This window comes from Nothoprocta perdicaria, unplaced genomic scaffold (genome assembly GCF_003342845.1).
Source record: "Nothoprocta perdicaria isolate Ctin4 unplaced genomic scaffold, notPer1 scaffold_283, whole genome shotgun sequence".
NCBI classification, from domain to species: Eukaryota; Metazoa; Chordata; class Aves; order Tinamiformes; family Tinamidae; genus Nothoprocta; species Nothoprocta perdicaria.
Window position 1 is genome coordinate 99,910 of NW_020455514.1, and position 69,353 is coordinate 169,262.

At 43.1% G+C, this 69,353-nt stretch overlaps 6 protein-coding genes and 2 long non-coding RNA genes across 10 annotated transcripts in view; 6 read left to right on the top strand and 2 right to left on the bottom strand.

Annotated features, from left to right (window-relative positions):
- The window catches only part of KRT23 (keratin 23), an 8,898-nt gene extending 5,627 nt beyond the window's left edge, over positions 1-3,271 (top strand). The window contains 5 exon segments of the mRNA XM_026041354.1: positions 863-1,024; positions 1,117-1,242; positions 1,764-1,984; positions 2,469-2,497; positions 3,177-3,271. Coding sequence (XP_025897139.1) covers positions 863-1,024; positions 1,117-1,242; positions 1,764-1,984; positions 2,469-2,497; positions 3,177-3,271 — 633 coding nt within the window.
- A 9,264-nt stretch (positions 3,272-12,535) lies between these two features.
- Positions 12,536-16,670, top strand: KRT20 (keratin 20). Its single transcript, XM_026041355.1, has 8 exons — positions 12,536-12,970; positions 13,837-13,919; positions 14,302-14,458; positions 15,107-15,268; positions 15,352-15,477; positions 15,644-15,864; positions 15,989-16,029; positions 16,573-16,670. The coding sequence occupies exons 1-8, from the start codon at positions 12,536-12,538 to the stop codon at positions 16,668-16,670; spliced, it is 1,323 nt and encodes a 440-aa protein (XP_025897140.1).
- Positions 16,671-18,529: 1,859 nt separating this feature from the next.
- LOC112948985 (keratin, type I cytoskeletal 12-like) lies at positions 18,530-22,173 on the top strand. Of its 2 annotated transcripts, none has more exons than XM_026041350.1 (8): positions 18,530-19,132; positions 19,648-19,730; positions 19,942-20,098; positions 20,498-20,659; positions 20,760-20,885; positions 21,081-21,298; positions 21,590-21,672; positions 22,076-22,173. In XM_026041350.1, the coding sequence occupies exons 1-8, from the start codon at positions 18,530-18,532 to the stop codon at positions 22,171-22,173; spliced, it is 1,530 nt and encodes a 509-aa protein (XP_025897135.1). The 2 variants fall into 2 exon arrangements, with proteins under 2 accessions (XP_025897135.1, XP_025897136.1); XM_026041351.1 differs by having other exon boundaries at positions 21,081-21,292.
- Positions 22,174-25,229: 3,056 nt separating this feature from the next.
- Positions 25,230-30,652, top strand: KRT222 (keratin 222). Of its 2 annotated transcripts, none has more exons than XM_026041356.1 (6): positions 25,230-25,325; positions 26,524-26,652; positions 27,036-27,256; positions 28,249-28,325; positions 28,463-28,568; positions 29,789-30,652. In XM_026041356.1, exons 1-6 carry the CDS (start codon positions 25,230-25,232, stop codon positions 30,000-30,002), a joined length of 843 nt encoding a protein of 280 aa, XP_025897141.1. In that variant the 3' UTR covers positions 30,003-30,652. The 2 variants fall into 2 exon arrangements, with proteins under 2 accessions (XP_025897141.1, XP_025897142.1); XM_026041357.1 differs by lacking the exon at positions 25,230-25,325 and adding an exon at positions 25,458-25,534.
- A 2,017-nt stretch (positions 30,653-32,669) lies between these two features.
- On the top strand, positions 32,670-48,114 carry SMARCE1 (SWI/SNF related, matrix associated, actin dependent regulator of chromatin, subfamily e, member 1). The gene is made up of 11 exons (XM_026041371.1): positions 32,670-32,737; positions 33,503-33,553; positions 34,072-34,115; positions 36,674-36,778; positions 38,951-39,031; positions 40,166-40,297; positions 41,856-42,027; positions 44,168-44,340; positions 44,927-45,028; positions 45,522-45,732; positions 46,531-48,114. The coding sequence occupies exons 2-11, from the start codon at positions 33,547-33,549 to the stop codon at positions 46,740-46,742; spliced, it is 1,239 nt and encodes a 412-aa protein (XP_025897156.1). The 5' UTR covers positions 32,670-32,737; positions 33,503-33,546; the 3' UTR covers positions 46,743-48,114.
- Positions 48,115-51,771: 3,657 nt separating this feature from the next.
- On the bottom strand, positions 51,772-55,021 carry LOC112948983. Its single transcript, XR_003249744.1, has 3 exons — positions 54,945-55,021; positions 53,434-53,590; positions 51,772-51,803 (listed from the first exon to the last, which is right to left on the bottom strand). It is a non-coding gene; the product is annotated as an uncharacterized LOC112948983 (long non-coding RNA).
- A 1,825-nt stretch (positions 55,022-56,846) lies between these two features.
- CCR7 (C-C motif chemokine receptor 7) lies at positions 56,847-65,427 on the top strand. Its single transcript, XM_026041379.1, has 3 exons — positions 56,847-56,877; positions 62,583-62,632; positions 64,334-65,427. The coding sequence occupies exons 1-3, from the start codon at positions 56,868-56,870 to the stop codon at positions 65,396-65,398; spliced, it is 1,125 nt and encodes a 374-aa protein (XP_025897164.1). The 5' UTR covers positions 56,847-56,867; the 3' UTR covers positions 65,399-65,427.
- On the bottom strand, positions 59,511-67,721 carry LOC112949007. The gene is made up of 4 exons (XR_003249745.1): positions 67,634-67,721; positions 66,777-66,860; positions 61,617-61,694; positions 59,511-59,556 (listed from the first exon to the last, which is right to left on the bottom strand). It is a non-coding gene; the product is annotated as an uncharacterized LOC112949007 (long non-coding RNA).
- Between the last annotated feature and the right edge of the window lie 1,632 nt (positions 67,722-69,353).

The window sequence follows — 69,353 nt, forward strand, 5'->3', positions numbered from 1 at the left end:
CCTGACCCAGCGCTGCTTCCAGCTGCAGAACCAAAAATCCCACTTGTGTTTGTGGGTTATTCGAAGGGGGGACTGAAATCCGAGGGTTCTTTGGCTGATGCCATAGCAGGCGAGTGCACAGCTACAAGAAAGCAGCTCTGGGAGGGAGCAGACACATGGGGGTGTCCGGTGGCTCTGCATTTCCGCGCCCGTGATGTCATTACCCTGCCACGATACTGGTGCTCTCCCAAATGGTACCTAGCGCCCAGGATTATGCTGCTCCCAAAGGAATGCTGCCACACCAGCCTGGCTTGTTTTGTAATTATGTTGTTTACACAGTAATTATATGTTTTAATCCAGTTATTCCCTTAACAATTACACAGAACTGACTCTCCTGTAAACTAAGTTATGGTTCCATAAATATTAACAGAGAGGGTAAGAAAGATGAAATTACTGTTAGGCTTACATGAAAGAGACAGGTTCCTAGCAGATAAATAATTATAAAATGTCAGTGCTGCTTCTTTGCATATGTATCTTCCAGAAACTTTGTAACAGAAACTGGAAACATCTTCTCACATTTTTTAATTTCTCTATCATGCTTAGGCCATGGAAACACACACACACACACTCACACACACATATATATATATATGTTGGAGGTTTAACACATATACATAGGTTGCAGGTTTAACTCATGTCACGGTACTACCTATATAGGAAAAAATTCCAAATGATGTTAACTGAATGTGTGTAACAATCATCCTACCACAAAGCAAAAACTGCTCTGTGCATTTTGAGAGGCTGGAAGTGAAGAAGGCAAGACAGGAACGAAGACTGTTCCAGTCTCCTCAGTGACCTTGCTTGTGTCCCCTGTTATGCGCAGGATATGGATGCACATCGCTCATCACGGGACTTCAAAGTCAACGTGAAGGTAAATGCTGCTCCCCCCGAAGATTTAGCCAAGATTCTAGCAGAAATAAGAGAAGATTATGAAGCTATAATTGAGAAGAACCGTAAAAGCCTGGACAACTGGTACAGAGAGCAGGTAACCTCTGTCTTCTTTTCATTCTGAAGATCCCTGCTGCTGCAGGAGACAGAGCAGAAGCAGTGAGCTTTGCCCTTGCTTTTGCCCCATAGAGCACAGCCGTCTCGCTGGCAGCAATTCCTAACCCAGAAGAGCTACAGCGCAGTGAGAACGAGGTCAAGGATCTGACACGCACTCTGCAGTCCCTGGAGATCGAGCTGCAGGCACAGATGAGTAAGGTATCTGCTGCAGACATCTCTGGCTGGTCATGGCTATTCCACACTTTCTCAGAGTTGCCTTGGCCAGCTCCGTATATCCAGAGCATATCACACAGCCTCATTTTATTGTAATTATAATGGTATAAGCGAAAGTGCAGTTTGGTCCACACTTGACTTTGCCCAAATCTGCAAAATACACTGAGCAACTGTCACCAAGGTGCAACAGAAGTAGGTCTCTCTACATCAGTGTACGGGGAGAAGAGAAAGAAGGGACAGGATGGCTATTACATGATCTAAGAGGAAAAAGCGTCCAAAAAGAGAGATAGTTATACAAATTTCATATTGATAACCCTTACTCTATGCATGAAATATGTGAACCATGAAAAAATATTGACCATCTCCTATCGATGAAAGCTCCCACAGCCTTAATTTTGAGAATTTGGAAAGGTTCTATATAATAAGTATTTAAATGACCAGAGCTTTCTGCACTATACCTACCATGTACGTAGTAATCAGAGAACTGGCCTTTTCTGCCCTGTCAGAAGCACATGCTGGAAGACACCCTGGCTGACACGCGGAACTACTACGCTCTGGCACTTCAAAACATGCAACAGATCATCTCCAAACGTGAGGAAGAGCTGAACCAGGTTCGTCAAGACATCAAGCACCAAAACAACCAATATAAGGTTCTTCTTGGGATCAAAAGTCGTCTGGAGAAGGAAATTTCCACTTACCGCCTGCTGCTGGAGGGGAATGTTGTCGGGTAAGGCAAATCTGCCCTGACTGGTACAGATGAGAAGAGACTTCTCATGTTCAGCTTCTTTGTTTGTTTGTTTATGTTTAAGCGAGGCTTGTGAGTTCCACAACATCATATGAAGGGCTGGGATTTTAACGTGATGGATCATGATAAAAAGCCTTAGCGTAGCCCAAAGTATTGGGCTATTTCTCAGAAGAGAAAATGGGACCAACCCGGGCAATTCCCAACATGGGGAATGATGCAAGGTCCCACAATAGAAGCAGTAATGAAAGCCTAAGGGAAGGGCTTCACAGGTGAGGGGAGTAGGAGACTACAGAAGAAGAAGAGTTCTCGGGCTACAAAAAGGCCTTTCTTCTTTGTTTGCTTTGTTTGTTTTCACCTTGGTGTAAGCTCTCCTCGCATCACCGCGAGTATCGCTGAGATGAAGGGGAGGAATAACTGCTTCAAATGAGCACACTCATCATTTTGCCTCCATTTCATTTCTTTACAGGACAAGAACATCTGAATCAAACACTAAAGGTAAAAGCCCCTTACTTGGCTCTCTTCAGTGAATCTTATTTTGAATCTTATTTTAAATCTTATTTTGAATCTTATTTTGAATTATTTTGAATTATTTTGAATTATTTTGTCAATTCTACTCAACTTTAGCCCATAGTGATTTCCCTGTTCACAACGGCAGCAGGGAAGGCTTACAGGGCATTAAGCCCCAGCACTGCAACACGCTGTCCCAAACTCTGGGCAAGCCCAAGGCTCCGTGGGGCACGAGGCCACGCAGTGACTCCCTTCGGTGACTAAACCGGCTCCTGCTAAGCCGCAGAAAGCTGACTCCCTCCAGAGGGAAGTCATGCCGCAGCGCGAGGGCTTGAGGGCAACAAGAAAATCTGCATGTCTGGGAACTCGTCCTCTAGGATGAGTATGACCTGCAGACATTTAATCAGGCAGGTTAATCTGCTCCGAAATTGGCTTTGCACTGCCTGGGATGCAGCCGTGTTATTCACTCGCCCTGACCTGGACAGGGCCTGGGTAACTTTAGCAGCACGTTTCTCAGGGAGCAGCAATAAGGGAGCCATGCAGAGATAAAAGGAAACCCACAGTGAGAAATCAGGGAGGTAGCCGGTAAATTGTGCGAATGCAACTCTGCTGCGCCATGTCTCCTCAGCACTGCTCCCTGCCTGACTAATCCTTCATTTTCCTTCAGAGCTGCCCAACCACAAGCTCAGAGCCATCGTGCACGACAGCGTCAACGGGCAGGTCGTGTCCTCCACCGTCAACGAGATCCAGCAGCAAGCGTGAGCTCTGCCGCCGCCGGCCGCTCCGGCACTGAACTCTCTCAGCAAACCACTTGCAATCCAAGCACGGAAAGTGCTCTGTGTAGCTGATATTGTTAGTTTGAAGAGTTTTTAAATCAACAAAACACCGAAGACAAACTTTTCCAGGAAAATGACTGGCTGAGCTGGTAATACCTGTATTATGTACACCTCACCAGGGCAGGAATCCTGCCTGCGATTCATTTATTGCTCTCCAAATTAACTCTAATTTAAAATGAATAACCTCTGTACTTTTCTATGGCCTTATGTTTCTTATCATATACCTCACTGCAGCCAATAAATTCTTTTCCATTACTTGTCCTGCTACTTGGAATTGCTGGCTTGCTTTCTATGAAGCGTGTGCCAGGCTGGAGCGACGGCGCTAGCGAGTCCGAGGGACTACAAAAGCCTCATTGTTTTGGTCCACGTGGAGCTGGAAGGACGGAAACGAGAACAAAAGAAGTGACACGAGTAATAAAGTGGTACCTTATTACTACGCCTGGCACTTATACAAGCCAAACGTGAGGCCTTCCCATATACAACTTCTAAAGGTCATGATTAGCATTGTTATAAGGTGCACTTTACTAAAATGCGCATGGCTATGCACAGTGTGCAGTGTATACACACTAGAAACATCTATTTTTTTGACAGCTTTACAGAAATTTTCTTTTTCCTTTGAATTTGTAAGTACTTTTGGAGATACTCACGTATTTTCTCCATGTCCTATTTCTTTCAAAACCCCATTTCACCTACTTAGCCTCATATGAATATTCATTGATACAGCTGACAAGTTCAAGATACTTAGAGCACACGCTAAGGGTCAGTGTAGGAAGGGGAGACAGTTCACCAAAAAATTACAAATTCTTCTACAATCATGTTACGTGAACCTTATTTTTTGTTAAAACTCATTCCCTCATAACACGTTTTCAAACAAATATGACTTGAGAGAGAGGAGATAGAAGGCAGAACAAAGCTCCAAACCCAAAACAGAAGTGTTTTCAGTACTAAGAGAAACAGAACGATCATGAGGAGTTTCTACACACACAAGACTGGAAAACAGAAGGAAGGGAAAGTGCCCAAATGAAGGAGCCTGGGTGCTGATCCAGCTTCCGAAGCTTGTGTCTGCGTAGGGAACAGCGTGTTCTCGGCAGCCTCACAGCAATGAGCAAAACTGTCACCGCGCTCTTCATACCTACTCATAAGGGCTTCTCGCTACCTGCTTTGCTTCGAAACGAAAAGCAAAAAAAAGCATTTCACAAAATGGTGATAATTTCAAAGGAAATGCAGATTTAAAACATGAAGTCCATCTCCATGATATAATGTTTTTTCCCTGGCATGTTAGGGCCAGTTTATGATCCCCCTTCCTCCCCCCACTCCCCACCCTTGTTGCACAAAGACATCCCCAAAGCATTGAATGGATTACCTAATGGTTTCTTTAAATTGGGTAAAACTTGTAATACAGGATTAGTAACTCTTGGCTAATTAACAATGTCCTTCCTTATGGCTTACCAGATCCAACAAGCCAGGCCTGGTGTTTACGGCATCTGGACAGAATGTGGCTGGGTGCTCTTGAGTAGCTCTCTGTGGTATTTACAGCCGTATTTGTTACTCGCTTTTACAGCATGGAGCAGCATTGCTATATTACTCTATGATTCTATGATCATAAAACCTTCTAAGCAGCTCCTTATTTCTGAATCAAATGCAAGATGTTTGTTTTGAGTTGGGTATTCGTAGCACTAACTAGAAGGAAAAAAGAAAGCTGCAAAACCCAGCAGCACTGTATGGTATTTCCCTGCAGGCTCCTGCACGCTTGGCAGTGAGAGCCTCACTGATCCAGCAAGACTCTAATGGGGCAATTCAGTCCCTGTCTTCTAACACATTAAATTAGCCACCTAGCCACCCCATTCCCTTCTCTTCTTTTCATATTCCTTTTCCAGGGCTTCAGCACCTGTCATTGCTGTTTGTATCGTTGCTAATCATACTATAACACGGGTTACACGTTGCTCAATAAATGTTCTAAATTTGATGATAAGTCACCACTTCAGAACTCGATTTGTGTCCTCATAAATTGGCCATGCGTTCACACAGGTACTAGTACAGCTCTGCTCCCTAAATCACATATAATGATGCGAATGATCTAGCCCTTTAACGCACTGTTAACATTAAATTCTCACACGCTGAGATGAAGTGGGGAGATAACGAGCGTGGACCGTGTTATCGTTTCCATTTTATGGCTTGAGAAATTGAAAAGCGAGATGACACAACTTCCTCAAGGCTGAAGGGGAAGTCACCGGCAGAGGCTGAAGCAGAATCCATCACTTCGCAGCTTCCACTTACCCGGGCTCGCAGATAACAGGGCTTCCCGAAGAGCCATCCCACGGTTACAGCAGTGCCTCTGGATCTGATGGCACTGACGAGATAAGTTAATTGGCTCATTTCAAGCATGTGCTGCCGGTCAAGATGCTGCCCAGAATGTGAGCATGTTCTGAAATTTGCAGGTGTCAACAGCACTAATAAAAGTAGTCCTGTTGGAAACACTGTGCTTGTGGATCTTTGCTGATATAAGGGTATTTGGGAAACTCTCGAAAGAGATGATGCAGGTATTTCTTCCTCTTAAGTCTTGGCTTAATGCCATTTTACCTACAAGCTCAGTTTATCACTATAGCAACCTTTAACACAAGGTATCCTATAAGGTCCTTTCTAGTATCTTTAGAGCAAGGAAATCTTCCCAGGTCTGAGAATTGTATTGTTTCAAGTTTTTTACTACATTTATTATTTGTTTTAAAGCTCCCTGAACAGCCTGTTAGCTTGAGTTTATTCTACACTGGTATTAAATATATATCAAAGTGCTGCTTCAGCAGCAAGGAGTTAACTGACCCTGGCCTAAGGAAAACTGAAATCTTAAAAGTTTAAAGTATCCTAAGAAAAAAACTCAAAATGAACCTGTTATATCTCCCCTATAAGCAGAAATGGGAAGTAGAAAGAAGGATGGTGCAGGATAGTAGAAAAATATCTGTAAGAGATAAGGTCATTTCTAAGTGTTAGTAATGATGCAACAACACTTCTGCAAACTAAAAAGACACGAGCTTCAAGAGGCTATAAAAGGAGGCTGAAACCATCCGCGCTCACAAATCATTTCTCGTAGTTTCACCTGCCATTTAAGGAAGTCCTGCACTAAATCCTCCAGCGTGATTTATAACAGACTTGAATCCACTCCAGAATGCGCGTGAGTCATGGCTCATTTCACTTGTAGAAATGGGAAAACTTATTAAGGTATATTACAATAAGCAGCTTTGGTAAGTGACTTGTTGATCCTCTGGAAGAAGTTTGCAATGAGGTAATGCAGTAATGGTTCGGGCTATTAATCATGCATTTTTTCTGGTGATGCAGCCGCACAGCAGCAGGGTTATTTCTTATTTATGGCCTTCTCGAGAATGCAAAATTTTTGCCCTGTTAATATGGATTGGAGTCTTGCAGAAGTAAATCAAGTCACTTGAGCAGCAGAAGGCAAACGCCACGTCTACAGCAGTGTCGAGGGCAGAGTCTGTGGAAGCTGTTGTGGAGACAGAAGAGCATAGGTGGAAGAGCCAGTAGAACATTTCACAACGTCCACACCCTGACCTATAAAGGTTTCTAGAGTTTTGCTGGGAGATGCCAGTTCCCGCGGATGAATCATTCAGTCAAGACAGGGATCTATAAACAGAGGGCGAGTAAAGAGCCGGGCCGGGGAGGCCGGCACCAGGGAGGCCGGTGCCGGGGAGGCCGGCGCTGGGGAGGCCGCAGGAGCATCCCCCCTGTTCCCTCCAGAAGCACAGGGGGCTCCCTGAAACCAGCAGCAATCTGGAGCCCGTCTTACCATGGGTCGCCTCCTCCTAGCTCCTTCTGGGGGGTAAAATTCTGCAGGTGCCTCTTTTGAAGTTGTATTTTTAAGGTGTTTTTAATTGCACGACTATACTGAAATGACCTACCTGAGCCATACATCAAGGGGTTGGCATCAACTAATTGTTGGTAGAAATATTACGCTAGGCACAAATATCAATGGATTTATAATTGAGTTTTGGACTCTCCTTATTAAAGAAACTCATAGGTGATAAAGCACCAGACATGACCTGTGGCTGAGAGGGTTCATTGCTGCTGCTTCTTAATGTATTAAATTGCCTCTTAAAAGCTTGAATATGCATCAGGAGCTTAGAGGCATAAAATCATAACATCAGCTGTGGTGAACACAGTTTCAATAACTATCTGGACTGCAGGGGTAATTTTTTTTGCTTTGCAATACGCTAAGGAGGAGCCAAAAGGAGTTCTTTTGATAGGTTATTGTTAGGCTTGAGCGAGAGTAACAAAAATGAGGAATGTGATTTAATTAGAGAAGAATAAAATTAAATTTAGAGGAGTAATTATTGGGGACAGGCAGGGAAAAGATGAGGGAAACGAGCTGACTGCGGCATTACACCGCGAGCAGGCGCGTGGTGCTGACCAAAGGGAGACGTGGTAACGAGACGGCACTTCTTTCTTCAGAAAATAAATAGAAGTTAATAGTCTGATACTTTTAAAGAAAGAATACCAGTGTTGGGCTCAAATTTATGCTTTCTGAATCACTCCTGTGAGAAATTAAAGCAAAAAGCCCATAAAACAGACTAGAAGAGACAGCAACTCCTGCTAGAGCAGTTTCAGTGGAATAAATTTGTGGTACTGCCACAAGTGGGCAGAAATTTGACCAAAATTGATCAATTTGATAAAGCTGCCAATGCAGAAAGAAAAAAAAAAAAAAAAGATCACCTCCTTCCTCGCTTTTCTAAGCCCAATCCTCAGACAAGTGCAGCCACTTCGGGGCCCAGGCTCCCTTCTCAGGCCATCCCAGCGCAGACCAGTCTCAAACCCATTTCCAAGCCTCTCTGCGAATGCGGCTCTTCGGCTGCACGTACATTGCTGCCACGCAGGAAAAACAGCAACAGATCTTAAACCTCTTCATTAATCTCTAAAGTTTATGTTACCTTAAAGTTAAGAGACTTCAGCAGCAATCCTAAAGCAAGGAGCATCACTGGAAAGGAAAAGACCTTTCCTGTCCCTACAAACACGGCTCTCAATGTGCAGAGATAGGTAAAACCTGTTGTCTTTGCTTCTAAAGTCACTGTCATACACACGCCAGACTGTCTGTAATTATAGTTTGTGACTGTGCACATAAATACTACTTTAAACATTTGGCCACAAGAGCTATGCAAATGGGTTTTTTTTCTTTTGGATATAGACCCAGAGAAGTGGGTAATATATGAAATTTCATTATGTAATATGTGGATTGCATTAACCACACTCAAGTTTCAGCATGGATTTTCTAGCTGTCATAAATAATATGTAAATCTGCATAGCTAGCTGTTTTAAGAAGGCATGTGGTGGCCTCTAGTGACGAATGCAGATATACACAATATGTCCCTGTTCTAAATGGCCTGGAAAGCAGTGATACGCTTAAGCATTATCACAGGACCCACGACTTTTGCCACATATTCACACGTTCACAAAAGCTCGGCAAATACTGGCAATTTTGCTGCCACATCTGGGAAAAACGTTAAGATTCGCCAGTTCACTGGTTCGCTCAGCACGGAATTTTTACAAGCTAAAAATCCCGCTGGGTAGCCCTTCAGATTACACTAAAGGGGATATTTATGATACTTTCAGGGGTGGAAAAAAGAGTAGGTTCACTTGTATGGCCTGGAGCTGTTATTGTTGGCCCGAGAATCCGAATCGATTTGAAGAGAGCAGCAAGGACAGGAAAGGCAGCTCCTGACCTTCACTGCAGCCTGTGGTTAGGGAGGATGCATCCCAGCCCCTGTGGCATCACGTCCCTGAGACCTGGCCCTCTCCTGCAAGGCCCAGCCCATTTACAGCCAAGTTTTCAATTTACCTCTCTGGTCAAAACTCCCAGCAGCAAAGGCACCAGGTGAACTGCTTTGCCGAGGAAGATACATTCGCTTTGGAAGAAAGACAAAACGGAGATGGGAGTTAGGAAAATATCTATATGTGAGCAACGCTGCGCAAGATCTCGCACTGGAAATGTCCACGATTAAGTGCAGCCAGCTGATCTAAGGACATGATCTGCATGATCTGCACATGATCTGGTCCTTTCTTCTCTGTTCATGGGTCTTTTTGCAGCTTGGCAAAGCACCTACCACTGAAGAACCTACATCTTCTCCAATGCCAACACGGAGCAGACATTCCTCTTCCAGAGAATCCCTGTATGGTTCCCATGCTGCGGCTCCCAGATACGAGAGAGCAGAACGGGACACGGAGCACGAAGGGAGAGCTTCTCCCACACAGGGCAGGTGCCTCCGTGCCCAAGGAAGCCACGGGCCTACCCCACGCGCCGCTCGGGACCCAGGCGTGTGCGGAGGCTGCAGCCTTTGCACTAACAAACGGTTTGTTTTCCGGGTGGAGATTGTCCCAGGTATTCTTTTTTATTCATCCCACAATGCAAATATTTAATGGAAAATATTTTTGGGGAAAAAAAAAAGGTATTTAAAACTCTGTATTTCTACATCTTTATCTTTTAACTAAACTTGCTATAAGTACACCAATAATTTACAGAGTTGTCCGTTTTCCATGTGTATTCACGGCAGCTGCCTCCTGGCTTCATCAGTGAAAAGCAGACTGAGAACAACAAAACACAGCCACAAACAGGCATCTCCTTGCAGCCGACCAGCCACTGAGAGCTACGACAAACACGCTCTGAAACGCAACACTCCGATTCCCAAATTAGGGCTAAGGGAAAGGGCTGATCGCCTGCAGAAGCCAAGGGAAAAGCATTAAGTTACAGCTCGGAGTTGCATAAAGGCAGAGGCAGAGCCGGGTGTGTCCGTCTCCCCTGAACTGCCCTGCACAGTGAGCGGCGGCGGTGACTAAGACTCAATGGCACGACCCTTATCCCAATGCTGCACTGCTTATCTGTGCTCTACTGTGCATTAAACTGCTCTTGCACGGGTGAGGGTTCCTCATGAACTGAACGGTTTAGGTGGCTCTGAACGGGCTGCGTTTGCAGCACCCAGTTCGGACCGTGGTTCCCTGGAGGGAAATGCTCTGCTGGTATCTACAGGCTGTTCTGTAGAGTATTTCTGGAGTTCCTTAAGAGCTATTTAGAATATTTGCTGTTACAGTGATTAGTCCACACGTTTGGACAAAGACATCCATGCTGTTTTGCCTCTACCATTCAAATATGTGAAAGTTAGCATTAATTTAGCATCACATGCTTTTTTGATTGTTCTTTTTTGATATTTAAACTATGTAGCTGTTTATCCATTTAGGGGCGGGATAGCTGCAAGTACAAAGCTTGAGAATTAGGCCCAAAGAAGCCAATCTCGAGCTTTGCTCACATTTGTTATGTCACAAAGCAAAATGCTAAATAAGTTACAGGGAACTACGGCCAGACAGGTAGGAACCGAAAGGCGCAGCCAGAAGAAGGAACTTCAGCCCCGTCTCTAACAGCTTTGCCCTACCTGCTCTATTGATTCTTACTCAGTCTGAGTATTTTTAATAAATAAAAGACCCGCCTTGAGTTCCTATAGTTACAATCCAAATAACCTGGCTCATGTACTTTGGTTTTAAGTGTCATAAATATTTTCCTGTCATTTACACTTGGCAGTTCCACCTCAAAAAGCTCAAGGTCCACAGGCAATTCATGCAGACAACCAGCATCTTCCTGCATGGACTGTTCTGCCCTGCACGCTGCTCAGTTTGCTTTGGGACACGAATTTGGGAACAGCTGAACGTGTCAGCAGCAATTTGCGCTGCCCTGGTGCTGTTTAGAATAATCTGCAGGCAACTTTATTCTAAGCCAAAGAGCAACCAGGGCTTTGAAAGCTTAGCGGTCCTGGTTTCCTCCTGCTCCAGGCTTCGTGGTTCTGGGAAACAAGCAGCTCCCGCCACGACAGGCCCCACAGCGCAGTGTGTCATTGATTCCTCGCCTCGAGGTCTGAAACCAGCGTGCAGAGCAGCTGTCTTCCCCCAGCACAAACGACACGTGTTAATTGTTCTACCCCAGCATCTCTGCATTAATAATACACTACGGTGCTGTAAGCGCAGCGCCCCGAGGGCGGCATCGGCCCCGTGCTGCAGCGCGCCCCGCTGCCCGCTCTCCGGCGGTGCCGGGACCCTCAGCACTTCCCGTCCTCCCGCTTCCCGGTCTCTCTGGTGGTATCTCACTGCTGGACACGCTCCTCAGCTTGGAGTGTGGGCACTATGAGAAACAAGACGCCAGTTTGTCAGACGCGCTGAGCACAGGCAGCCGGCTGCTGTTCCTGCACGCACCCTCTCGCTCCCTGGGGAACAGCCCAGAGCGAAGGGACTTCTGCACAGGCAACTCCAGCGCTTCAGATGCTCCCAGAGAGGGGAGGGCTTGCAGAAGTGTCCCCCTCCTGAACCCCGGAGCGTGACAGCTCCTGACAGTGGCTTCTGCAGAGAATCTCCTCACTCCAGAAAGCTGCTTTCGAATGTAGAGGCCAGGCGAGCTCTGAAATGTCCAGCACCACTGCATAGAAATTCTCACTGCTTTGTCCAAAGCAATGCCATTTCTGTCCAACTGCAGCTGCTCCTAAAGCCCGTTCACCCTGCAGGGGTTTCTGTCCTCAAGTGAGTGGATATTCAGTGCAGATTCCCTGCGCTGTTCACTTCCTCGTCACAGCATGAGCAGCATTCTGGGCTTCCTGTAACATCAATGCGGTGCTTATAAATGCCACCCTTCTAATAATTTATAAAGTCCTTCACTGGGCTGAGGTGCAGAGTACTGCTTGCTCAACAGAAATATCTATTTGCTTGTAAATGTACATAATTTAAGTCCTTTGTCACATATAAGCATCTCTCAATTTCAGGAACTGCACATGGGAGTAGGAATCTAGATGCTCATTCAAAAGCCCCACGCAAGCTGCAGCCGCAGGTAAACACTTCTAAATCATTCAACAGCTTCTTTGTGGTTTAGGCTTGATTCAAAATAATCCCCGGGAAAGCCCAAGTACGTGAGGAGCCTCCTCAAAGGCAGCTCAGCAGAGTGACCCCCGGCACAACACAGCGTGCGGGGGCAATATCCTGCATCTTGTTTGCGCTGACACCGGTTGCACTGTGCGTCAACAAGGTGGGGTTTACAACTGCTGCGCTTCCTCCTTGGGAAGCCGTATAAAGGTTTACAGGGCAGACACTGCTCTTCACTCGGGCTCTCCCGGTTGCGCAGACGTCGCTGTTTCATCGGAGACAAAGCAGAGAGCCACAAATGGCCTTTTCCAACCAGAGCTTCCAGTGGGGCTCGGGCTCGCACGCCCACCCTCCTGCTCCCAGCGTCAGTGGTTTAACCGTCAGGAGAACGGCTGTCCAGAAATTTCAAGCCCCCAGTGTCTACGGGGGAGCAGGCGGCTACGGCACCCGCATATCCACCAGCAGCAGCTACGGACCAGGCTCGGGGGCAAAATTCGGCAGCAGCTTCCAGCTGAACCTTGCTGGTAACGATGAGCTGCTCACCGGTAACGAGAAGGCAACCATGCAAAACCTCAACGACCGCCTGGCCTCGTACCTGGAGAAGGTGCGAGCCCTGGAAAAGGCCAACTCCCACATCGAGAGGCAGATCAAGGAGTACTACGAGAAGAACTCCTCCGTGCTGAGTCGTGACCATAGCCCGTACTTCCAAATCATCGAAGAGCTCCGAAATAAGGTAAGAAATCGTATCATCAGCTATAAATATATGAATTTCAAGTATTTGGGGGGAAAAAAAGGATAATAATCTACGTGAATAAAATTTAAATTTCAATTTGTAATTGTCTCACTTAAGAAAACAGATTTTCAGACTTTTACGTTTTTGGCAGCCAGGAGAGCAGAGATATAACCTGCAATTACTCAGAATTTCAGAATACTCTAATCTGAATTTCTGCTTTGGAGCCTGAGAGGAGAAAATGACTGATACCATTAAAATCCCAAGCTCTGTTTTCCATTGCATAATTTCCTCCAATTTGCCTGAATACTTTAAATTGACTGCATTGTTTTATACACATATTATATCTTTGTGTAATCAGTGATTTCCTTTTCTTCCCAGCCGTTAACCAGGCATTAAATGAAAATGTTTCATAGTTCCATGTGTAAGGTGCCATCTGCCAAAGACCTCAGACCGCAAATATCTGAGAATCGATCATGTCTTATAATCTTATCTGAAAAGGTGGATGAGGGAGGAAGTAGTTTAATGACTATGACGGTGATCAGATGAAGACGGGTTTTTATTTACAGTAAATTAGAGAGACTTTGTCCTCTACGTATGATAAACCTGGCCTAAAGCCAAAATCCAGAGACTTTATATGCGGAAAAGAGGTCATTTCTTCCAAATGTTCAGAACTGGAGACTCCCAAATGTCCAAAAAAGCAACCAACCCCTGCTTGAGACAGTAAATTACCATGAGAATAAATAATCTATTGCCACAGCAGTTTATAAGTGTAAAATAATCGTGTCTTCTGTAACTGTGAAGAATCTATTAGCTTTGTCTGCTAATCCCACCACCAATGAGTCATGCCTTTAACCATTCTTTTTCAGATTGGTGTTGCACAGATGGAAAATGCGAGGCTGGTCCTGCAGATTGACAATGCCAAACTGGCTGCTGACGATTTTAGAATTAAGTAAGTTCCATTTGCATTCCACACATTCTTTTTTATGCCCTTGTTATCCAGGAAAGCCTCTAGGCACCCAGTTTCATTTTTTGAGGGAGGAAAAATAAATGTTATCGATGAGCTAAAATCCCTTTTACAAGGCACAATTAAATAGCACACAGAAGAGGTGCACTGTGCAAATGTCATTTGCTCCGTTCCCTTGAAACATCCCACATGCTACTTACGTAGGCCAAATTGGTACTTTGCCTTGAAAATTCGCTCTTAGAATCAAACTTTGAGGCAAAGCTTTCCTAAAGAAAAAGTAGTAAAAGAAAACTTGGAGGACTAAGGCTGTGGTCACTCTTCATTCCAAGGTTTCTTCAGCCAGTTCATTCTGATCCTCATTTTACAGGTTTGAGAACGAGCACTTGCTCTTGCAGAGTGTACAGAGCGACATTAATGGACTGCTCCGAGTCCGCGACGACTTGACCTTGACAAAATCTGACCTGGAGTCACAGATTGAAAGTGTGAATGAAGAAATAATGTTTCTTAAGAAAAGCCACGAGGAGGTGAGAGCCGCAGAACATCATCCCATAGAAATGCATAAATTCAGCTCCGCTAGGAATAATGAAACTTTCATAGTTCACTTGAAAGAATATGATGCTTAGGGTGGGATTCGGGGCAAGATGAACACATGAAAAGGCAGCTTCCTGCGTGAATGCTATGTGTTGTTTGGTTATGGATCTGCTGGAGGTCTAAGCTCAAGCTCTTATCACTCCTTTAGCATCACATTTGCCATTTAAAGCCCTATAAAGAAAGTTAATCGACCACTACTCCTTCCCTCTTTTCAAGCAAAGACACAGACAGCTCCAGAATTTAAGGAATAAAGGTTTTCCTTAAGAATAGTATGTATTTTATGAGTTGTTACACAAAAGCATGCAGATGGGAACCATGACATCTATAATCCTTTTGTAGATTGAGCCCTGAGGAAATCACCTTTTTATAATATGTTTATACATTTTCTAAGATTTCTTGCCTCGAAATAAGTAATATTTTCTAACATAAGATGCAATATGCAATATTTATGAGGGGATTGGGTTGTTTTACCCTGAGGTGCTATTTAATAATTAAGAACTATTTCTGTGGACCGTGAATTTCCGATATTGAGGACTAGCAGCTCACTTGAAGCGATGCTAACACAAGCCTCGCTGTTGCAGGAAGTTCACAGCCTGCAAAAGCAGGTGGGTGGTTCCGTTAACGTCGAGGTGGACGCTGCTCCGAGTATCAATCTTGCCACTATTATGGAAAATATGAGACGGCAATATGAAGAAATGGCAGAGAAGAACCGCGAAGAAGCCAAGGAACGGTTTGAAAAGCAGGTAATGTTCAGCTACCTAAACACAGCAGGATCCTCTACCGTGTCTGGTTCTGGGTGACGGTCCCTTGGCTTGTTGTGTTTCAGACAGAAGAACTGAACCAGGAAGTCGCGATCAATATCGAGCAGCTGCAAAGCCAAAGGACAGAGATCACCGAACGGAGACAGATCTTCCAGGGCCTGGAGATAGAACTGCAATCCCAGCTTAACATGGTAAATCATCAGCAATGCTTAAAATCAGCAAGCGTGCTTAGTAGATAATTACACCGACAAATATAGAAACCATGAGTTTTTTCAGTCTACAAGCAATTTTGACATAAAGATACATCCTCTTGATAATGCAGCGTCTAAAACCTCCTGTTCTTTGCCTCGGCTATAGAAAAAGGCTCTAGAAGACACCCTGGCGGAAACGGAGGCCCGCTACAGCCAGCAGCTAGCTCAAATTCAGGCCCTGATCGCCAGCCTGGAGGCTCAGCTGCGGCAAATCCGCGCGGACATGGCAGCTCAGTGCGACGAGTACGCGGCGCTGCTGGACATCAAGACGCGCCTGGAGATGGAGATCGCCACGTACCGTCGCCTGCTGGAAGGGGAGGACAGCGGGTAAGGCCCCCAGGACGAGCTGCATGTTGCTCGGCTGCTCCGTTTCATCTCACGGCTGTCTTTAATAGAAATAGTATTTTACGTCTTTGGTAAAATTTGTGTTTTTAATGTATACTTTGCACAGGCATTTCCAAATGGATATAGCTACAGAAGAGACTGAAAAAGGTATGTCACACTATATTCTATATATAGAACTTCTGTATTTTTGGTGGCTTCTTTTGAAATGTTACGGAATTAATTAGTCTGGCATGAAGCAAGTAACACAGTTTCACAGTAAATATCCAATAAGTGAAATTTTATGCCAAGAGAAGATGCTTTATGTATATAACTCAGGTGCCCAGATTAAAACCCTAGGCTCGTTACAAGCCAACAGAATTACCGAATGACTCTCTGGAGGCCTTCAGAAGCATCTACTCCTTTCCACTGACCACACAGGTCCCTAAGTACACCGTGTAATTTTAAAATATCCCTTTCGGTGTAAGAATATTTCTAGCTTTTAGATGTACCAAGTTGGAGTTATTCCAGGGAGGTCCTTATATCCCACATGCTGCATGGGGAACAGCAGCAGCACCTGAATCCCCATGGAGCAGTCATGCAGTGACAGGTCGCCCGTCCGTATCCTTTAGCTCCTGGCACTGCTGCTCGTCTCCAGTGATAATACTCTGTCAATGTGCATTTAGCTAATTCACTGTTTCGCTTTATTAACAGAATCAAGTAAAATTAAGAAGATCAAGACAATTGTTGAGGAGGTGGTGGACGGCAAGGTGGTCTCCTCGGAGGTCAGGGAGATCGAGGAGAAGATCTAACCAGCCCAGCGCGGAGGCGGCCACCCTCGAGCTCCCTGCAGCTCCTGCCAGAGCGACACGAGCACGGGGCCTTGATCTAACTCTTGTGAAAGCAGCAAAGGTTGAAACCTGTCAGAGCAGCAAATGCCAAACTTCCTACTTCTTCTTTTTCTTCAGTGCAAATATGAATAAAAATAATGTTTTCTATCACTAGGTTACAAAGGACAAATACCCTTTGAACAGTTTGGGGTTTGCTTACGCAGTGATTAGATGAAAAAATAGAAATCAGTATTTTTATAAATGTGGTATTATTTCCAAGATAGATAAAAACTGTATCATAAGTTTGAAATACTGACATTTTAAAAACACCGAGGCAATGTTTACCAGTGTTTTTCAGAAACTCAAAGAAATGATTTTGCTCCTGTACTTAACAGGCTTTTAATGGTAGTCAACTCTTGTGAAGGCACCATGAGAACCTTCTCTTCATTTCTTCAGATTAGTCATTTCAGTGTCTGGTTCATTAAGTTTTCTCAGGCTTTCAATATATTCATAGATGAAAAGTTTAAGAAGGTATCTTCTGAAGAAACCAAACTGCAATCCAAGGTGTTGCAATCCAGCTTCTTCTCTTCTGTTAATGATAGTTGAACTATCATTCAAATGCAATGCAGCTTCACTTCAGTAAAAACTGATTTTCTAATAAATCACAATTGTCTATTTGGATCATCATATATTAAAATACAAAATTTAAGAAGCCATTTTATTCTTTTGCATTCTCTGTGATTTTTTTGATCACCAGGGGCTAACCAAGAAAGATAACTTATCGATAAGAATACATTTTGCCTATTAAACCTCTCTCGATTAATAACTGCACGTAACCTTTCCTGCAAAACACAAGTGCCCCTCCAGCCCTTCAGTCCAAGGAGTCAACATTTTCCTCTTGACAACATCAACACAAAAGCTGTCCCTTTTGAAATGTCATTTGTCCAGTCTGTTATTGACCGCACATAAACAGCTACCAACTAAAATAACCATTAGCTTTCACAGTAATGAGTCCCTGACTCCAAGTGATCAATACATGCCCATATGAATGTTTGCTTAAATCTCTGCGCTACCACTCATAAACAGTCCTGTCAGGAAGAACCAGCCATGCTGATGGATGCAGATAAAACCATATTCCATGCCTTACAGATAGGATCCAGTGCCTGAAGGTTTAGGACAGAAGATGAAGTTGAAAGGGTCAGTATAATCCATTATATTTTATGGTTTCATATTAACGATGAACAAGTCTCTGATGGTCCCTAAGTCTCTTCATGTGCTTTTGCGGAGCGTTCTTGCTTCCTAACCAGCCCCCAGCAGTGCTCACCTGGCAGAGGTTCACTAAAACATGTCATGGGAGTATTAGGAAGAGAAATCTTTTTTGACAGGCACACAGGAAGTTTGCTTCGAAATGGATCGTGCTACAGCCCCAGGCAAACTTCTACAGCAATAACCCCAAAGCAGGAAGGGGGTGCACAGGTAACGACAAAAAACATTATTTAGGATGGATTTAAATGTGAGAAGAAATTTCTGTGCACTGTTGCACACGGCGAAACATTATCGTGATGTCTGAGCTCTACCGCACCCATCCTCCCTCGCACAGCAAATATCTGGCGGGTATTGGATTTCCACCCCTGTGGACACCTGAAATCTGCACAGATCATTTAATTTGGTGAGGCGATACTACAGTGCCTGCCCTCCCACTGAAAGAAAGAAAAGGAGAAATTAAAGAATGTGCTGGGAGGCGTGAGGTGCTGCAGAAACACCCGCCCCGGTGTCTATAAAGGGGCTGCCCCGCGCCGGGATGCACCCGAGCGCCCGGCCAAGCAGGGCACCCCAGCACCATGGCCCTGTCCGTGCGCACGAGCGGCGCGGCGCGGCACTCCTCTGCTCGGAGCGGCCTCGGCGCCGGATCCATGAGGATGTCCAGTTCTAGCAGCGCAGGCGGCTTTGGCTTCGGCGGGGGGTCCACGGCAGGCTTCGGCGCTGCCTCTTTGCTTGGCTCCAGCTCCGGCCTCAGCGGGGGCTTTGGGGGCAGCTCAGGGGGCGGCTTGGGAAGCGGCTGGAGCACTGGGCTCGGGGGCGGCTTCGGCAGCGCCCTGGGCAGCGGCTACGGGGGCGGCCTGGGCAGCGGCTCAGGCGCCGGCTTTGGAAGCGGGTTTGCCAGCGGCTCAGGCGCCGGCTTTGGAGGCTGTTTTGGCCCGGGTGGCGGCGGGGGTGGCGGGGATGGGGGCCTTCTTTCTGGCTCAAAAAAAGAAACGATGCAGAACCTCAACGACCGTCTGGCCGCCTACCTGGACAAAGTGCGATCTCTGGAGGAGGCCAACACCGACCTGGAGCGCAAGATCCGCGAGTGGTACGAGAAGAACGGCCCTGGTGCCGGTGTCACTGGGTCGGGGAACGACTACAGCAAATATTACCCCATCATTGAAGATCTCCGCAGCAAGGTAACGAAGCACAGAGCTTAGCACGTCTCCTGCACCTGCAGTTCACCTAATAAGGTTTTAGATAAACTCCTGTCTGAACCTGAGAGCAACGTTTTTCTGCGTAGGTGATGCTTGTAATAGTCCTCTGTCTCGCTGCTTTGATATTACATTATGTGGATCTTTTTTCTTCTCTGTTAACTGCAATTCTGTCACAGTTCTCAATTTCTTTGATCACAAAATCAATTCCTGAGAGTCGTCCTGGTAATCTCTTCAGTGATTACAAGCTCTAGCTCATAATTTCTGTGACTGCCTATAGTCACAGGAAGCAAACTGGTGCTTTTCCATTAGGTGGGACATGCTGACTTACAGAAGCTGAAAATCTTGTCCTAAATGTTTTCATAGTATGTTAGACAAGGTTCCAAGGAATTACACTTAAATTTATCATCACGTTTAGAATTACAGTCACATAAATAGCTATATTGAGCTGTAATCCATCAGGCTATTAAATCATTTTTGAGAAATTATTTGCATTTCAGATCATAAATGCGACTATTGACAATGCAAGAATTATTCTGCAAGTGGATAATGCCAGACTGGCTGCTGATGATTTCAGACTGAAGTAAGTATATCGCAATATTAGAAAAATTTTTATTAGTATTTTACACACACTTTAAATCTTTCTTTGTAGAATCCTTTAATATAACTATAGAACATTATGAAAATTTTATATATTAAAAATTTAGAGCAAAAGCTATATAATCACCCAGTAATAACTTTGCATTGGACTCTACTAACCACAGGCAATATATATTTAATGATTTTCCTTAAAGATATGAGAATGAACTGGCTCTTCGCCAGAGTGTGGAGGCTGACATCAACGGCCTGCGCAGAGTTCTTGATGAGCTGAGCTTGACAAGAGCTGATTTGGAGATGCAGATTGAAAGCCTCAATGAAGAACTGGCTTATCTCAAGAAGAATCATGAAGAGGTAATTTTTTTCATAAATTCTTAAAAAGACAGTATAAATTTTGAAATGTGAAATATTTCCTTTATTTGTACTAGAATAGTTACTTGGTTTTGTTGTTTGTTTGACGTTCTTTTTTGAGCTTACTAAGCAGACAATCCAAACAAGGTTTAGGTTCTTGCTGATGCAGTATTACTTTTTCTCTCATTTTCTTTTTGCTATTGCTCCTGTTGCTACTTTTGTCATTTTTTCTTGGTCTTCTAAGTGATAAATGCAGATAGAGAAATCCTTAGGAATTTTTCCTAGAACTATACAGAATTCCTGTTAAAACATAATTAAAGCATCTATTTCTACACATACATACAAGTATATGTAAAATATATTTCTGGTAGAATCGTTTTGTCTTTCTTCAAACCTCCGCAGGAGCTTCAGGGCTTCCAGGGCAGCGCGGCCGGCCAAGTGAGCGTGGAAATGGACGCTGCTCCAGGAATCGACCTCACCAAGCTGCTGAACGACATGAGAGGGCAGTACGAAGTCATCGCTGAGCAAAACCGCAAAGAGGCTGAAGCATGGTTCAACGAAAAAGTAACCTCCTCACACACAGCAATTTCAGTCAAATAAATGTAAACATTAGTTAAATTTTTGAAACAGTTAACTTACACACTCTCCTTCCTTGACATTCCAGAGTGGGGAGCTGAAAAGGGAAATCACCACCAATACTGAGCAGCTTCAGTCTGGAAAAAGTGAAATCACAGATCTAAAACGGACTCTTCAGAGCTTAGAAATTGAACTACAATCTCAACTTGCCATGGTAGGTTAAGGGGAAGTCCAGCATTACCTAGTCAGTGAAAAATTTTCAACTTCAAAAATGTTGTTGAAGTTGTTGTTAAAGTCTGCCTATTAGCAATGAACCTATCCAGTTGTTTTTTCTAAACCATTTTAGTTGCTTTTGTAATTTCGAAGATTTTTTTTCCTTCTCAGTTTATTTAATATCTTTCTTACACAGAAAAAATCCCTTGAAGATACTTTGGCAGAAACGGAAGGTGGTTACTGTGCTCAGCTTTCCCAAATGCAACTTCAGATTGGGAATCTGGAGTCTCAGCTGTTCCAGGTGAGGGCGGATATGGAGCGGCAGAACGCGGAGTATCAGCAGCTTCTAGACATCAAGTCTCGCCTGGAAATGGAGATTGAGACTTACCGCCGCCTGTTAGACGGCGAGTTTGTGTAAGTAACAAATCTACATAAAATAGCTTCTCTATTTTAACTTCTGTAACAATACTCCTTTTTGGGAAAAGAAGAGGTATAAACAAAGGGTCAGTTCACTAAAGACAGTAAGTCACATAGTAAGATTTTGAAATAATTATAGCTGGTAGCTCTTTAAACATATAATATTTAGGGAGATTCAATCATTCCATTCTGTATTTATGTTAACCTATGAATGAAAGGAATAATCTTATTTCTCCTGATCCTGGTAAACATTCTGCAATATTACATGTGTCTACAATTTGGTTTTAGGAGCGCTGGACAGGGAGTTACATTTGAAAGCTCATCTTTGACGGGATCCAAATCACAAACACAATCACTGGATTCTTCCCAGGGTAGGTAGATCTTGACTGAATAAAACTTATTTTTACAACTGCTATAATAATTCAGCCCACTGAATTTCAAATAAATATTACTGCATGCACATGGTAATAATATATACAGTTGTTTTACCTTACTAGTAAAACTAGTTGATACAGAATTAGTTAAGTACTCACACAGAAATCTCAATGATGTCAGCATAGGCATGAAAATCCCCAATAATATTACTTTCAAAATCATTCTTGTAACTAAAACAATGTGTGCTCTCTGATTTAAGTATGTCAGAAAGATCATCATAACAAGAAACCAATTTGAAAGCAAAAAGGATTGAACTATTTATGTAAGCATGATGTTCTGTTTTGTAATTTTAAACACTTCAAATAAACAAAACTTTTTTTTTTGGTTTATGATGTTTAGATCCTACGAAAACCAGAAAGATCAAAACAATTGTTGAGGAAGTAGTAGACGGAAAAGTTGTTGCATCCCACGTTAAGGAAGTTGAAGAGAAGATATGACACAATCTGCTATTGTAACAGATCCATTCATTCCATTCTTCCTTAAAAACAATAGCAGATCAATATCTTTGTTCTTCTGCATGAAATGATAGTTTGGCTTATTTGATATGATTCTTCTATGCAAAAAGAAACATATATTTTTCATTCTCATGCAATATAATTTCTGCTTCAGTCTTTAAGTATTGGCTTGTATTATTTTCACCATGTACTTCAAATGTGTCATCAATTCTTTGTTTAGCAACTGAAAACACGGTGCACACGTTAGGCATTCAGATATACTTGTGGTTGCTTTTTTAATACTTTTAATAGGTAAAATAATTTTGCTCTTCAAACCTCTTCTTCCAGTTCTCTTGAGTAATAAAACAGAACTCAACAAGCTTTAAACTCCCTTGCATCCTTTCTATGATAGTTCCAGATTGCAGCTCATGATCCGTATTTGCTATTTTTGTTGGGTATCTTGCCATGTACTCTGTGCATGTGGGCACATGTTGGCCTTCATTCACCATGTAAGGACATTAATCCACTGGTAGAACACGCATATAAATAAAACTGTTTAAACATGGGATTAAAACAGTACTTAATAGCACACAATTTAAAAATCGCACTCTTGAAGGATTAAACAAGCAGAACAACACAGTGTAATATGTAGGAATGCTGTAAGCGTAGCGGAGAAAAAGAAAAGGGCGACCTTCATTTGAAAGCAGCAGCAAAGCAGCGCTCAGGCGCCCCGAGTGCCACCTGCTGGGAACACAGCCTGATTTTCTGAATTGCAAACCTGACTTTCTGAACTCCACTCAAATGAACTATTTTAAAGAATTTCATCCCGAACACAATAATAAAGCACAGCACAACTCCTTTAAAATTTACACCCAATTCTTTGAAAATATCAAGTTTCTTTTTTTATTGTTAGCAAGGCATTTGAAGTGTTGTTAGCTAGCATTTCAAGGAATATAATTCACATTTGTTTGTAGATCATCATCCTGTCTGCTCCTCAAAACAACAGACAGATTTTGTAAACCTCCACACAGGAACAGTAAAATATATGTGAAGATACTCTCAAAACAGAAAATAAATCCTTTAACTACTATTATGCCACCCTATTTGAGAAAATTCAATGAATGTAAGTAGTCTGGAAGAAAAGTATTTGCTTTCCCTTCAATACATTGAAAAACTACGGAAGAATAAGCAATAACTTGAGGCAAAATACAGAAACATGAATAGTAGGGCTGACTATCGACCACCGCTGGTCATGCAGCTACGCATTATATATTGATATATATACACGACAGCAGAGCTAGTAAAAATACATTGCAGAAACACAGCTGTGCAAGCCTGTGCATAAACGCAGTTGCTTCCACCTACCTTTAGGTTTCTTGAATCTCGCAGCCAGATGTCTTTGTACCTGAAAGAAAAATTAAGAAAAAAAAAAACGCTTTAGTGTCGATCTGTTTTAAAAACGTTTTATAAATAGTATCATCTGGCAAGCTTTCATGTGCTAGTGAGCCTCAAAGAAGATTTGTGCATAGACATGTTTTGGGGCATGAAGTTTAGCTCGTGGCACCAAAGCCAATCTGGTTGCACATGCTATCTCCTGCATAGCATATGCCATCCAGTGCACTGCAAAATTCTACATTTTTGGATTATTCTTTTAACCTGCTAGACAATCTTGACGTTGACTCTGGTGCACTGAAGACATTCTCAGTCCCAGAGAGCTTAAAACTCACTGCAAAGAATTAGTATCGTAATTCAAAGGAAAAGGAAGATTTAAAATTACATTTAATATTCTTGTTTGCTTGAATACATAGGCTCCTCATATTAAAGTTCAAAATGCTTTAAGGTCTAACATGTCAAATTTCTTTGATTGATTTCTAATTGCTTTTTTTTTTCTTTTATATTATCTGAATACTCTCACATCATGAATGAGAAACAGTGTATTTTGTCTTTAAAATCAACTGAACTAGAATTAAGACACTTGTGGAAAAGATGGTGGACAGCAAAACAGTCTCATCTCAGTCCCAGTCTGTCAAAGAATAGCAGCTAACTAAGAAAAATAGGATTGAAACACAGGACTCTTTCACAGGTGCCAAAAGCAGAGCCAAGAGCAAAGAAACCTTACGCACTCAAGCAGAATTTTAAGTGGTACAATACTTATAAAAATATATTATTTACAGAAATCACAGAACAGCAAAAAGGGAACCTATCTCTTCTACCTCCCAGTAGCTCTCCAAAGAATGTGTAAGGATCTTGCACTTTGCACGCTCTGCATTGACTGTGAACACACAGAAGGCAACGAGACACTGTAATCTCCTTCAGCACCAGGACCGACACTTTTTGGGACCGCACATCTTTGTCTTCAGCATCTGCTCATCAGATCCTTCTGCCAAAAGGCAAGCAAACCCCTTGCAACAAGCTGCAAGAGCAGGGCTGGGTATTTTTGTGTTCCGAGCCCATGGAAATGCCAGCTGAAAGGCTGCCTGAAGCCTGATGCTCTCGAAGAGGGACAATCACCAGCACTGCACTTGGTCAGCCATATCTCTGCCCAGCTGAGCCCTGCAAACTCTCCAAGATGCCAACGGGGCAATGTCCCCATGTACCCTGTGCTCCGCGAGCCTCCTGGGCAGGCACGTGGCAGCAGCACTGCCAGCTGTGTGTGTGCCCGGCGGGACACCGCTCCCTTCCCTCGCCTCTATCGCTACACTCACAAGCCATGCAACTTGAATTTTGCCTTGCAACTCTGCAAAAAGGTTAGGTTGTAAAAAATAACAATTATGCTGCAACAAAACCACAAAGACATGGTATGTATTAGTTTCAGCATATTATATCACCACGCTAATCACTGCAAAAGTAATACGTATTTGAAATTAAAAAGAAAACTATTGAAAGGCTCTGAAAGGCTCTGACCTTCCAGTGCTTGCTCCAAAACAGAGCTCTGCAGCTTTAAAATCTGCCCGTACTTTCCCCCCGCGCTCTGCTCTCACTGCAGGCGCCGGGCTCTGCAGCAGCCACCTCACCCTATCAAGGAGGCTCCGCTCGCCAGGGTGGAGGATGGGAAGGGAATGGAGCTATCCCAGCTCCTCGGTGGGATCAGGGCAAACTATGAAAGGCTCACCACCAGAAATCAGATAAAGACCCCTCGCTCAGCAAGGACGCAGGTAATGGCTCCACACACGCACGCACCTGCCAGGGAGGCGATCCCGCGCTCTGCAAGTGCTGCCTCGCTCGCCAGGAGGTACAGTATTGCCTTTGCAATGCAGCAGAGCAGCGGGGAAGGGATTTTGATTTTACTGCAGTAAGACTTGAGCTTGAAGACAGGGCCGTATGCTTTGTCTAGAGCGTGGAATGCACACGGAAGGAATACCGGGTAATGCATCTGGATGTTCTCCTGTACCTGCAATGGTGATATTGTTGTGATTTAAAAAATGATGACATATGCAGTAACGTGCATAGCTCCATTTAGTCATCCCAAAGGAAAAGAGTATCATGGAAATCGAAGAGACTGGACAGAAGCCATTTATACAAAGGTTTACAGTTCTTAGCACTTTTGTAAAAGTGTATCTTCTCAAGAATTATTTTATATTGCTCTCAGTAAAACTGTCATAATTTCTGCAAATATTATTATTTTGTGGAGATTTATTAAAGGTTATCAAAACACACTTACAAATTTAAATAGAGAACATCTCTAAAAGACCGTTTACAACCACTAAATGTCAGGAAATCCAGGCTGAAAAATATGCATTATATCTCTCAGCTGTACGTAGGTACTGCAGAAATTTTGGACTTGTTTATTAATCCAGGCCAAAGTACCTAACACAAGTTAGCTAATCTACACAGCCTTCCAATGACACAGAGCAACCATAAACCAGACTAAGTCAAATTCTGTCCTGTGTTTGGCACAAGGCAGCCAGCCTATTGCTATATTCTGGTCTCATTAACTCTGCAGTATCTAAGCACCAAAGGACAACGGAAGAATACTGAGCTGAAAAGTGTTCACTTGTGCATTAGTCAAATGTAGATTTTTCACCAAAATAACGAGCTGGTGAAATGGCAGTAAGCTAGTGTATTAACAAAACCAAATAAAAAAAAGCCGTATTTTATTTTACTTGCTTGCCAAGACCTGAACTAAAGCATAAAACCAAAGGTATGAGCATACATGTGGACAGCATGCCACCTTCTTCCTTCCCCCGCAGCAGCATAGAGGGATGCTCACTATACCATACATAAAAGATTAATTAATCATGTCTAGCTTTACCAAGTTAATATGAATCTAAAAAAACTGCAATTAGAGATATTTTTGCATTTTTACATTATTTAAATATTTTAATACTGTTATCTTTTCTGTATCTACTGTAGCTAGAAGAAGCTACAATTAAAAGAATGGACAGAGATGCAGAAGCATTAAAGGCAGCCAGAGCAGAACTCAGTGAAGCCAGACGGCAGTGGCACCATATGCAAATTGAAATTGAATCGCTCCATGCTGTGGTAAGCATGGTAAAATGATACTCAAAATTTACTAAATTTGGTAACGTAGGGAGGATGCAGAGCGCATAGACTGCTCAGTTTTCCTGTGACACTGAGCTGACTATCATCTTAATGATACAGGTAAATCCCGCAACCTGTGAAACACTAGTAGTGAATTGCTGGTAAAACAAGAAGCTACATTTTTTAATTCTATCTTGAATCAATATGTATTTTAGAAAGAAGATTAACAGCAAAAGTTTTATCTTAAAAGTTTTACTTCTGTTGCTTAAAAATAGTCTTAAAAGAACTGGTTTAAAAATACATTGTCTGATTGCTAATGAAAAGTATGTATTACATCTTTACACATACTTCCTAAATCTTAAAATATGAGTTAAATTTAACAGGAAAAGGGTTTGGAACGTTCACTGCGTGCCACAGAGCAGCAGTACCATATGCAACTTCAAAATTTAGAAGCTGAGATTGAAAGCTTAGAGAAAGAGCTACAGGAAGTGAGAAGAGGGATTGAGAAACAGCTTCAAGAACATGAAATCCTACTGAACACTAGGATGAAGCTGGAGGAGGAAATAGCAACATATCGCAGTCTGCTTGAGCAAGAGGAGAACAGGTATTTGCTGAGAAGAAATGCTCAAATTCATACTTAATTCCAGAACTCATTGAAATCACCATCATTAATCATCATAATTAACCATCATGTAGTTACATGAACCAATCACTGAGTTACATGTTTACATATGTATTTAAAGTTTACACTATAAAACCCTTTAAAATGTTTTCATTTTATCTTATATGAATATGTATATGTACTCACACACACATATATATATGCACACGCTCAAAATACAACATTTTAAATGATTTCATGAACAAGCTCCAAGGCACTCAAAGGTATATTTTACAAAGCCTGAAGCATTTCTCTGTTTTTTTCATGTTTATGTTTAGGTATATTATTTGCTTTGCTGAATTTAGCTTGTAGGCTTTCTACAGACAATTGGGGTTCCAATCACAGCAACTGTGAAAATCATTTAATTTTCACCAATTTGCAATGAAAATACTGTATTTTCATTGTATCTATGTTTGTAAATAACATTTTTAAAGTGAAAATATGTGTATATATAATGTCTCAATACATACATTAAGACTTACATGCTATTATCATTTGCTTCACATAATTACACATAATGGCTTTCAAAGGAATGCTGCCTCCCTTAGGCACTGCTAGAGAAAACAGGGAACTTCAGCCCCAAAACCCCAGCATGCGTCTGCACAATAGGGGCCCAGACAGGGGGTCAGTCTCCTATTTAATGCTTTTAACTCTGTGAAAGCTCAGATACACAACTCAGGCTCAAAGAAGTCAAATACTCTTCTGGGCTAAGAGCAACCTGAGGGAAAATGAAAAAATAATGGTGAAATATACACAAAATTTTTCACCAACTTTTTCTACCCAAAATATAAGAAATCCTAACAAGTAATTATTACGGTCGACCAGAATTTCTCATGGCTCCTGCATTTTTCAGATTTTCCCCATTTGCTCATAACACAAGCTGTAGATTAAAATAATTCAGTATTAGATGACTGCAGTATTTTTTCCTTTTGCAGGTTTCGTTGTTCTATACCTGACCAAAAGGATGACAAAAAGCCTACTACTAGCAAGATTGCCTTTACGCTGCCTTCCAGTGAGTTTGTTATAAAAATCTCTTCCCCCACCTGAGTTTCCTAAGTAGTAAATCACATATTTTTCACAGCAAAAACAATATAATGCTAAAAATTTCCGATTTGTGTATGCCTGGTACATCCACCTTTTCTTTTATAGATGGTGTAAAGAAGCATGAAACAGAGAAGACGGAATTGGTGACAAAACAAGCCATTCTAGATGGCAATATTACAAAGGAAAGTGCTGAAGCTCATGGCACTATACAGTAAGATAAACGTGAATTTAATAAAGTAACAACTATAAGTGAATGGAGGGCACTAGGGCACTGCTTTTCACTATCTTGACTTCTTTTATTAGCATGCTTTATTATATAGAGATAAGATGTTCTATAGTAACATACATTGACTGAAATGTTATTAATAAACTAGATTGTAAAGACTCTTCATTAATATTTATTTAATAAGCTATTGATATCATAATGATGCTTCTAATTGGGAATTTCTATTTCTTACAAGAATTATGCTATTCATAACTCAGGTAGTTACAGCTAAAAGAGATGATATCATGTAGGCAAAGTCCCTATAAGACAAATCTATATTTACATGTGTAAATTTAGGGAACTTACAAACTAGGTTCCTCGGTAGGCATGTAGAAGCCTGTTTAGTACATACTGTTCATCTTAACTTACTCTACTAGTGTTGGATTGCACCATTCTGCTCTTTAATTCTTTTCTACACTTGCATCTAACATAACATTTAATATAAATTGCAGTGTACCATGTCACTAATACTTAACTATAATTACCTGCTGAAACCATGTATAAATTTGTATTAAAAAAAATAGATGCCTATGGTCTAATAATACACGTTTCATACATGAAGCTTATTTTAACACATAATTTGTGCATCTTGCACAGATAATTTAAAAACAGATCCTAAAATGCATTTCCAGGATTAAATCAATACTGGTGATATTCGATATTTCCGTGCCTAAATATCACTGAAGCAGCTGCACTTTCTCTTCTCCATATTTCAGTTCAGCCTTTTCTTTCTAATTTTATGTGGAACTACATTCTGAGGATTGAAGCTAGAATTAGATTGTTCACCTCTCCCTTTTTTGAAAGTTTTCAGCTGCACAAATTTTGTCTTGCCCGCTGTAGCAGAGCAGCTTCTTGCAAGCAATTTGAGACCAGATTACAAACTTCCTCCTTGGCAGCAAGCTGCCTGATGCCATTAGAGCAATGGCTTTCTTTTGCATCCATGTCAACTTAAAGTACAAAAATAAGGAAATCTTGCCCTTTATTTAGCTTTCCTGAGAATGCAACTGTAAAAAAAAAAAAGACAAGAATTCTGGGATCTCAGAATCCAAGTAAAATAACTTGGCACTCTTATTATGTAATTTCTCATTACATTTTAAAAGCAATCCTGAACACTTGCATTGCATAATGCCTAAAGGATCACAAATACATTTGCTTTCTGGTTACAGGACAGAAAAAGTGGATGAAGTTATCAAAGAATGGGAAGGTTCCTTCTTTAAGGACAACCCTCGCCTAAGGAAAAAATCAGTTTCACTGCGCTTTGATCTCCACCTGGCAGCAACCAACGAAGGATGCTTACACACAAAGCAGAAAATGCTCCCGGACATTGAAGTCAGGCTGGTAATGAGGAGGTCTTGCAGTATTCCTTCCATCAAACCTTAACCTACAGCAAATTAACACAAGGGTCATTTGCAATGGGCTCTGGAAATAAACTGCAAAGCGACTTACATGGTCTCTATCTTGCTAGAATATAAAACCTTAGCAAGTCTGTACTTTGATTAATAAAATTAAAATGTTAAGTCTTTTAAAGGAAAGGGAGAAGGACAAGGGAGTTAGATTTCAGAATCTAACTTCTACTAGTTTTTTACTCTGGGTATGGTTCTTTAATTTTCTCATTATTATTGTTATTTTGTAGTATTACATCAAGTATTTAAGAGTTAAACTATATCTTTATATCTTGACATATGCTGTCTTTGTAAAAGAGAAATTGCTTTCTCTTTCTGGAAATGAGAATTACATATTTTATCCTCATAATTACTCACTGTAGCATACTCATAATGACTGATGAAACCTTGCAATAGTTTATACCACAACTGTCATACTTACCAAAATGTATTTTAAAACATTTTCTAAAAACAAAACAAGAAATATATGCAAAGATGCTCTTAAAATATGTATCATTAGCCTCAGTACGGATCCAGTGTTGTTAATACTTGAGTATTTGGCATCCTGAATGTAATAGCCTGCCATTTTCACTATGCAGTGTTTCTTTGTGCTTATACTGTGTACATTTTACAATACTTGAACTAAGTTTTAATTGCTTTAAGGCACTTTAAACAGGGATATGAATTTACCAAAGTAAATGATAGCACTACAATAAAAAGTAATAAAACTAAGTTGGACCATACATATTTTCTGAGTTTGATATGTGTATCTTAAGAACGGACTAACAAAAAAAAATACAATAAAAAGTGAGAAAATCTGTAGCACTGCAGCTGAGTGCTTTTTATAAGTCTTCTGTACAATTAGTAAATCTTAAATTTGCTAAGAATTTTGATGATAACAGGCGGAGTGCGCATCCTTCTTGGCCTGCAACAACTATTATTGTTTAGTATATCCTGTAATCCTGACTGGATCTCAAGTACTTTGTTCTGAGCGTTGCACCAAAAAAAAAGTAAAGATATCATCTAGCGTACGAAGTTTACCATCTAAAAGACAGCAGACAAGAAGAAATACACTGCAAGTAAGTACATGTCTCTAGACCACAATGCTCCTTGTGTTTTTAACTTATCTAGTGCAGCTCAGTAACTCAGCTCGATGTTCTTAATATATTATAGAGGAATGCATGAAGTCAAAATCAGGAACAAAACTAGGTTATATTTAACAGCTTAACAATGACTTTCTCACCTGTTCTTCACAAAATTCTATGGTGTTAAGCTGCTGGACTGAAACGAGGCTAAATTTAGGTGATAATCTGAGGAACCGGTGGATTCTTATATTCTTTTAATTACCAAATGGAAGCTACGGATCATTCAATTCTTCAACGAATTTTCACTGTGGTCACAGATACAGTGTACACAGATAAGGGCAGGGTTATTCTTTCTTCATCCATTGAAATGTGTTTAGGGAGACAGACAAACTTGTTTAGATGAAGTGTTGGCATCAGGAAAAAAGCCTGACTTGCAGCAATGGAGGATCCTATTCCTTTAATCAAAATAAAATCAATGTATGTTTCTGCTTCTTATCTTGCCAGTAGCGTTCACCGTTTGGCTCTCCGTCAACTGCCATATCCACGAGGTCCACCAAAAGTCTTCTTTTAGAGGTGTCAAGATTTTCATCTCATTAGCCACACTGCCGCACCTCAGCTCCCAACCTTTTTATTTTGAATTCAGGCACCTCAACAATTTTCAGTGCACAAAACCATCACATGTGGGACACTGATGTTTGAACGTGCTCCTGTTCCTCTGACGTTCAGAACTGCTTGTAAATCAAAGCTTGTACACGCAAGCTTTTCACCTCCATATACAACGCTTCTTTTCCGCTCGCATTTCCACAGTAACCTGTTCCAGATTATTTCGGAGCTCCATGCCTTGTCTAACTCACAGTCTTTGACAATTCTGCCAAGTACTTCAGCTTCTCTGCCCAGTTTAGTCCAAAACCTGCACAGATTTGGAACTGTTTCTCAGGGCCCGCGGCATCAGCCTTCCCCATGCACATGCCCGTGCTGCAGGGCACTCCTCTGTGCCTCCCCTCACGGGAAAACGCCTCAGTTTTCCTCACGGTATCCCGAGGGAGGGCGGACGTCGGGCCAGGCCCCGCGCCCGCTCCCTCTCCTCACAGCGTCGCTGCCCGAGGCGGCGCCAACGGTCGCGCCCTCCTCGTGCTCTGCCTGGGCATTCCGAACGGCAGATTCGCCGCACAGAGACCACGTGCTACAACCAGCCGCTCCCTCCTCGTCACCGACCGCCCCGGAGCCGTTAACGAAAACCCGGGCGGGGGCTGCCAAGCCTCGGCGGGAAGTACGTGGGTGCCGGTGTGGAAAGTGCGGAGGGAAACGCGCAGGTAGGCGGGCGGCGCCCCGCATCTCCCTCCGGCAGCGGGCGGAGGCCGCGCCTGCGCACAGCTCCCGGAGCGGCCCTTACCCGCCGCGTGCCGCAGATTCGCCACGGCGCGCCGGGGCCTCCTTCCTTCCCGGCGGAGTTTGGAGGTTCGCGCCCGGTGGGGACCCCGCGGTGGAAGGGGCGACCCCGGCGACGCCTCCAGCGGAACTCGAGCGGCCGCCGCCGCCGGCGTGCGGTGCGGGAGCTGCGTGTGGAAAGTGCGGCGGCGCAGGCGCGGCCCGCGCTGCCGCCCCAGCGCTGTGGGGAACAAAGGGAGCGCGGCCGGGCCCGGAGCCGGTGAGTCGGGACGGCGGCGGCGCCGGGGCTCGGCGGGCCCAGCCGGGGGGGTTCGCCCGGCCCGGCCCCACCGCCGCCCCGGCACGGGGACAGCTGCGGGGGGAGGGAGCGGGGTTGTGGGGGGAGGCGGCGGGACCAGCCCGGCCCCCCCGGTACCGGGCGCTGGGGGGGATCGGAGCGAGCGCGGGGCGCGGGCAGCGCTTCCCTCGCGGGGACGAGGCGGCAGCGGCCGCGCTCCCTCGGCGGCAGCGGCGCCTCCGCCCCGCCAAGCTCCGCGAGCGTTTTGGGGTGAAAAACTGGGAAAATAAGAACACGAGGCGCGAAGCTCCGCGCGCGGCCTACGCTGAACAGGGGCCGCTGCCGCCGCGACCCGGTCGCTTCCGCCGGTGCGGCGGTTTCTGCTCCCCTTCACAGCACAGAAACGCGTACCGAGGCCCTGTGTGCGTGAAGTCCCGGTTCCTGAAGCAGGCCATGTAAAACAGTGATAAATGTCATCCTCAGTTCCGAGGGTAAAGTGTTGCTCCTGAAGCCCTGGTTATTCCTGACCGTGGAGATAAGACATGTCTCTGCAGCACAGCTCTTTAAGGACAGATCCCTTGGAAAGCACACATGCTTTGAAAGAGCATCCTTTAGTTCCCAAGAAACCTTGTTTTGTCTTTATTCCAAAACTTTTTTTTTTCCTTAAGTTGTTAATGATAACAATTGAAGCTTCAGAGATTTGGGAAAGCTAGATATTAAATAGCATGATATTCTCTTGTTTTTCAGAATTACAAATATAATGTCAGGTGGCTGAAAATTTGACTGTCAAAATGTCAAGTAAGTTTTTTTCAAATTTTTCTTCTTAAATCTGATGAACTAAAGATCTGATTTAGCAGAAACTACCTGTGAGATAAGTTTATTATTCCTTGTGTAAAGAGGAGTGATAAGAAGCGTAGTCATTTCTGAACAAACTCTTGGGCTTAAATCTTGCTGGTGATGATTTCTGACCTCTCAAGTGTGACCAGAACTTGCCCTCTTCCTGTTTGTCTCTGAGCGTGCTGTAAAATAGGAATCACTACTTCTTGTGTCCAAATCTTGGTTTTCATAGAAAATTCAAACATCAGAGTTAATCCTAAATACTTTTTGCTCTATGCTTTTGTTTACTTTCTTTTAAAAATGCATTTAAATGCATTTTATAGTCTTTAATTTTATGCCTAAATAAAAGGCTAAATAAGGGGAAACTTTTGAATGCAGGTTCTCTCTTTTCCTCTAAATCTTTGAGCAGTCTGGATGCCTTTAGGAATTCTTTTGCATTTTCAAGAAAAATGTTTCTGCTTGCATTTGTCTTTCAACAGAAAGGCCATCTTATGCTCCGCCTCCTACCCCAGCTCCCGCAACCGTAAGTATAGAGATTTTTCTCCTTAACACAGATCTGGTGATGCAGCCTTTAATAACCTCCCACAGCAATAACACTGAAGGTGCATCAGCTTCCTGCACTGGCAACATAAACTAACTGTGTTTCGTTGGTAACGTGATATGCCTTGTTTAAATCCATCTTAACAGTTTTTTAAAGCAAATTGTGAGTGTGTGTGCGTGTATATATCTATATAATATATATATAAAAGAGCAAACTGATACACACTTAAGTCTGAAATTTCATACCCAGCTTTTACCAAACCATGGGCAAATACTGTGTGTCTTGGTGTTTCTTTTCTACCTACCTACCTGACTTTCAGTAGAATGTAATAACAGGCACACTTTGGAGCAGAATAACCAAACACAGTGCAAATCTTATTCAAACTTTTTGAAATCGCTGGTATTTTGGATTCTGCATGAGAAGTATTTTACTCCGTTTTGGAAAGATACTTTACAGAAACACAAAACATGGCCTTGAATCACGTTCAGTGTGGTCAGGAGGAAAGCACCTGAAAGCAAAGATATCTGTTCTGTAGCATTTGCTCTCCTTTAATGTCAATGCAGTAATCCTCAAATGCAAGACAGGAGATGGTTGCACTAATTTTCTGTGCAAAAGATGCTGGTGAAATGCTTGATGAAAGAGAATTTGAAAGCTTTGATCCAGGTATCGGAGATGAAATGTGCAGGATGGAATCTAGATGAAATATGCTCCTTCACATTCATTGTGCCAGACTGCATTATATGCTATATTGTATAAGCAGAATGTTCTTAAAAACGTGTGAAAATAAAAAAAAATACTACTTTTGGCCTAGTTTGAAAGTTTTCATTTTGTACACAATTCTATAGATTTTTGTGAATATTAGAAAAACTGATGGTTTCTGCTCTTACAACTGGATTCCTGCATCAAGAACCAGGCGAACACATAGAGCACATTGCTTCCCTTGGGACTGAGCATGGCTGCAGATGTTAAATGCAGTATATTGATATGGCCATTAATATTGAGTGGGGGTTTTTTTCCTCATTTTTAACCCGAGTCAGTACCCTTTAGAAGAGTACATGCAATTTCAGCTCTTCAACACGAGACATATTGCCTGTTTTATAAGGATCTTGTGCGCTCTATAAATTACTGCATACACAGTCCTTGACGGTCTGTGCTCTGTTAATGCAAGTCAAAAAAACAGCAGTGGACAGACTTTGCCTCCAGCTTCTGTGAATGCTCTAAGCTAAGCATGAACAGTCCCCTCTCACTGCAGTATTATATCTGTAGTAACAACTGTCTAATGTAATGATAGGTAATTCCCGTGTAATATTCACACCTGTCTTGCAGAAATAAAGAATTAAGCACACAGCCTGCAAAATGAAGAATTAAGCACACAAAGCTTGCAACGGTTGTCATCCACTTTTGTTGGAGATGTAATTCATTTTATTCCAAACCTGTTATGTAGTGGTAGTGAACTACAGGAAGACCACAGCTTGTTAAGTAGCAAGTGGGTATACCACGATCACGGGCACACAGGCCTTGTTAAGAGTTTGGCAATAAAACATGCATTTGAAGACTGGTTCTTAAAGAATAATTTTGTGCTTGTATGCCCAGCAATAAATAAACTATGTGTGTCCACATATGCTTGAGAACTTTGCAAGTGAATGGAGTTTAGTTTATAGGCTCTTCTTGCTCCCTGTTTTATCTGTGTAGGTGCCACAGTGGTTCTTCCGGTGTTCCTGAATGCGCTCATTGATTCTATTAATTAATTTATTTATTTTATTCTGGGAGGATGGTGGGGAAATGATCTGTAATGGATGCAGTGAGCAAATTATTTTGAAAGACTCTTGATCTATATGTTTCCTGTTAGGGCCAGAGTGCCTAATAAACATGAAACTCTATGTAATGGAATGTTAGGACCACTACAATCCGGATTTATATGTAGATGATGGGAGGGATTAGAAAGAATTAAGCTTTCTGTACAGTACTGCAGGTGAAAACAAACTGATCCAATTCAAGAGTCAATGAAGATTCAATGGATTCAATGAAGTAGTGATCTGATAAGATTAGCTTGTAGTTTCTAACCTATGGATTTTATTGCAGTGGTTCAACTCCGTCATTCAGCAATCTAGTTCATAACTGAATTACATCTCCTTGAATCATCATGTCCTCGGTTTTCTAATCTCATAGTTCCCTAAAATATTTAAATACTGCAGATCATCAAGAAAGCCTTCCGATATTGCTAGTGGTGCACAGATGGTGCTTTGCTTGAGAGATTCTTTCCTGTTGCTAGAATTAATGCTTGTTGGAAAGGCAGGGGGATGGAAATAAGGCTAGATGGAGATTTTCATTGGTTTCACTTGGCTAAAAACCCTGTTTCCTTGATAGGTTTATATTGGAGTAACTTTTACATATTAAGAAGATACCAACTGCTACACCTCATTTGCTTGTTTAAATTCTGATTGCTTTTGCATGTCATATTGCAGTTCACTTTCATTTCTGTGTTTTCCTCGTTTGAGCTCATTTCTCATTCGTGTTTTTGTCTCATTTGTTTCCATCAGCAAATGCCCAGCACACCAGGGTTTGTGGGATACAATCCATACAGCCATCTGGCCTACAACAACTACAGGCTGGGAGGGAACCCGGGCACCAACAGCCGGGTCACGGTAGGAGAATCAACTATTACATCATCCGGCAAACATCAGGAATTGACCAGAAATGGCTTTAGAGTTAGGTTCTTCTGCATCTTGGCTGCTGCCGCTTTTTATAAAACAAAAATTACTTCTGATTTTCCCCTTCCCCTCTTTCCCTTTCCCTGTGAAACCTTCTACAGGAAAATAGATTTCTGTTCAATAGGGAAAAAGTGTGACATGGAAGTGCGATAGGGAATCCGAAAAAGAAGGACTTTCCATGGTCTTCAGTGGCCACCAAGTACTTAGGGAGAAGATCTATAGTATGTGAGTCTAAATTATTCTTGAAGGGAGGGAACTACTAATTTTATTGAGGTTTATTAGCACAAAAAGAAGATACTTTCCAAACTGGTGAACGTCTGTAGTTACTGTGTCATATAACTGAGTCACGCAGGAGATGCAAGTCTTTATTCTGTACTCTGTGGGTATGAGGCAAATGAATGTTAAATCCATTTTTCAGGGTATAAATGAAGTGAGATGGACTCAAGTGATGAGAGAGAGGTAGCAGTTTCTTTCAAATACAGATAAAAGTTCTGAGCATCAGGTGTAGTCAGGAAAGGAAAACAACCTGTGGAAAGTGTAGCTTTTCAGTAACTAACACAATAAAATTAAGTAAATCCCTAAAACTTTTAAAACACAACCAAAAATAAAGCGGTCCTTTAAGTCTTATATTTTTAAGGGTTTTTTTTCATGTAAAACTTTCTCAAAACACTTCAATTTGGAATATAGCATAAAGAAAAACTAATAAGCAATCGATGGCATTTTTGATGCTCTAGTCATCCTTATGACTCTTCTGTAAACTTCCATAGAAGTTCATCTGGTTTATTAAAACGTTTACAGGAAAGACTTGTCCTGTACCAGCTGCAACATCGATATTTCTCTTTTGATAGAGAATAAATTAGGTGTTGTCTCAGAATTTTCATTGTTTCTGTATGTCATAAGCATATGCAGCCTTCTCTGCCATGCATATACCGCTATATGTATGGTGTCTTTAAATTCCTATTAATTTAAAAGCATTGAACAATTTCCGTTAATGTTTTCCAAATCCATCTGTGCGTGTATATATGTATACATTTTGGTAATGCATATACCTCATGTACATTATTTATATCTATATGCAATTCTGTATGCATTGTTTCATAGAGCTTCATAAATTCAGTAAAATGAAGTATCCAGAGGAAAAAATTGGAAGCTGAATACTGAACACTAGCTGCTTTGGCCAGATCCAAGTATTTGGTTAACCTATGGCCATAGTGTTGGAAAGTTTGAAACTTCTTTGTATTTTCATAAAAATGGTCCCACTTAATACAGTGGACATCCTCACACGTGTAAGTGCTTGAAGAACTGAGGTTTTCAGAAGCTGCAGTCGATGCCTTACGAAGCTGTGCTCTAAGGTGCTCTGTAGCTTGAGGGGACAGGAATGGGTGGATGCAGCCACTTCCCATCAGTAATGCTGACTAGTCAGTGCTCTTTCCTTTAGTGCAAGCCACATACTTGATGTACTAACCTAAAGGAAGATAAGAGCACATGGGGATATTCGGTCTAATTCGGACACTTGCAGGACAGCTTGGATACAAACAACACCCATATTGAGAGATCAGTTGCATAGTAACGTTTTCTTTTTATATTAAAGAGTTTAAAAATTCCAAAATATATTTCTATAACAAATGTATATGTGCTTATTTGAGCAAACATTTCTAAAATGTCTAGATAATATCATGCTCTTAAAAAAACTTTTTTCCTTATCTTCATTCCCCATCCCCAGAAGGCACATTAAATTTGTCAAAACAGGTACAATAACAGTTGCTCGTCAGAAGTGAGAAAAACAACATGCTGGGATTGACATTTCCACACCAATTTCTAAATTATGCCTTTCAGTTTTACAATATATAGCCCCTTTGGACATTTGTCTAGTAACTACTCTGTAAACTTAGACACATAAGGACAAATTTAGATTGGAAAGATATTACTCTGAGAACTGGTTGTAGTACCTGTTTGCAGTTCTGGTAATTATGGGGGGTGAATTTGTTTGTTATTTGTTTTTTTTTCCTGTTTAACTACACAAGAATGAGTGTATTCCAGAATTAGTGCATATGGAAGTTGTGCAGTGATCACATTAACGAATGGCTTTATTCGGTTCTTTTGTAGGCGTCCTCTGGTATTACCATTCCAAAGCCCCCCAAACCCCCAGATAAGCCTCTGATGCCCTACATGAGGTACAGCCGGAAGGTGGGTATACAGTGTCAAGCAAGTAATAATAAAAGCTAGTGTTTGTCTGTGCTAACAATTAATTAATCGCTATTATCTTAGTTTCAGCTTCTAAACTTTTACTTCTCACAGCCTGCACATTCTTTTAAGTGAATTTTAAAGTACAGATGCATTGCCCTTCAGAATAATGGCAGCAGTAATCTGTTCATGCAGTTGCCAATTTCCTGGGGGGAAAAAAATTCTCTAAAATGATAATTTACTACCACTGTCTGGTGACAAGGATCCACCCTGCCACATTCAGAAGTTCCTGTGACTTATGACAGAACTTTTTATAAAGAGAAAGTATTCCTTGCAGTAAACTGGGCTTGGTACAGTGCTGTAGCTGGACTGAAGAGTAGCAATGAGTGGACTTTGCATGTTCTCCTTCACCAACCTAGCCTGTGGCAACGTTTGCTTCGCTATTCTGTGAACCGTTTGACAGAAAGTAGGAGAGAGAGACTCGTGGGGAGCACGAAATCTGATTGGGCTTGGGGAGGGCATTTGAACCTGCCTGCAGCGGGTGAGCCAGAAGGAAATTCTTCCACTCCTGGTAAAGTATCTTTACCAGCATGTCTGTCTTAGGCCAAAAAGTCAACAACAAAAAAAGGCAAGTGGCGTTCTAATCTCTCACAGCAAGAAATAACACTGGCAGCTCGCTCCTTTTGTTTTTCTCCCTATAAAGTTAGAAACGTTTTTGGTGGAGTCAGAACTTGTTGGAACTCAAATTGATCAGCAAGACTGAAAAATATTTTGAAATGTTACATTCAGATCTGAAAAGCTCAGTGCTCTTTATCATAACCTACTGCTGGATGTGCTTACTCAGTAGCATTTTTTTTCCCAGAGATGCAGCGATGTGCATTTGAGAAGAGAATTGAGAGGGTTAAAGGCACAATTCTCATGAAACCAAAGCCATTTCAGCAGTTGCCCGTTTCCGTAGATGGCCTCCTACTGACCTTCTGCCCCAGAAAATAATAGAGATAGTTTAGCCAGACTCACTCCTAACTTATTCCTGTTTTTTCATGGTGGTTCCAGAAAGAACACTGAGATGACAATATAAAATGTTTAATTTGGAAGTATTTAGATATCATTAGTAAAGCTCCAGCTGTTTCTGTTAAGGTCTGGGACCAAGTGAAGGCGTCCAATCCTGATTTGAAGTTATGGGAAATTGGCAAGATTATTGGAGGAATGTGGCGAGATCTCACTGATGAAGAGAAGCAAGAGTATTTGAATGAATATGAAGCTGAAAAGGTAAATGGAAGAAATCTGGGATGTTTATTACAGCTGATTCTTCTAGGAACTGGTCTGAGAAGAAAAATTCATCTTACCCATGCAGTGATATATATGAGGCATTCACGAGACCCCCCTATATGTAACTTAAATGGAAATATGCCCTGACACGTCTTTTAAACTTTTTTTTTTAATAACTGTACATCAACTGTGACTGGTCAGTTTTTAGACCTAATTCAAAATGAAGTATTTATAATTGTGTCAATTTAAACTGTTTAATGAATGGATTTGATTGTACAACATCAGTGTTGAAAAGATTGTCTCAACACCAAAATCCTCTTTCAAAACTGGTGCTCTGCAACTACTACTTTTGAGTCATGAACGTGTTCATAAAAGACTTCCAGTCACGTAGGAGTTCATTCCTAAGGTATAATCTGGTATAACTTCATGTTGTGGCATAGAGTATCCTTTCTTGATAGGAAAAAGATAGCCTTTTTTTAGGGCTTTCTTCCATTTGATTTGTTTTTATTGATCTTCATGACAAAAGATGACAGCTACATCTTGTCTAGGTTGGTAAGTGTTGAGGACTTTTACAAGACTGTTATTGCATCAGCTTTCCTAAGCCACAGAGAGTTACTTGTCCACTTGCTTTGTTGTGCTTAAATGGTAGGCATCTGAGGTTGTGCAGAACCTGATCTGAGGAGCTTAGAGCTCTTTAAGTCACTAGAAAAGTGCTTCAAAACTGGATGCTCTTTTAGTTGAAAGAAAAAAAAATCAAGGATTTATACTTTTTAACTTGGTAACAATGCTTAGATTGTAAGCTCCTTGGGGCAGGGGCCGTCTTGATTATATTTTTGCATTCTTGAGGTAGAAGGATTCCAATTATTAAGAAAAAAATAAAGAAAACACCTTTAGGTACTTGTAACAGTATTGTAGAATACATCTTGCTTTTCATTGGGAACACCTCAAATCACAATATCAAATCTAGACTAGGGAAAAAATTAAAGCAAGATTAATTTGAAAGAGAAAATATTTCAAAGAAGGTGAAAATAGTGATGCAGTCCTGCTACACAAACAGTAGTCTGGCTGCAGCATTCTGTATCATCCCAGTGCAGGGATGGATCAAAGAACTCAAAAACATAAATTACTTGCAAAACTGGTTCATGTATTGGATTCAGGGAAAGAAATCATAATCAAAGATTTAGTTAGAACTCCAAAGAAGTATTGAGAATGATCAAATAAGCAAAATGAGTTGCCTTCAAGCAGTTTTTCAGATCATAAGTACCTTGCTCTACAGTGTTTAATTTTATTCTTTAATGTCAATAACAAGGTTATCATAAGACTTCTTGGGGATTACAACTGAAGCATATCTAAAAGCTCAATCAGTGTTTTTAAAATATGAGTGTCGATTTAGCCCTAATATCTAAAACTGGAAGAAGCCATTTGCGCAAAGTAATTCTGTATGAGCCAGAGGCTTCAGAATAAGTTTCCTTGTATAACTACTCGTTGAGTTGCACCTAATTCTGTCAAGCCTGGAATTGTCCAATGGTGCCATCAACCCCTATTGGTCACGTTTCAGATAGAGTACAATGAGTCCATGAAGGCCTACCATAACTCCCCGGCATACCTGGCCTACATAAATGCCAAAAGTCGTGCTGAGGCCGCGCTGGAAGAAGAAAGCCGCCAGCGGCAGTCGCGCATGGAGAAAGGTGAACCCTACATGAGCATCCAGCCCGCAGAGGATCCGGACGGTAAGCAGAATGGAATTTGTTTGCACGTCCAGTGAGCCATAGGATCATCATAGGATCAACGGGATAAAGAAACAGATGCCACACACAGGAAACGATCAGGATAACCTCAGTGCTTAATATGCCCCGCTTTCTATTTTATTTAGTATTTAAACTTTTTTCTTGTGATCTCCTTTTACCTTGTGCTGCTACCACCTTTGTTGTATTCCCAAAAATTAAGAGGACAAGCAAATGATAGAACTTCTAGCCTTAACTGTGTATGAAATACCGCTTATAACTCAAAAGAAACCAGCCTATTCAGAACTGCATAATGGTTTTAATATATAAACTGCAAAATGCCTAGATGCGTGCTTTAATCCAGCTAGAGTGCAATTTTGTGCTTTATTACCACATGCACATGATTCTGACACTCAAGCAGAGTCCTGACAGGATCAAAAGGACCTGAACGTTAAACGTGTTCAACAACTTGCGTCATTCAAAATTGTTTAGAAAAGAAGTTATTCTTGCTATTGACAAGTTGATGAGAAAATCCCTGAAGTTTATTTGACTTTAAGGAAATACACTCCACCCTTTGCTAGAAGTTAGACTCCTAGAAGTTAACTTCTGCTTTTAAATTTATGGTAAATGGCTGATCAAATAAACACTTGTTAAAACCTGAGGGTAAAAAATGTACTCAGGCAGTTACACCCTTCCCGACACCCCCTTTTTTTCTGTTGGTAAAAACATACCCTTTTTTAGGGTCATACCCTAAAAACATACAGCACTTTTCCCAGTGTGAGGTAACTGCAGAGTTTCTGCACATGTATGTGGTGCTTCCATAAGCTGTCATTTTGGGACTTCCAAACCCATTCTGCTTTACCTGCTCAAATTAACTCGGGCAGAAAAAACTACACTAAGTCACATCTGTTCATATCTGGGATGAAACAGCGAATTCTTTTCTGTGACACAAATGTTGGTTTTGTCCTAGCCTGCATGTCACTAGGATTAAGAAACTTAGTGTAAAAGAAGACTTTTTGAGAAGACAGTAATAGAACACTATTAGCGAGAGTAATTTGCTTAATACTTGTCTCTTGCAAATCTACTGTCTTCCCACTCTTTGTTCTCTTTTCCCTTTTAAAATTGGATACTCCAATGGGAAATTGGCCGTAACATGAAAAATACTAGGTAACTAATGAAAATGCCCTTTTTCTGGTAGCATTTTCCAGCACGTTGTATTAGGTTTCTGCTTTAGAATTTATGAATAGCGGAAGAATAATCTCCATTAGGAAAACTTCATGTAAAATAAACTCTACTTTTGGACTTTCCTACATGACAACATTCTGGAAGGCAATCCATGCCTTTTAACTAACTGATTTAATTAGTGAAATGTGAATTATACTCAGGGGAGTGTTGTCTTAAGTTTGTGTCCTCGCCAATCCTTAATGCTAATTAATCACTCTGCTTTTAATTCATGCTTCTTAGTTTGACTTGAATCTTTTGAGTCTGCTTTGTAGACAAGATCTTGGTACCAAAACTGCAGTGTGTGTTTGGTTTGTTATGTTAAAACGCTTACCTGCTCTCCTCGAACAAACAGAACGTCGCAGCTTAGGAAGACTTCCCTCTCTTCTGTAGGGTAGAAGCTTTTGAGAGCTGCTAGATATGGGGAAGCAAATTTTACAGTTTTAGATGTTATTTTGTTCTGTTTTGTAGCATGAAACTGAATTTTACTTCTAAAATGAGTTCCTAGTACTATTCATAATACAACAGGACAATGTTAATTAGTTAAATAATTTAACATGTCTTTTATCCCCAATTTAGCTTATAAGGAGACCAGCACTTTACCTATGTTCATCTGCATTTTTCTCCCAAAGTATATTTTTTTTACCTCAAAACCTGTTCTTTAGAGGGAGGGGGAAAAAATGTACCAAGAATATATTTTTTTTTTAACCAAAAAGAGAGTTAGAATGATATTCTAACATAATTATAAATTACCTGTGATGATTAGGCATATGTCTTACTACTACAGGCTTTCATTTCCCTCCAATTTAAAAGAAAAGCCTTTTTGATCTGGTGTACAAAGCTTATTTACAGAGGAATGGCTCTTAAGACTTCAGCTGTTGGTTTTGTGGAATTAAAGCAAATGCATTTAAACCTTCTGTTTCAGATTATGATGATGGGTTTTCTATGAAGCACACAGCTACAGCTCGTTTTCAAAGAAACCATCGTCTCATCAGTGAGATCCTGAGTGAAAGCGTGGTGCCCGATGTGCGCTCCGTTGTCACTACGGCGAGAATGCAAGTTCTTAAACGTCAGGTTCAATCTTTAATGGTTCATCAGGTAAAGATAAATGATACAAAACCAGCTAAACATCACGATGTTAGGCTGTACTCCAAGTCTCCTGTCATTTGATCATCTACATGACTGTTCTTGTTGCGTGTCAGTGTCAGTTCTGCACGCTCTGGGCTTGCTTGGGAGTGCCAGGATGTGAGATTTTGCCCTCTGCGCTTTTTGTTATCCCTGCAAATTAGGCTTTTTAAGTTAATCAGTCTTTTTATGTTAAGAGAATGTGTTTGAAGTGTCGGGCACATATATCTATGGGGAGTGTAGTAGAAAACACAGCACAGAGCTTGCACACTGAGGATAGTGGACTGTTGACCTGAAGTACCTCCTGCCTTTCATTTATAATACCCAGCCATCAGGAGTTGCTGCATAAACACATTTATTATTCAGGCTTTGTTAAATTTTACATGAACTTCTTAGTGATTAGGTATTAGTTCAAAGAAAACATTTTGGCGTGAGGATGTTTAACATATTACATGGGTCCATTTTAAAGTGCTGGTTTAGACATGTTTAAATGCAACAGTAAACTCTCTCCAGTGCTTGAGCTGACGCATGCTAAGCTGCTTACCAATTTCGTTTCCAGCGTAAACTGGAAGCTGAGCTTCTGCAAATCGAAGAGCGTCACCAAGAGAAGAAGAGGAAGTTCTTGGAAAGCACAGAATCCTTTAACAACGAGCTCAAAAGGGTACAACTCTTGCACTTCTCTCCACGTACTCTTAGGAACCTGTAGTTACCGGTATTTAGATGTACTCTGTCCCACTTGTGTTTAGTTCTTTTAGAATATTCACAGCTAAATGAAAGGCCATGTCCTAAATTGCATGAAGTGTGGGGGTGTCGGAAAGCATCGTGCCACGCTCCACCAGTAGTGGTTGTTTTGGGACAGTCCAATGTCAGAGCTTTCGGCCTTTGCTATTTGAGTTCTGTCGAGAGCCATACAAGAAAGTCACCTAAAGCCATCACAGAGAACGTCCTGCTCTGTCCTTGTCTCCATTCAAAAATAATAATACTACTACTAATAATGGACTAATAATAATAATGCTTGAGTTCCTGGAGCTCCTTATGTTAACCTTGTCAAATCGAAAGGATTGTGCTGCATGTAGAATGACTGAACTTACAACTGGGTTTTCATGTTTTTCAGTGTAACTTGGATAGTAATTTTGTTTTGTTTTTATTGCTAGCTCTGCAGTTTGAAGGTTGAAGTGGATATGGAAAAAATCGCAGCTGAAATTGCTCAAGCTGAGGAACAGGCTCGCAAGAGGCAGGAGGAAAGGGAGAAAGAAGCAGCCGAGCAAGCTGAGCGCAGTCAAAATAATGTAGCAGCTGAGGAAGAACAGGCAGCTAGCAAGATGGAGGAGAAGAAAGAAGAGGAGAACACTCCCATGGAGACAGGTAACTGCACGTGAAGATCAGCTTCAGAAGCTTCAGAGGATCAACATTTTATCAGTGGAGCCTCACCCTAGGCAAGAGGAGTGTCCTGCATTCTTGCTGTCCATGGCAAGAAAGGCTTATTCAGCAGGATGTTAAGAACAGTTAACTTCATTTTGGTGAACACAGGTGTTTGCTTTCTTCTCATTAAATTGTTCCCTTATAAAAGGGGAGAGGAAAGGATATCACAAGGCCTGTATGTAATGCTTAGTACATGGTGTACCCAGGAAAAAAAAAAAAGGCTTGATTTCTGAACCTTTTCTACATCTAATTCACTTTTGAGCCATCATTTAGATTGGGATTATTTTCATGAAGAGCTCTGCTGTTGATGTCGAGCGAGGATGATGCACTTCTTTCCATGTCTCTCTCATAAAATGATTTTCAAACTTCTTTATAGGTGTTCACTACAGGGACATTAGAAAAAAAATAATGTATTTAGGAGTGGCCCCCTGTCATAGCAGCATGAGCCTGAGGCAGAGCGTGCTGAGGAATCTGATTCTAGTGTTTCTGGTTTAAGGGGGCACGTTGCTTTCTCGGGGCTCTACTTAGTGTGTTTGAGGAAGACATGGCAGGACGATGCAGACATGCCAGGCACTTGGTGGTTTGCAGAGCAGTGCCTGTTACAGCACACTCTAAAAGGCAGGAATAATTGCTGTGAAGTAGCTAGAAGTGGTACAGATGTCTCTTCTTCCTCAATTCCCATTGGAAAATCTAAATAAATGTACTGGTATGTAAATAACATGGAAAAATATCTTCTTACAGAAGAGCCTCATCCAGAAGAGAGTTCAGAAAACCAGCAGAACGGTGAAGAAGGAACATCCACCCCCGAGGACAAGGAGAGTGGCCAAGAAGGGGTCGATAGCACTGCAGAGGAGGGGACCAGTGATAGCAACACTGGTTCAGAGAGCAACAGTGCGACCGTTGAGGAGCCTCCTGCAGACCCTATCACTGAGGATAGCGAGAAGAAAGAATAAATACTGACTCATTTCATGTGTCTCTTTTTAATGAAGTATTGTTTTGAGTTCAAAATGTGCTGTATGGCTTTTGTACCCTCCTGCCTGTATCATTTATCACCAAAGGATACTGGCTTTTATTAATGTGTCAGATATCAGCATAGTAGTTTAAAAGGGTCAATTAGGGGCAAAGTATGTCTTAAAAAAGAAAACATCTCATTCTTAAACACAGCCCCGCAGTAGGGAGAGATGTTATTTGAGATTTCTTCCTCTCAAAAGATTTGTGTTGGTTTTTGTCTTTACATTAGAAATCAGGCTGGTTTCTAGTTTCATGATCTCAGTGAAAATGTCTTTTCTTCGGGGCCTGTTTTGTTCCTCTGTAGCTGCTGTGAGATGTACACACGTTACTGTGTGTGCGGCGACTCAACAGTGTCGTCCAGGCTTAGCTTTACTGATGGCCTGATGTGCTCCCTACGTCTCCGAAGCCCGGCCCGTCGCACTGGCTGATACAGGGGAACATTTGCACCTAGAGATGCGTTTGACACGGGACAACTGAAGAACATTCTGCTTATAGTACCTGCTTTCCAGTTAGGTGAGGACGTCACTAATGCATCGTTTAGTTGGCATTAGTATTGAGCAAGGCCACATTACCACTTTACATCTGGGTAGAATCAAGAGCATTTCCTTGGTTCAACACCAAGACACAGCAGTGGCGGGTGTGTGATGGCTGCTGGTTCAGTTCTTCCCCGTTAGGATGTCTGCTGCCGCTGCCCCGCTCGCTCCTCGGAAAGCTTTTGGTACACGGGCAGTGCTCCTGGATGAGGCTGAGGCCCTTGCTTCCAGTCTGGCTTTCTCTTCTGTGCACTAGTTGCTTTAGAGCTAAGGAAGTTTGCTCATCCTCTGCACACAACGTCTCAGGAGGTGCCTTTCCAAGCCAAGAGCAGTCCCCTTGAAATAACCTGACTGCATTAGGTCTTAGGGTTTGGGTTTTTTCGTATGTCTTTTCAAGAGTCAATGCTTCTCTTAACGTTTAACTCTTATTTCCAGCGCAATCTCATGGTATGACCTCAGCCAAAGATACAGCAAAATACAAAGGAGGAGAGTGTTGAAACATGTTCTTTTATCTGTTGAGCTCACGCTGATGAAGTCAGTACAAACAGCGAAGAAAAAAAATAGTGGTTTTGCTTGCCATAACCTTTCAAAACTTCTGGCAATGCTACAGAAGTACTGAAAAGGCCACGTTGTACCCTGTATAAACACAAGCCCTATCTGAAGAAAAAAATGCTCTGATTACAAAAGCAGATACAAGCCGTTTCATGACTCCAACTGTAAAAGAACACGATGCATATGCTTCAATTATCTAGTATGTTTTTACTGAATAGTGGGTATATCAGATGGTAATGTTTTTTAAAACCCTTTTGGTCTTTTTTTAAATGGACTAAAAATAATAAAATCCAAAATGTGTGGGTTTTTTTAAAGTTACCGTAGTCTGATTGTTGTCTTTGAAGATAGTGACACATTCCTCAGCCTTCCCTAAGGCTGAGGAGAAAAACAGTACATGGAATTCATTATCAAAATATGTTGAATGCAAAAAGTTATGCTCCTTTATATTTCCCAGCAAGCTGTTATTAAAGCAGGCACTACAGCTTGCTTGTTGAGGTGATAAAAGGGAATGCATGCGTAGCCAGTTACAAATTAATTCCTACGGATAAAGTTATGGCTTTCTAAAATATGCAAATCTAAAGTCACTGTTTTCTGCCAAGGATTGTTTTGAGATCCCAGCGGCAGAAAATACAAAGCACAGCTGAAAACTGCAAAAGAAGTCAATGCTGGAGTTCCCTTTAACAAGCCTTTGTGATTACACAAAGACCATTTTCTGCTTGAAGCTATTGTGCAACTGCTTTTATCCGTGCAACAGCTTTGGTGTTTGAAGGCCCTGTGTGTTTTTCATCTGCTACCCATTAAGGTGTGTGTAAATGGCAGTAACTCCCGGCACAGAGGGGTGCTGTGCCCAGGGGAGGGGGGGCCCCTTCAGCGGGAAGCAGCTTTCCCAGCACATGAAAAGCCCCCAGCAGCTGCCCAGCAGACAGTGTGTGAGCCCTGGGCAATGCCCGGGGCCTGGCAGAGGTTCAGGGCTCCCTTGCAGGGGGTGCCCGCCAGGTGTGTGAGCGCTGGGGACAACGGGACCCCAAAGGGACCAAGGCGGGAGCTGCGCTGGGCCCAGAGCTGCTGCCTGGGGACTCCCCGGTGTGAGAAGTGCAGGGAACTAGAGGGGAGCGTGAGGAACTGAGGGGAGTCCACATGGACAAGGCAGAGCTCAGGGAGGGCCCGGAATACCAGGAAGGCCCTGGAGCGCCAGCACCAGCCTCCTGGAGGCCGCCTCCTTGGCCGTGCTGCTGTCACGGCCTCCTCTGCCGCGCTCCCAGTGCCTGCTCTGCAGCTCGCTGGCCACCTACGGCCTCAATTAGAGCTGCTCAAGAGCCCCAGCTCCTCGTGATGGCCTGAAACCCTCCCGGGGGAGGAAGACGGAGCAGAAAGCGCCTGGCAGCCTGTTGGGGGAAGCGGGCGCTCGGGCACCTGCCTCCTCCTGCCGCTGCTCCTTGCACACTCTGCTCGGGGAGCGGGCGCCAGCTCGGGGAGCACCGCGACGCTGCTCCCTCCTGTGCAGCCTGCCCGCGCAGGGGGGATGTGGCCCAGGAGCAGCAGCTCTGGGGGCTCCACGGGGTCCCCGTCCCTGTCCTGTCCCTGCCCTGGTGCAGACACCAGCTACGGGGACTGCAGCCTCTTTCGTGAGATCCCCGCGAGCGGGCACGACTTGTGGCCCTGGGCACTGACAACACAAGGGAGGGCTGAGCCCAAAACACTGCACGTGGGGCAGCGGTTGTTTCCGTGAGTCTGTTCTTCCTTGCAAGCAAACGACGTGGGACGGGGGGCCCTGACTTGCGCTTTTTGACCTTCGACAGCAGCCCTGCTCTGCAGCCTGCTCTAGTCTGCCCTGCAGGGTGCTTCTGGGTCTGGCAGTTCTGAAAAACGTGCCCTTGTCTGCCCACAAAAATACTCTTACTAGCAGTTATTCAAGAAGCCTAAGTTAAAAAAAAAAATTTTAAAGTTGATCATTTTTTGCACTGTGATTATGAGATTTTATCACTCTCAGAAGTCTTCTGACCTACAAAACCAAAGTGTAATAGATGTGAAATACGGAGTAGGCCCCGAGGATAAATGTACAAAGGTGTTTCAATTAAAACCATGAACTTGGCACCTTGTGAGACTTTCAAAAACAAGTCAACAGGTTAAGTGCCTCACTGGCATCAAAATATATGGGGTTTATAGATATGGGGTCTCCTCAAAACTGTGTGCACCTAAATTCCGTTTCAAAGTATGATCCTATATGTGTGGTTGAGGTTAGCTTTGAATAAAGAGTAAATCTCAAATCTTCGTGCAGCTGCCAATTAAAAAAAAAAAACTTCTGGGGCAACTAAAAAAAAACAGCCCATGTGATGCGCATTATTATTTTTTATGCTAATCCACCTCCAGCAAAAGGAGCACTTTGTAGGAGCTCTGCTTACATAAAGGATTATCCCGATGATAGGACAGAATAAAACAGATGAGTAGAGCTTTAGATGTTTAGATGGATAAAATATCAAAGTAAAACTGAAGTCAAGCACAGATAAAGGCCAGGACGGCTTCCTGAATGTAAGGAAAGATGATCTGATGTTCAAAAAATCATACTGCAATAATGCTCTGCAGTTTAGAGCAAGAAGTGGGAAAACACTATACTCAAATTACATTAAAGAGGGAGGTTAGATGGGTCAATTAAACAGCCTATCCCAGAAGAGTAGCAGTTAGGCCACCCCTAAGACATGTGTTTTTGTTGCAGTCATCAAGGCTGGGTTGTGGAAAGTTCACAGCTGGGGGTGGTGGAGCTTCTAACAAGAAGGGATGTGCTGGCAAGCAGCAGATTTTCCTGAGCTGAGACCAACAGTCTAAATAGCTTGATTCAAAGCAGGATTTGATGAGGCATTTTACCTGCTCTGAGATGTGTTTCTCTTAGCTCCCATGTGCTGTAAGTGCTGCATCTTGTATGAAATACCCTCACTTGCATCCTACTGTGTCTCATGGAGTCAACTACAGTTCCCTTCTCCTTTGCTTTTCCTTCCCTTTTTCTGGTTTTGGGCTAAATGCTGCTGAATAGTTCTTGCTTTTATTTAAAAAAAATCCAGAACTATTTAAAAATATATTAAAAATCCCTTTCAGACTGTCTATCAACATAAAAATCTCGGGTTAATGCAGTACCATTGCGAGTGCAGCAGCAGTTTCTGCTCCGCTCCTTGGCTCCCCCCTTTCCACCCTGCTCACTGATGACCAGTCAGCTGGGTTATTGAGACAACTACTGTTCCCCTGAGACATGGGAGGCAACCAGTGGGACTTGGTGGCTGCTAAGGGCTGGAGTGGCGGTGCCACAGCCGCCAGGCGTCCCTCTAAGCCTCCTGTTGACTCGTCTGCACCAAGAGGGGTTGCGGGAGATGCGGTGCTGCCTGCGGCAGCGGGCGCTGGGCAGGACTGCGCCGAGAATGACCCATGCGGCAGCACTTGTTGTTTTCTGGCTGTGACCAGGGCTCGAAACTCTGTTGTTCAGGTGTGGATTTAACTCCTCCACCTTGTAAGGCTGCTGGTTATGCTGGTACCAGAATATATTGCATGCCCTGTTGATGATTGTGAGTAGCAGTTACAGGTTTCTTGCTTAGTACTGGTTATGGCAAATGGAAATGGAATCATCGAGTAGAAACTGGACTCTTTTTCCTTTTCTTTTGCCCAACAAGAAAGAGCAGTAATGAAAAATATTTCCCTTAAAACAGAGGGAAAGCTTTGTGCACAGAGCAAGGTCTGCTCTTTTCACTGAGGAAAAGGGTCTGAAGCAAGCAGCCTGGAATGCCTTCCTGTGCTGCAGCAGAAGATCCAGGGGTCTGTGTCAAAGGGAAGGCTCAGTCCTTCCTACCTGTTCTCAGGAAAGCGCTGGTGGATGGAGGTTTGAGCCTCTTTGTGTCCTGCTCCACAAAGCAGAGCCCATCTGGAGTCACATCCCTGCACAAAATACAAAGATTCAAATATAAACTAGATGCTTTTTTTCCCCTTATTTTTATTTTTTTAAGCTTATGTTGGAGAAATGTAACCAAAATGAAAACATTCCTAAGCATCAGCCAAAAAGTTTGGGTGGCCTGAATGTTGAAAAAGCTCCACTAAAAATATTCGTATAGAATATATCTTTTCATCTCCAATTTTAAGTACAAGAACTATCCGCCTGAAACCCCGGCGGGCGCCTGGGGCCATAAAGGATCGAAGAGGCCGCACGAGAGCCCATCCTGCTCAGGATCCAAAGGGGTTCGCGCCACCTGATCGCAGTTTTGAATAACAAAGAGTTTTCATTCCCATATTTGCAATCCCTCCTAGGAATGCCCAGCATGACTGAAATGGTGATTCTGCAAGTCTCTCCCGAATGGAATTTGTAGAGAGAACTATACTGAGATTGGCCACTAGACTACAGGCTTTAAAGATGAATCCTTTCTTTCTGCTCTATCTCACTGTTTTTGTTCTCAGTTCCTTTCTTTCGACACTCTTTTTCACTGTTTTCAGGGTATGTGTGGGGGGGGAGTGTTGGGGTTTTTTCCTTCTTCTTTGAAGTGGTTTTGCAGTTATCTGGCTGTTGTCTTACTTTGTTTAAGCTATCATGTATAGCTTCGCTTGCCACTTACAAAAACTTGTACTTTTTTTTTGAACAGCTGCTTTCAGTTTGCTGAAAAATCTATTTTAAAATCCTGGCACCTATTCCAGGGGAGCTAGGGGAGAACCAGAAAGGGTGACAGGAAAAATGCAAATATGACAACCAATTTGTGACCCCAGGGCGTCACCTGCAGCATGTGCAGAGCCAGAGCAAGCAGCAGGCTGGGGCACTGGCTCGTTGCCCAGCTTTGCACCTCCGCAAGCTTCCCTGCTGCCCCGGCACCCGCCTGCCCTGCTTGCTTCAGTCCTTGGGTGCATTGGCCTTGTTCCAGTTCAATTCTTGCACAGCAGATGCAATTCTGATCAAATTGTTGATGTTTTCTTGCAAAAAAAAACAGAACTTGGAGAAAGCCACCATCCCCGCTATGATGCAGGCAGGGAGAGGGGGGAATTCTCGGTGACACCAACTGGGTGGTGGACACAGGGACAGCGTTCAGGGCAGCGACCGCGGGCAACCGTTCGTTCTTGAGGCAAGCGAGCGAGTCTGCTCTGCAGATGACTTCCTCTATTGGGTGGATAAGAATCTTTTAATAGCCTCCTAGTGAGATCATAATCATAAGATTCTGCAGGGAAGCCCCTACAGCTCTGTAAGAACTCTTGTTCTTGAAGAATCCCATCTCACTACCACTCTTTAATGTCAGGAATTTACTTAAATTTTCACTTCTGCTATTTTGTCTGCTTGAAGACCTCCCTGGAGTAAACCTACTGACTTCAGCAGAGGAACCTTCCCTCTGTGTCTCTGAAATGCCAGCCCGGTGGCTTTGGGCTGGACAGGGGTACGTGGGCAGAAGACTGAACTGGGAGATTCCAGGGACCTTAGCTTTGTACTGGGGCTTGTCTGGCTGGCAAAGCAGCGGGGACATCGTGATGTCAGCATGATGCAAGAGCAGGGAAGCTACTGGGAAGTGGGTACTTGAGTTCCCTTGTAACTCACCAGTGCTTCTGTCTTTGTGACCCTGGTCTTCCTCAGGTAATGTGGAGGAATCCATCTGTGGATCCATCCATGGCTTAGATCAGCTACAGAACAGGAACATCCCTGGTACAGCGTGGGCTGAGTGGAGTTTTCCTTTAGTGCTCCGTGCTGTCTTCTCCTGTGGCAGAATGCAGGGAACACAGGAACAGATCAGAAGCTGGCAAGGCACCTCTAATACCTAAACTTAGCCTATGTTTTATTTCAGTTTTATGAAAAATCTTCTGCTGATACTCAGCCTGCAGTTGGATTATAGTCATTTTGGGTTTTTTCACCTGAAGCTGTTTGCCAATGCTGCTCGCTGGGCCCTGTTTGAGCTGGATCCAAGCGAAGCTGGATGGAATTTCCACCCACTGATAAATATTTACATGTCTGCTAAAATCTCAGTTCCATTAACGCCAAACTAATGAAAGATGCAGGAAAGCTTTGACTTGGGGACATGAAAGCATCTTATTTGGTGCCGCTGCAGAATGAAGCTGCACCTGCTCAAGGTACCATAGAGCCTTCTGAGTTCCACTTGGTAAGGTTCTACCACAGCTCCTCCATGCAGCCTGTGCAGGCTACCCAGGCACCGTCTGCTACGACGCGCTGTGAAACCCCTGACTGACTTAGATGAAGGAGGGGCTGCAGGAAGTCTGATCTTACAGACTAGGATATGGATGTGAAATATGTCAACTAAATTCCCATGAGATATTTCATCACTGAATGAGTTGCAATTCAATGTTAAATCAATTCAAAATAACATCTTTTGACTCGGTTCAGCAAATTTAGTGTTTCGTTTTGTGTAAAACCAACCTGAAATGAAATCTTTTACTGAGCTGATTTCCTGTGGAATTTATTGGGAAATGCATTTTCTTTTGAAAAGCAATACTGATGAATAATTTCAATGTAGCTCTAACACTAAAGTGTTGGTAGCAAATTGTACCACTCCTTTTCTTGCAGTGGTACACAGTAATAAATCAAGTTTCTAACAAGATATCCATGGATTCAGATAGTTTCCGTCTTGAATTTTTTTTTTTTTACAGTTAACTTGAATTTTAGGATGCAGAACATAGTCTCCTGTGAAAACAGCACAAGGCGATGATTAGGCCAGGCTCTGTTGAGTGTATTATGTCTGAATGTTCATGGACACTCACCTTCTATCAAAAGATAGCTCGCGTATCAGGAAACACCTATCAAAGGGAGTCTGTCGAAGACACAGAGCCATTAAAGCACAGTCGCAATGGACTGCAAATAGGCCATCCAAATTAAACCAACTTCAATAAATGTTTTAGAGCTATCCAGGTACGAAACACTACTGCTCCAAGAAGATTCAGTAACATAAACCCACTGCAAGTCAATATTTTAAAAATTTCCAGCTGTGTTTTCAGGAATATGATTTGCTTAAATGACCAGGCTCTGACAAAACACAACTTAGCATGTACCAAAACTCTGAAGCTAAAACTTGTGAACACGTACAGAATATTTGCAACTACCTGCAAAGCTTCTTTCCTCTCATTGTTTTCTGGCTTCAGTCCCCATGGATTTCGTGATATCTTCACTTAGACACTTAAAGCCTGGTCCTCTTCTGAGAACTGTAAAAGAGTTAAATCAGGGAGGGGGTTGTGTCTATCTTTACCCACCACCCCCACAGACAGCACAATGTCTGTTTGAAGACTTTACACCCACTATTTCTAAGTATTCTGCTGATACCTGAGAGAAGCCTTTGATCTCTAGCCCTATCTCAGGGAAGTGGTTAACTCGATCTCTCCAAGGTAGCCTACCTGCCTCGAGAAGGGGTGAACGAAAAGCAGATCCAGCGAGAGCCACAGAGCTGTGAAAAGCACCTGCCTGCAGAGCGAGGTCAGGAGCATGAGTGCTCAAACACGCTCGTGTGCGCTTAGGCAATGCTAAGGAAACTCTGCGGGTCACCTTCTGGGAAGCCTGATGAAAACACTGATAGTCTCCAGTGCTGGTTCTTAGCGCGCAGGGCAGTTACCTGGGGGGAGAAGCTGGCCCTGGGGGATCACAGAGCTGCCTTGGCCCAGCTTGGAGGGCACATGAAGTACTCCAGAAGGGGAGCAAGACAGCTGTGGTCCTACACAGCGAGAAGGTACTTAAGAGAAAATGGGACTGAAACAAAGCTTAGATGGGTCTGAAACTGTAAACGGATGTTCATATAGGATCTAAATATATTTGTATATATTGTATAATATTGTAAGTAAATATGTAATCTTTAAATTGGTTTATACCACCTAGATCTAAATCCTTTAGCCTTCAATTCTCTCTCTCTCTTGCCCGTAAAAGAATTAATGTGACATAGATACTGGATTTGCTTTGTTTTGAATTCGCTGAGGCTGAACAGTGTCTTTTTAGGTGCTTCCCAATCACACAAAATTGCCCAAGTTTCATTCTCTTGTGAGACTGGTCTTTCCAGCTAGTTTTGGCAGTTCTCTGCTCAGTGAGCTGGCTGATTTGAGTCCATCCCACACTGTTAAACCCTCTTTGCACCCTAGGTAGGACATGTGGGTGCCTAAGTGCAGCCCCAACGTGCCACTCGGTACCATTGGGCCTGTTAGGTGCTATAAGCTCCATCTCAGATTTGTCCTGTCATGCTTTATTTTTCCATCTCTCGAGGCTGCAGCAACAGTATTGCCATACCATAAGAGGAAGATGCACAGGTCAAGGAGCTAAAACACAGGTGTACACGTATGCTGACAGAGCAACGACAGCATTTGCAGTATCCCCAACCGAAAGGCTGTTTTCTATAGTATGTACCTGTGTATGTGACAGCCCTTAATAAGGCTGTTTGGAATTGAAGCCTCCAGCAGGAATTCTCCCACCAAGGAGTGAGGAAGGAGCTGCTGATGCTTGTTACACCTCATCGTTAGAGCAGTGAGCTGCAAGGCAGCTGTCCAAGCTGGACAGCCACAAACCAAGCTTTATACTGAAGTCGCATCAGCTCCGGAACAAAGACTACCCAGCAGCATCTACTGTGAGAAGCAGAAATAGCAGAAGAGCCTTTCCTCTTGTCCCGTTACCACAATTATAATTCTCATGTGTCAGTGCAAAAGCAGAACCTGCCTGGGTTACTGCGTCCTCGGAGCATATGAGCGCGTGTGGTTTCGACTTCAGCCTCCTGCGCTGAGGAAGAACGTGAACACGCTGAGTGCTTTGAAGAGGCTGGGGCACGTAGCTCAGCTTTCCTGTACCACTGAAAGCACAAGGAGAAAGAGGAGGGTCTAGCAAATGTCAGCGACGCCAAGGCATGTCATGAGCCTCGTGCAGAGGGGCAGGAAGTATAAAATGCAGAGCCTCCCCCGAGAGCCCGTGGCAGGAGCCACGGGGAGCAGAGGCTGCGCTGGGACGTACGATGCTCGCGCTAGTCTTGTGATTTCAGGGCTCTCTGAAACAAGACCATGGACAGTGGTGAGTACACACGCTGCAGCTTCTGCCTCTCCCTTCAGCTTTAATAACGAGGGTAATGCCTAAATTCACATTGAATGACACTGGAACGCAACAGAATTTATTTTAGTAGAGTATTTAAATGATGTAGAATAAAACATTTCCATCTTCCTCATATTATTTTTTAAAAAATCTAAACAAAATCATCTTTTTGTTTTTTCAATCTTAAAAAAAAATCTACTTCAGAAACACACAAAAAAAATACATTTGCAAAGGAGACTTCAAGGAACTCTTTTGTCCCAAAGCAAATTAACTCCTCCTGTACCATTCATAGTTTCAAAATGTTTCTGTTAGTGAGAAGGCAGCCATACAACTTTGACCCTTTGCAAAACTTAATTCTGCATTTGTTCATTGCTGCATTCCACCTGGATCTGTATTTCCATGATTTACCCATCATCATGAACAAACGTGCAAGAGAATTGTCTGTTCTGTAGTGCATGACATCCCCCTAGCCCAGAAGGCATAAGCCTCACAGCTTGTTTATGTATCTTGCTGAAAGTTTCAGGCTTTCTTTAGTCATTTATTGTTTTTTCACATGTAGTGCTCTGCAGCTTGAGTAGGTGGAAAGCTGTAGGAGGGAATGGCACTGTGGGTCAGAGATGCGATGGATAAGATGGACTCTTATTTTTCTCTAAGACTGTTTACTCTTTTTGACTGGTCTTATTACCTTTTTGCTCCAGTATTTGAAAAATATAATTCCAGCAAATGAGGGTGGTGCAGGGAAGAAGAAATGAAGCAACTCAGGGAGTTGAATTAGTTCATGAACAGAGCTCATAATACGACCGATACCTCTCTCTGACTGAAAGTACGGTTAAAGCTGTAACAAGGGTGAGTGTGATGGGACACTGGTCAACAAGTTCATTCCAGTAAAGCCAGGCCCTGGAAGTAGCAAGTTGAGTCTTGCAGGGGGGCAGGATGGGGGGTGCTTCTACCTTTTCTCTGTGGCATTCTTTAAATCAAAGCTTTGAAGTTATTAGAACTGTAGAGGCTCCCTTGCGTGTTCCCAGTGCTGCAGCAGCCAGCATCATCTCATGTTATGGCAACGCTGTTGGCTCTCCAGGCAGGACTTTCTCCTCCTGGAAAGTCAGCAGTGATTCCTGAATTAGGAAGTGGAAGCTCACGGTCACCCAACCTTTGAGGTGACAGTAGAGAGAAGTGGAGGAGGCAGGAGCAGGAGAGCCCTCCTGCTCAGTGTGAGAAGGGGATTCACCACGTGCACAAAGGTGCAGAGGTCCCAGCTAGCCCCTGGTCTGTGGAAAACCACAGTGTTATGTGTGAAGAACCATCCCTTGCATATTCTGAATAGGGATGAATGACATTCTGAAGATGGTTCAGAATATAGCATATTCTGAAGATGGACGTACTGGGTCCCATAGGATACAACACGGAGAATGGACAGAGTGAGTCTTCCCATGGCTGCGTCTTCACTGCTTCTAGCAATCAATGGTTTAGCAAGGTCCTGAAGGAGAAGCTGCACCCAAACAAAATCATCTCATAAGTCAACTGGATCTATTCACCACAGATTCATCTTTGTGATGGAATTTAAACATTTAACCCATGCAGCATCATCTGGCTGTTTTGGTGTTGTTCATTTATTTTAAGGTACTCTGTATTTAGGGGGAGATGGCTGTTATTTTGAGGAGGGTTTTAGGTTTTGGTTAACTGGCAAAGGTTAATTATGATAGAAAAAAAAAAAGAGAGAAAAAGTAGAATGTCACAAAAAGAATAGGATATTCCTGCTTTTTGACCTACTATTGAAATTCAGCAGAATATTTCAAAACATTTCTAGGAATGTGAAAATACCTGGGGCAAATGCACAGCATGACTGGGCCTGGGGTTTTGTTTGTTTGTTTTTCTACAGCAATATTGGAAATGCATCATCAGCTCCTTCAAGAATGATTTTTTTTTTAATCTGCTTTAGCTTGCCTTTTGATTCACAATTTCCTTAAAGGGGTAGAGAAGAACAGTTACCAACTTTCTTCTGTAACAGATCTATGAGTGCATGAAACAAAACTGACTTAGCTTCACTGGGCCTTTTTCACTCCTGAAATGAGGGTCTCCTTCCTCTACTGGCTGTAGGAGAAGAAAAAAAAAAAAGGGGGGGACAAAGTTGGGGGGCAGAACATGCACCGAGCTGCTAACTGCCAAAAGTCATTATATTATTTAAATATGATTAATTCTTCTCAGAAATAACGGTTGCTTTCCCCCAAAGGCTGCTGATGGTGGAGGCACCAGAAACTGGTACATGAGTAATGATCTACACAGTCCGTTACTCACTAGAAAAAGGCCTGCTAAGGTGCTGAGATTGAAACTTCTGTTTCACAATTTTGACCAATATGAAAAAAAGTCTCACCCTGCGGATTCAGTCAGAACAGGTCTGCTCAACGGTACCAATATATTGAAGTATTCCTGAGAATGTGAATCCAGTGACTGCAGCTCGCTGCTGCTCACTGTGCACTCCTCAGCATTGGCACTGGGGTGACCAGCTGCCCCGTGTGCGCAGGGAAGCGGCTGCCTGCGGAGCGGGAGCACCTTCCTTGTGAGGAACAAACCCCAGGATTCACTCCATAGGATTCTGGGCGTACCTGTGGGGCTCGCTTGGACTGCTGCTGCTTTTATCCTGCTTGAGATCGGTTCCTGCAGCTGAAGGGATAGAAACTGTATGGAATTTATCTGTCCAAACTTAATGCTTACCTTCCAACATAGCATGAAATGAATTCCATTTCAGACATTCACCCCAGACAAGTGAACAGTGCCTTAAGCATCTGTTTTTCCCTTCCTTACCAAGTGAGTCTTAGCAATCAGGTGTCAATGGCTAAAGTTAAGTAAGGTGAATCCCTCTCCATGTGCTTGTTCTGGGGAAGCAGGGAGAGATTTTCAAACATGACTAGAGGCTGCCCCAACAGTCCTTGCCAGGACAGGGCTCTTGAGGCTGGGAGCAAGCCTGGGTATACTCTGTTGGAGAGAGGGAGGCATGAAACAGGGCTTTGGAGCCTATCTTGCCCCATTCACTGTAACTGGGCTTTTTTAAGTATGACTGCCAGTTGTACAGTTTGTGGGGACTTTTGAGAGGGGAGTTTTTCTTAATATTTTGAGGAACGAAACTTTAGGAAAATACCTAGAGTTAAGAACTGCCACAGGCTTAAAAAAAAAAAAATTAAAAAAGAAAAAGAAATTGCCTATTAAACTCCAAAGTGTGTCTCATTTCCTCTCTCAGCCTATCTGCGCTTGCCAGGCTCCTCCCTCCCCCACAGCCCTGGCCTAAGCACAGGGCAGGGAGAAGCAAGCTCAGTCCAACCTGCCCAGAACCGGTGACACAGGGACTTGCTCAGCAGGAGCAAGGCAGGACCATGAGGTTCTACAGCCCCTCTAGTAATCTATTTGCAAATGCGTAACATGAGGTGAACAGGGGAAATTTCTTATAGCGAAAGTCATATGACATTTAAGATTTCTGAAACAGCAACGAAGAAAATATTTAAAAGCACAACCAATTGGTGAAACTCCCCAAAGGAAGGATACTTAGCTGAACTGTTTCAGGCTCATTAGTTGAGTCACTGTTATCAGTCCTGTTTTGTTACCCACTCCATCATGTGTTTAGAGAAAGAAAAAAAAAAAGAAACCCACGCCTCAGGAAAGAAAAAAAGAAATCCACGCCCTGAGGCTTCACACACAGGCTGCTCTGGTCAGTGAGGAGAAGGGGAGATGTAAAAAACTCAGAACAAAATGTTACTGTTAATGCTAAGCTCTCTAAAGCACCATGCTGGTACATTGGTCTGGCACTAGGAGGCACCATGGCTGTGTCCTTTGCAGTAGATAATTTAAAAAAATATAGCTGTTAGCAATGCACTGATGGACCAGCATTTATGCTGGTCTCTCTTCCCAGTTGGATGGGTCGCGCAGCATTCTTCTCTGCCACCATCATTTTATAAAACTTCTAGAAACTTAATTACTTTTGCATCTGCTCAACATGGTTGAGACTGGCCAGCAGAGGTAACAGTTACCAGGCAGATGCACCAACTACAAAAGCCTTTAGAAACCAGCTTATTAGAAAGGTATAACAGAAAATTAAAGACCCCAGTGGGTTTGCAGGGTCAGGATCCCCATGCCAGTGTCCCTGTCGAGAAGGCAGTAACATTCTCAGCTAAATTCACCCAGCAGGTTTGGGTGGTTTGGGGTTTCAGTGTTTCCTTCGTGACATGCGTAGCTGAAATAAGCAGCTTGGGGGGAGAAATGGCTAAATCAGGTGCTCACTAAGCTTCTTCCTGCAGCCTGGGACTGCACAAAGCAAAAGGCACTGGGCAAGCAGAAAATAGGGATAATCTTGTCCAAGGATAATCTTGTCCAAGGTACCTTGGCACTCCCTGCTCCTCACTGCAACCCTCACTAGTGACACATGACTACACGTGAGGAGGATTTGGATAATGTGAGGGGCAGGGAGGTAACTAAGCTCCCAGCTTCACGAGGCAGGATGAAAGATGAAAGCATAGGGGAGGCTCAGACTTCTAAGAGGCATCGTGGGTAACTCACATAAAGGCTCTAGGGGAAAACGTGTGCAGCTGAGGATCTTCTACCTTCACCATTCACATATATATGAGTATCTCTGAGCACAGATGCCAAGATAACTGCTTCTATTATTAACAATGCTATAGCAGGCAACTTAAAGCAGTTCTTACTAGAGATAGGACAGCAAGAACGACAGTTACCTGAAATTGAGGAAAACAATCCTTTCGGTCCAGTGTAACACAGGACATCAGCACAGCAGGGAAGGATGCAAAGGCATGCTGCAAAGAAATAGATAACAAGCAGTTATCCAGAACAGAGGTTTTTACAACAGACTGCTGTGCTGAGAGGGGCAAAGCAATCAGGCAAAACTATGAACAAACAGGCTTAACACCCAAGCAGGAGGCAGCAAGGGCTTTCTCTGCATTGCCAGCACACCTAACTCAAGCAAGAAAGTTTCAATTCCAACTGCCTGATGTAAAGGCTGATACGTGCTTTAAATAGAAGAAAAAGCTTTCACTGGCCTCTCTGCCTTGGCTAACCACAGGAAGAGCTGCTTGTCTGAGATTGCTCTCAGCATTATCACATCTGGCTCCAAATTTCATTTTCCCCCCAGCTGTCAGCATCCAATATCTCTACATCCAAAGACAGCTGAAGCCAGCCCTGACATTTTGAGCTGAATAATAAATCCCAGGCAGCTCCAGTTACGTATATCCTGTGGGGAGCAGAGCTTTCCTGTTCTGCAGCCCAGTTACCACACTGCCAGGGAACAGCTGGGCCGTTTGTTGCTCACACAGCTGTTTTTACATGCATTGAGTGTGCTACACCCTCAGAACCTACAGCAAGACACAGGCTGACTAGAAAAATAGCAATGGGTGCAAGAGTGAACGGGCTCTTTAGCTCCCAGCTTTTCTTTATGGGCCTGGAGGCTCCTCAGACCGAGTCCATGCTCTGACAGTAAATTGTCACATTACTCTGGCTTAGTCCCATAGCACCTTAAGTTTGTTTAGGCAGCTGAGAGGAGCTTAACAGTGTTGAGAACGCCCTGATGAGTGTGTTACTGCTGCACATTATTGCTCTTTTAAAACTTAGCTACATTTTCAAAGGGTCATCACATGAAAACCTCTGCTGCCCTGCTAACAATAACACGGTGTCTCTTTTTCTTCTAGGCAAGTGGATAAAGTTTACCGCTGTTTTCAGCCTTCCTCTAATTTTTCAGGTAAGATGTTAGAAACAATGTGATTGAAATGTAGCTATATTTGCTTTGTGGGTAAAGAGAGATTTTGGAAACTCTGACAGATCAAAAGCAGCTGCCTACAGTGCTGGAGAGACCTGTGGGGGATGCTGCTTCTCACACCAAGAATCCAGTCATGCGTGGAGGGGGATGATGTGAAAGCAGAGAGCAGTGCTAAAAGCCAGAGGGAAGAAGAAAAAAAATACACAGAACAAAAACAGAAAGAAAAAGAGAGTTTCATAGCCCAGGATTTCAGGATATCCTTGTGTGCCATTCTGATACCTAAATTAAGATTTTCAGGAAAAAAACCAACAGCATCATTTCCTGAATACAAGGGAGAACCTGGGTTATTCTTTTAGGAAAGATCTGGTCAAAGCACCTTGGCCTCTGCAATTTAGCTGAGGTTAGTAATGAAGAACTGAAATGTGCAAAGAGGAAGAGTTCCGTTGCCTTGAATTCCACGTTCATCTTCCTCCTCTCCGCTCTGAATCAACCCAAGGCTGGAAAGAGGACCCAAAGCACCACGTCGTGCTGTGACCTGCTTCTGAACCTCGGGCCTGGCCCCGGGCACCTGCCCTCCTGCAACCGCAGGGCGGCCGGGAGCAGCCCCGGGCCGTGGTGCGGGCTCTGCGGTGCCCAGCGAGGCGGGCGGCCGCTCTTCCCTTTCACTCGGGTGGCAGGGCGCCAGCTCACGCGCAGGATGTGGGGAGCGCCGAGCGCGCGCCCCAGCTCGGGCAGCCCGTGACACCAGGCAGAGACATCCAGAGGAAACCTTTCATCTCTAGGCACTGGAGAAAGGGCACTGCACACTAATAAGGCACAGGAAAGCAGGGCGCCCGCACCGCAAGCTCGCTCTGCCCTGCGGATCAGGGCAGTGTAGGAGGATGAAATAAGAATAATCAGAGCTGAAATCAGGGGCCTGGATGAGATACCAGCAGCGCATGCCCGTCAGCACCGTCACAATTTCCTACTGCAGTCACTGCATTTCGTAAGCGCTTCACTGACACCTCTCTTTAGCAGAGGAAGAAAAGCCAAAGGAGGCTCTGGCTTTGCGTTCCCACGGAGCGCTCTGCTCACACTCCTGCCTCTGCTGCTGCTCTGCAGCCTTGCTCCTCACTGCAAGCGAGCAAATGGGCCAGGAAGGCTCGCGGTGCCCGGCTGCTGTTGGCTGCAAACACAGCAGTTACCCCCCTGCTTAGCTCTTTCACTACTGGAAAGTTCACATGGAGAACAGGAGTGCACTGGGAGGAGGGACAAAAATACAATTATAAAATGCCTACTGAGTACAGTCAGTCAAGAAGAAATGGTGTTCCTTCCAAAGCAGAGAACAATGAAGTAGGTATTATTTTTTTCCTATTTTATCTGACAATCGACTATGTTTATATGGCTGCATTTGGGTCCTGAAACATACTCAAAAATTCATCTAATTGGTGAAAGTTTTCAGGTGTCACTTGGGTTGAGCACTAATTTCCCACTCCGAACCCCAAACCCCACATACTTATGGCAAAAGCCTGCATGCAGAAATGCTTGGAAATTCCCTGGGATTTTTCTGCCTTTTGTTGGTTGGACACTCCTGCTTGGTTTCCTGCCAGCTTCAGTCCACATCCTGGAACAACTCATGGGAGGGGAAAGGTTGTGCATGCAGAATACCCATGCCAATGCATTTCTCTCTCTTGCTGGTTCTAGTTCTGCTCTGGGAACAACGTTACTGATGACTATGACCCTAACACCACCATCGATTACACTCTCTTCGAGACCCTGTGCGAGAAAGAGGAGGTCCGTACCTTCCGTCGTACCTTCTTCCCAGTCATGTACTCTTTCATCTGCTTCATCGGGCTGCTGGGGAACGGGCTTGTGATGCTGACCTACATCTACTTTAAGAGGCTCAAGACCATGACGGACATCTACCTGCTGAACCTGGCCTTGGCAGACATCCTCTTCCTGCTGACCCTCCCCTTCTGGGCCACAAGTGCAGCCATGTACTGGTTGTTTGGGGAGTTTGCCTGCAAAGCCGTCTACTGCATCTGCAAGATGAGCTTCTTCAGTGGGATGCTGCTTCTCCTGTCCATCAGCATTGACAGGTACTTTGCTATTGTTCAGGCTGCCTCCGCCCACCGTTTCCGGCCCCGCATGATCTTCATTAGCAAGGTCACGTGCATCCTCATCTGGCTCCTTGCCTTCATCCTCTCCATCCCAGAGCTGGTTCACAGTGGCATAAATAACTCAGACGACCATCCGCGTTGCTCTATCATTGCTACTGACTTGCAGACATTCAGCACCGGCATCAAGGTGTCCCAAATGGTTTTTGGCTTCTTATTTCCTCTAGTCGTCATGTCTGTCTGCTACTTCATCATTATCAAAACATTACTCCAGGCCCGCAACTTTGAGAAGAACAAAGCCATTAAGGTCATCATTGCTGTGGTAATAGTCTTCCTCGTCTTCCAGCTCCCCTACAACGGGGTCATGCTGGCCAAGACCATCTCAGCTTTCAATCACACCAGCTCGTGCGAGGAGAGCAAGAAGCTTGACATGGCAGACGACGTGACCTACAGCCTGGCCTGCTTCCGCTGCTGCCTCAACCCTTTCCTTTACGCTTTCATTGGCGTCAAGTTCCGCAACGACCTCTTCAAGCTCCTCAAGGAGCTGGGCTGCCTGAGCCAGGAGCGCCTCTGGCAGCTCTCTGCCTGCCGGGACAGCAAGAGGTTTTCTGCAGCCATGGAGACAGAAACAACCACCACCTTCTCCCCGTGAGAGCAGGTCTGCAGGCAGGCACTGACTGAGCCGAAGGCCGGCACGTTTCAAGCCACAAATGTTGTTTTTACCCTATGTTCCTACAGACACAGAGACTTCAATAAAGCCATGACTAATACTTAGGCAGAGGCGGGGACACTGTTGGGTGTAAAACTTACTCGACCATTTGACCTTTATCTTAGTCTTGCCTAGGTGAAGCGAGAAATGGTCAAAATGGAAGTTCTTGAAACAGTAAATAAGGCAGCAAGATGTTCGTGCAACACAGCTGCCTGTTTCAGAGCTCCCAGGAGCATCGGCCTTGCTTTCAGCGTTGCCCCTACCGCTGCCCCCTGCTCTCCCATGCCCGCGAGCGCTGCGGCCGCGCTGGCCCAGCCTGCCAGGGGAGGCAGCAGCCCCAGGCCTGACAGAAGCTCCGGCAGCCCAGCACGCAACTCCCAGCTCTGCCTCCCCGCCTCCACAGTAAGGGATTTTGCCATGAGCTAAAAGCAAGCAAGAAAATACATTTTGCTCTGCATTACTTGTCTACCTTGATTGATACCACCCAATTGTTTAAAGCCTGTTATTTTATAATGCTAATGTAACATAAAATAAATGCTGCTTGTCATATGAAATGGGGGAGTTGAGACTGACACAGAATAGTCATTTGTTCTTGCTTTGCTCCTATAGTCCCTACTCAGGTAAGACACACAGCCAGAACTTAGCAAGAGTTAGGAGTACTTATAATACAGACTCTTCTTGGTTTTATCCCTCAGTAACAATATATTTTTAATGAATAATCAGGTATGCAAAGCTGCTTTTCATAAAAGATAAATGTGTACACAGCTGTGCACTGAAAATGTATTGCTTTAACTTACTCCAATAACAAAATCTGCTTCACACAAACATGCAATTGTATTTATATCTTGTCTGATAAAAACCTCCTCCGCAACCTGAGAATGCCTTAGGTCTTTATCAACTAGATATACCATTCATAGGAAAAAAAATAAAGCAGTTGCTTATGTAAGAATGAGATATTAAAGCACAGGCCTTAGATACTTGCAAAAAAGCGTGACTGGAAATTAGTATGAGGCCTACTACTCATCTAAAGAAATCACATGATGTAAAGGCATTAGTCCCTCCTGAACAAAACAGTGGTGACTTCAAAGTGAAAGTCGGTCTCAAAGCAAAATATTAACGGCCAAAACAAACTTGTCAGTTACTTAAGTCAAAATTAAAATGATTTACCCAAGCTCCTAACTTGAGATTCCTCATGGAAGCCTCAGAATTGACTGTATTTTGCTATTTCGGGAAAATAAATTGTAACAATTAATTAAAAAAAAATAGAAAAACTACTTTTTCTCCCCCACTCCTTGCATTTTCTCCATAAAATGTAGCTTACACACATTCTAGCAGTCTGCATCATATCCTTCTGGTCCTGTCAAGAACATGTTTGTGCTCAATCTAGCTTCATATCAGTATTGCCCTGCAGAAAAGAGAAAAACATGCTAAACATCCTAAAAAAAGTATTTTCTCTGTTAATGAATTATACAGTAAACAGGTCAGTGAATTTACAATAGGGGTATTTTTCTTTATTCTAAGCTTAACACAATTGTTGTAATGCTGCTCCAGTAATGGACACACTGATGGCTTCCTATCTATGTTTACATGAAAACATTTGTACTGTAACATTTTATTGTTCATTTTAATTAAAAAAAAAAAGTAATGAAAATATATGACTGTGCAAACTGTTCATAGAGGGAGGCACTGACCATAATTCTCAAGGCCAGAGCATTTCCAGAGTGTAGCTGCCACCATGCTAGTTCCAACAGCTCTGCAGCTTAGCCAGGCCAGCATGACATGATTAACATCTTCCTGATCTCTGTGGTTAATTTATGTCTCAAAATACAGGAACTGTCGATATCCTGTATTAAAAGCTCACCTAAACTGCCAATGTGCTCATCTCAACTTCACCATAATTCTGTAATAAGCAAGCAGAGATCCCTTTGTAAAATATCATGCAAAACCAAAAGCACGAGGTGCTCAGTTCCACCTCTTAATTCTATCACTGGAAGTGACATATTCTGAAAAGCCAATATTATTGCAGAAAATATTCAACTGCACACATCTCACTACAAGGGTGCAGGTTACACAGTCACAGAACACAAGTGGTTGTGAACGAAGTCAAATTTGACCATATTAGAGCACCCACTTCACACTAGCAAAGAGCACAAGTGTTTTGTGAGTGGAAATTGTTACCAATAACAGCAGTTTTGAAGTGTTGTCCAGGAACGCTTTGTACTCGCAGGGTGTGAGCTAACTCCGCGCGCCGATCTCCAGAGCACGTTTGGAACCTGCCAACAAAAACACAGGAAACGGGTGCATCATTTTTAAGACAGCTTATGCTCCCTGTCAAGTCCAAGGCACAAAAATCTGAGCCAATAATAGATTTAAAGCACGCAGATACAACCCTGCATTAAGCTCATGCTGATGTGGAACCGTTCCCTTCGAAGCAACACAATGCAGGGCTTCCCCTTACACCACAGAAATGATGCACCTAAATCCCATGAAAATAAACCATTTTGCCACTTTCTCCTGGGCTCCTAGAATAATCCAAGGCCTCGTGTTTGTCTGTAACAAATAGAAGCCATGAGCCACATACTTAGCACCCCGGAATCAAGAAAAGGAACCTCAGGCTACACCAGAAGACATGATAAACATGGAGTTTAGGTTCGAGTACCAAAGCAATACGGATCATTTCTGCTTTCACTAAACAGTGTGTGCCAGTTTCTCCCTAGAGAGAAAGTACCAGACTAGTTTCAGCATCCGGACCAGAGGTTCGAGCAGCGACGATGAGGAGCATCAAGACCACAGCCCCGCAACGCTACTGGAGAAAATAAAAGTCTAAAACCAAAACTTTTTGAATAAACATTAGATCTCCTTTACCACAACTAGGTCAGAAGGCTCAACTGCTCTACGTCCAAGCAGCTCATTTGTGCAGTAGATGCAGTCTGCTGAACAGGAGCTCTGAGCTACAGCAAGCACAGCAATCCCAGCTTTGTTAAATGAATATGGCAGCTTTTGACATGCTCCCTATGCTTCTCAGACAACTGTAAACCAAGCTTTTTTTACAGGAAAAACCTGTAATTTTAAGCAACACAGGTTCCAATGCACAACTCCGATTCAAACTGGTAGGACCCAGGTCACCAAGCAACCAAAGCTCACAACTCAAGATACAGCAACTATCCCAGCTGAACCAGGCACATTTCCAGGGCAGATTTAACTCAATATCTCATGCAAAACAGAGGGAGATAAATTTCTTTTTACAGTTCACTGGGGACTGGAACCAATTTCCATTGACATTCTTTAGAGTCAGTTAAAATCCATGTTACAGAATGGGACCACTGCTCTGCAATAAACTACACCAAAAGCAAGAGAGTCATCGATCCCTTCTCCAAGTCATTTTGGGAACTAGTAAAAATCACTTCATTGCTCTAGTTGAAGATCACTGCTAAGTAGTTCTCTCTCCCTTTCCATTTTTCACCCATGTATATGTCCTTGTAAACACTTCCTAAGCTCTATATACAAAATGGATTGGGGAGGGGGTAAAGCGGAGTCAGGCCTCACTAATGCAGCAGCACCATCCACCGCAGGCAGCGGCCTCTCCTCACCCTCCTCACGCCGCACAGATGCTCCTCCTGCCAGGACGTTTGCAGGGCTGCTGGATGCACCATCGATACGAAGCTTCTGCACACGCCTGTGGTTTCTCACGTGCCACCTGCAGAGCTGCAGAAGTCCTTGTCACCCTAAGAAAGAATGAGCTGGAGTTAAGCATGTCAAAAAACCCTACATATAACGCACGTGGGTGCGAAGGAAGGGTGGTGGCACTCCACAACAACAGGAGTAACTAACAGTGAGCTACAGTTTCCTTTCCTCATATCTTCTTTTACTTGACAAAGAAGGCACCCTCCTGTTCGCA

Bases quoted from the DNA above. Each gene is read 5' to 3' on its own strand.
- KRT20 (XM_026041355.1), top strand. From the start codon at position 12,536: ATGGCCTTTTCCAACCAGAGCTTCCAGTGGGGCTCGGGCTCGCACGCC. The intron at 15,478-15,643 runs GTAAATCATCAG...CCTCGGCTATAG, and splicing joins TGCAATCCCAGCTTAACATG to AAAAAGGCTCTAGAAGACAC. The intron at 15,865-15,988 runs GTAAGGCCCCCA...TACTTTGCACAG, and splicing joins CTGGAAGGGGAGGACAGCGG to GCATTTCCAAATGGATATAG.
- LOC112948985 (XM_026041350.1), top strand. From the start codon at position 18,530: ATGGCCCTGTCCGTGCGCACGAGCGGCGCGGCGCGGCACTCCTCTGCT. The intron at 20,099-20,497 runs GTAATTTTTTTC...AAACCTCCGCAG, and splicing joins TCAAGAAGAATCATGAAGAG to GAGCTTCAGGGCTTCCAGGG. The intron at 20,660-20,759 runs GTAACCTCCTCA...TTGACATTCCAG, and splicing joins AAGCATGGTTCAACGAAAAA to AGTGGGGAGCTGAAAAGGGA.
- KRT222 (XM_026041356.1), top strand. From the start codon at position 25,230: ATGGAGCTATCCCAGCTCCTCGGTGGGATCAGGGCAAACTATGAAAGG. The intron at 27,257-28,248 runs GTATTTGCTGAG...TTCCTTTTGCAG, and splicing joins CTTGAGCAAGAGGAGAACAG to GTTTCGTTGTTCTATACCTG. The intron at 28,569-29,788 runs GTAAGATAAACG...TTCTGGTTACAG, and splicing joins GAAGCTCATGGCACTATACA to GACAGAAAAAGTGGATGAAG.
- SMARCE1 (XM_026041371.1), top strand. The intron at 42,028-44,167 runs GTAAGCAGAATG...CTTCTGTTTCAG, and splicing joins GCCCGCAGAGGATCCGGACG to ATTATGATGATGGGTTTTCT. The intron at 45,733-46,530 runs GTAACTGCACGT...ATCTTCTTACAG, and splicing joins GAACACTCCCATGGAGACAG to AAGAGCCTCATCCAGAAGAG.
- CCR7 (XM_026041379.1), top strand. The intron at 62,633-64,333 runs GTAAGATGTTAG...TGCTGGTTCTAG, and splicing joins GCCTTCCTCTAATTTTTCAG to TTCTGCTCTGGGAACAACGT.